Raw genomic sequence first — 72,089 nt, 5'->3', positions numbered from 1 at the left:
ATAGATAGGAAGATGAAAGAGAACAAATGATAAGGAAAATGGGGCAATCACAATAGGTGATTCTGGGTAAAGGGAATACTTATGTTCTACATACTATTTATATTCTTGTGAGTTTTTCCATGTTTGAAACTAACTCCAAAGAAAGGTAAAAACTGATTCTTTTTAAATAATAAAGTTCTGGTGTGTAGTCATTTACTTTTCAAACACTTCTGCCCATGTTTCCAGGAAGTGTGCCATTGGTGTGAGGCTGGCACACCCAAGAACCTGTGCCTGTGTCAAAAAAAAACAGAAGAAAACAAAACAGATTCATCACATATAAATCAAAACATTAAAGGGTTAATTGAGAGAAAAAGAAAGAGAGAGAGAGAGAGAGACTGTTCAAGGCAGGGAGATCTCAAACTGAAAGGAGAGTGAGCGTCTCAATTACCATCTGGTCACAGCTGCTTATAAAGTAATTTAGGGGATTTCCAAATAGGAGTTTACAATCACTGTTGACAGTAAAGTTCCTTATTATCTAGAATCTCTTACAAATTGGGGCACAGATGTGCATTATTTAGTACGGTGCGCTCGTCCATTCTGATAGCTCTCTTTATTGGACTGAAACTGGATTATCACCAGGTGTTGCTTAACTGCAACCTTGTAGGGTGCGTTCCATTTCCCCAGAAAGCCCCTGTGCCATTTGAATCTGTTACGTACCCCACAAAAGCCATGTTCTTTTAATCCAATCTTGCGGGTGCAGACTTATTGTGGGTGGGACCTTTTGATTAGATTATTTTCATGGATATCACTGTGACCCGGCCCATTCAAGGTTGGTCTTAATTAGTTTACTGGTATCCTATATAAGAGGATAAGAGGCAGACACATTTTGAAGAGAGATCAGAGATGCTTAAACAGAAAACCCTGGGAGAAACCAGAGGCCCAGAGACATTTTGGAGAAAACCATTTTGGAACCAGAACCCAGGAGAAGGAGGACCAGCAGATGTTGCCATGTGCCTTCCCATGTGACAGAGGAATCCCAGATGCCATCAGCCTTTCTTCAGAGAAGGTACCTTACTCTTGATGCCTTAACTGGACATTTTCATGGCCTTAGAACTGTAAATTTGTGAACTAATAAACCTCCATTGTAAAAGTCAATCCATTTTTGGTATATTGAATTCCAGCAGCTTTAGCAAATCAGAACAGCTCCTGTGATCATCGTTTTCATCTTCTGGAAAATCCTTATCATTTCTCAGAATAGGGTTGCTCCTGGCAATGCTCAATTCAGGTGGCCGTTTTATTTTACTAACACTGGCGAGAGGAGTGAGCAGAGGCCAGAGAAGAGTCTTTCTAGGCCTGCCCTCTCCAGCCTGCCCTTTTGTTTTCTTCTGACTCACCCAGCAGTCTACCCCTCAGGAAATACGTTACCCACCCCCACACCTACCCATTCTGTCTCCAGACAAGTAAGATGCAGGGGCTTTCTCACTCCCACATCTTCTTAATCTCATCTTTTCAGATGCCTGCTCTGATTGCCTCCAAAATGCCAGAGAATCCCAGGAGGGACTATGGGGAAAGGGCTCCATGAGAGGCAGTCAGCACCACCTTCTTTTGTCAGCCACTTATTTGTCAGCAGTTACCTTCTGGGAGAGTGGCCAAGGATCGATAATTCAGGCTGGAAAAGGTGGTGGAAGGCAGGGCCTGTGGTACATTGCAAAATCAGTCACAAATTCTTCCCATCCCGTATGCATGCCCCTTTCAGTGCAGCATAGCAGGTCCTCCCACTTAGACATGGTCTTTATTTCTCCATCCCCTGTCTTTGTGACCCAGTGTGACCCGAGCTTGAAAGTCCATGCACAGTCCATGTGCCTGAGTTAGGCTGCTGGGTGACAAGAGATGTGCGGATGCAAAATCAGCTCCTTTGCCCTAGCTGATACTGAGCCAATTGTGAGACATGTGAATGAGGCCATCACAGACCATCCACACCTTACTCAGCTGCCAGCTGACTGCAGACACAGAGCAAGCTCAGCAGAGATCAGTGATACTGACCCAGAGAAGAATTGCCCAGCCCACCTGCAAGAGTGAGAAATAATAAACCTTTCCTGTTTTAAGCCACTAAAATTTTGTTCTGTAGCAAAAGCTAACTGAAAGCAGGGCCTGTATCAGGCCAGTAGGAGTGCTATATGTGGACACTGACAACCTTCCTTCAGCATCCGTGGATCACTGCACAGAGGGCCATCTTGCTACCTGGGTATGTCGCTTCCTCTGGCTTCCTTCTTGGTCAGGCAGGCCCAGCCAGTTGTCATTTGCTGAAATAAAGAATAGGAAAGTACTGTGGCATGGAACATTATGGCTAATTTATTTCTGAAGTTTTTCTTTGGTCTGACCTAGTATGCTTCCTCTCTAAGGCTGTAAAATCACTGCCCTGAAAAGAACAAGCAATTTTTCATTATCGTCCCTAAGAAATGAAATAGTTAAATGCATTTGTGGACTGCTTGTCTTCATGACAAGTTACTGGGCTTGTTAGTTAGAAACTGAGCCTCTGAATCATGGTGAGTCTTTTTTTTAATGCAATTTTATTGAGATATAATCACATATAAATACAATCATTCAAAGTATACAATCAGTTGTTCACAGCATTGTCATAGAGTTGTGCTTTCATCACCACAAACTTTGAACATTTCCATTAATCCCGAAAATAAAGTGAAAATTAAAATAAAGAATATCCAAAACATCCCATTTCCCTCCTTCCCCCATTGTCCATTTACTTTTTTAAAAAATACAGTTTAATTGAGATATATTCACACACCCTCTAGTCATCCACAGTGTACAATAAGTCTGAATCATGGTGACTCTTGACCCCAGGTACCAGTCATCCCCACTTGAGTAGAGCTGAGGTAGTTGACCCAACTCTTGGATCAACCTTTTAAATGCAGTGCACATTTCCTTCAGCTTCTCCTTATCTTTGCCGTAAAAGGTTTTGGCTGTCTGATTTCAATGTAGGTGGACAAACTATTTCCTTTTATGAAAAAAATGTTTTGAATCCCTTTGTCTTCCATACTATGTTGCCAAGTGAGATGAAGGCCTTGTGTTAAATTTCTCATATAAAACTCTTCTTCCCATTCCAACTTTAAAAGATTGTGGAGAACTAGATAATTTATCTTGTACGTTCAATTTGTTTGAACACCATAGGTGCATGGAGCAGTGAATGGGAAGTGGGATTTGGTGAGTTTGTACAGGCTGGGGTGAAATCCCGACACATCCCAGAGTGATATGGGCAGAGAGTAAAAGAGTATTTGCATGGCTCCCTGAAGAACTGGGGAGAAATGCGGAAATGTTGGACTTCTCCACCTGGGTTATCGCTGATCCTCCTGCAAACACTGAGGACTGCCAATTTAGTGGGAGGAGCCTGAGATCTGGGGGCTTTCCCCTGTAAGGCTAGTTGCTGCAAAGGAGAGGCTAAGCCAACTTATAATTGTGCCTAGGAGTCCCCCCCTGCCCCAGAGAACCTCTTTATTACTCAGATGTGGCCCTCTCTCTCTCTAAGACCACTGGGCAGGTGAACTCACTACCCTCCCCGCCTCGAGGGATGTGACTCCCAGGGGTGTAAATCCCCCTGGAAATGTGGGAAATGACTCTTGGAGATGAGCCTGGACCCATCTGTGGGATTGAGAGGATCTTCTTGACCAAAAGGGGGAAGACAGATAAAACAAAATAAGGTTCCAGTGGCTGAGAGATTTCAAACAGGTTGAGAGGTCACTCTGGAGGGTATTCATGTATGCTATATAGATATCACTTTTTAGTTTCTAGTGTGTTGTAATGGCTAGAGAGAAATACCTGAAGCTGTCAAACTGCAATCCAGTGACCTTGATTCTTGAAGACGATTGTATACCTATGTAGCTTGCACAGTGTGACTGTCTGATCGTGAAAACCTGTGGCTCACACTCCCTTTATCCAGTATATGGACAGATGTGTGGGAAAATGGGGACAAAAATTAGATGAAGAATAAGGTGCGATGGAGGGGATGTAAAGTTTTGGGTGTTCTTTTTAGCTTTTATTTTTATTTTGGAGTAAGGAAAAGGTTTAAATATTGATTCTGGTGATGAACACTCAAATGCATGATGGTGCTGTGAATAACTGAGTGTACACTGTGGATGACTGTAGTGTGTGTGAATATATTTTAATTAAACTGTATTAAAAAAAGTAAATGAACAATGGGGAAGGAGGGGAATGGGATGTTTTGGATGTTCTTTTCATTTTCATTTTCATTTTATTTTTTTGAGTAATGAAAATTTTCAAAGCTTGTGGTGATGAATGCACAACTATATGATGATACTGTGAACAACTGATTGTACACTTTGAATGGTTGTATTTTATGTGACTATCTCAATAAAATTGCATTAGAAAAAAAATGCTGTGCAGAACAGCTGTGGGAATTGTTCTCTACTAATTTCCAATGATGCCTACTGGACTTTTTTTTAGCATTTGTACCATTATCCTCCTGTTAAGTAAAAAAAAAAAAAAAATGGCCACCCGCATTGGGTGTTGCCAGGAGGGACCCCTTTCTAAGAAAGGATTTTCCAGAAGACAAAAACAATTGACCTGCAGGGGCTTTCTGAGAAAATGGAGTACATCCTACAGAACTGTAGATATGCAACACCTGGTGATAAACCAGTTTTGGTCCAGGAGAGACAGCCTATCAACTATCATACTAACCAATACATATCTGCTCTCCACTTTGTAAGACACCCCCTATGTAAAATGGAAACAATGTCAGTCAATCAGAACATTTCCTTGCTTGTTTCTGTGTTCGCCCTATATAAGCTCCCACTCTCTTGGCAGAGCTCCCTTCTACTTTCTGAATGGGATGCTGCGCAATTCATGAATTGCTCAATAAAGCTGCAAGATCCTAAACTGCATGAAGTTTTTCCTTTAACATTCCCCATTTACCACATTGTCACTGATTCCTGAGGCCATCCTTCTCCCACTGAAGGTCACACTTCCTCCTGTACCCTTAACCCCTCTCCCTCCCACCTCCTCTGGGAAAGAGCTCCCATGTTTCCCACACTCTTCTCCCCTTTCCTTCTTGCATATTCCTCCAGTAGGTGGAAAGTAATTAGGGGCTTTTAAATAAAGAGAGAAGAACAGAGTGAACCTACACAACTGTTTGTGTGAAATGATCCCACCAACCACACAAATATTTGTATAGGTAGAAATATATTTGGAAAGAAACACAAGAAACCAGTAGTGGGGTTGCCTCCTGATCTGGGAATGCCACAGCTAAGGCACAAGGCTGGAGGAAGCCTCGCTTTTTCCTACACAACTTTTTGAACCCTTCGAATTTTGTATAATGTGTATGTATTACATTCTCAAATATAAATGTAATTATCAACATATTTTAATTTCCACATCTTCCAGAGTTCTGCCAAGCCTAGTGTTTCAACTACCACCTGTGAGCTGATGACTCACAAATCTAATATCTCTGGCTGATACTTCTGTAAACTTCAAAGTTCTATTTCTCACTGACTTTCAGACCTTTACACGTGGATATCTCACCAGGACCTCAAACCCCACCTTTCCCATGCCCCATTCATCATCATCCAGTTACTCAGCCCTTGATGACTTTCCAAAATACTGCTGAATTTAAGAATGAACCTGCTGATACTCCACCTATATTGTCCATCACAGCTGGAACCAACCATCATCTTGCTGTGCACCTGACCAAATCCGGGAATCATTCCTTCTCTTCCTATATCTATCCAAGCACCAAATGAAATAGCTCTACCCCTTTCCTGAAATATTTCTCAAACCTAACCCATCTTCACTATTTACATGACCTTGATTTAGGCCATAATCATCTTTTTCCTGGACCTCAATGTTACCTTCTAGCTTGCCTTCCTTCTTCCAGTATTGTTCTTTTCAAAGTCATGCTCCACAAAGCTGCCCAAGTGATATACTTGGGATTTGGAAAACGGGCTTTTATCACACTAAATTCATGTCAAAGAAATGCTTGATGTTGATCAAGGAAGCCTGAAAATGGAAGCACTTTGAAAAGCAAGCAGATAAAAAAAGCATTTGAAAAATGTTTTCTATGAAATTAGCCTTTAAAAGGAATGCTAGTCTGTTGGCCATTCTCCGATCCTTGGAATGTAGCACAAAGAACACATACATTTGTGCTACAGTTAAAATAAATGCTGCTTCATTTCAATTCATTTATCCATTCATTAATTCAACAAATATTTCCTTAATGCTATTTTTAATAAGTGGGAAAAAGAGAATTCTAAAGACAGAGGCCACATACTCCTGAAATACTTCTAAATTAGCCATTTTGTGTTTTCCAAAGGGATTTTAGGGAGGTGTCATGAATAAGAACAAATATCAGGATTCAATAAAATATCTAGTCAGGAATGAGGGTCTCGAAGTCTCTCTCCTTTTTTTAACTATAATTTGGAGGCAAGTCAATGCTAGAGAATAAAGAAACACAAAATATACATAGACATGGTGATTTGGGACACTCTCAATTTAAATATTCTTTCCCGTGTTCTCCAAAAGTAGGCTTGTATTTGTCAAACCACAGAGCTCAATTTTGACTTGGGCTCTACAGTCACAGAAGGCATCTATAGACCTTCTGGGTCCCTACAGGAAGACAGGAAACTATAAAGGCTCATTAAGCATCAGTGAATAAAAGGGCCTTGAAGGCAAATATATGACTCTAGTCAGGCTGTTTTAAAAAGAGGGGAGCTCCTTAGAAACATTTCTTTGGTATTTAGAGGGAGGGGGAAATGTAACACAAGGCAGGGACAATTAAGGAAGCACATCCTGAACTTTTCTTGAAGGTCAAGATAATATACAGAAAGAATTCAATCAACGCCACATCACTCATTTGGAACTCTAAGCAGCCCTGATGTAATTTTTTCTTCTTTCTTTCAAAAAACAAAACATCTAATTCTTGGAGAATATAATGGAATCTTTTAGGATAAAGTGGATATTGCTGGAACACAAATACATAATCTGGTTAATATGGGGAAACCTGGTCATTGCAAAAACTTTCTTAAGGTTCGATACATTCCAGGGGATATAGAATATTTGGGTTAGGTTTGGGAAAGGATAACTAATGATATTTCCATAGAATAACTCTTCATTTTATGGTCCAAGGTAAAGTTGGCTGTTCTGAGTCAGGAAATCTAGATGTGAACCTGGTTCTGCCACTTGCTGACTTTGAGACATGGGGCAAGACATTTTAAGCTTTCTGAACCTCAGATTCATCATCTACAGAAAGGAGACAAGCTCTTCATTTCACAGATTTTAAAAAGATTAAATGCCTGGGATGGTAAACCAAGATGGTAGCGTAAGATGCTCAAGAGTGCTGTTCCCCCAGAGATTCTTGGAACAACTAGCAAAAACTGAAAGAACCATGTACCTCAGCACTCTGGAAAAGAGTTAAAGTATTGCAGTAACTGGGTGAGTGTGACAAATCAAGAAAACACAGTGTTAAAAAAGGATGGGAGAAGAACATGAAGCCCTTGCTGGCCCCTTTCCAATCCCTTCCCCATCGTAGTTTGGGATAGCCATAACAAAAAGAATGAAAGAGGAACCCTAACTCACACCCTATACAAAAATTAACTCAAAGTGGATCAACTTCAATATAAGAAGCAGTACCATAAAAATCCTAGAAGATAATGTAGGGAAACATCTTCAAGACCTAGTATTAGGAGGTTGTTTTTCAGACCTCACACATAAAGCACAAGTAATGAAGGAAAAAATAGATAAAGGGGGACTACTCAGAATTAAAAGCTTCCATACCTCAAAGGAATTTTTCAGAAAGGTAAAGAGGCAGCCAACTCAATGAGAAAAAAATATTTGGAAACCATGTATCTGACAAAAGACTGACATCTTGCATATATAAAGAAATCCTACAACTCAATGACAATAGTATAGACAGCCCATTTATAAAACGGGCAAAAAGTTATGAAAAGACAGTTCTCTGAAGAGGAAATACAAATGGCCAAGAAACACATGAAAAAATGTTCATCTTCACTAGCTATTAGGGAGATGCATATTAAGACCACAGTGAGATATCATCTCACACCAATTAAATTAGCTGTCATTAAACAAACAGGTACCTACAAATGCTGGAGAGGATGTGGAGAAATTAGAACTCTTATTCATTGCTGGTGGGATTGTATAATGGTTCAGTCACTCTGGAAGACAGTTAGGCAATTCCTCAGAAAACTAGATACTGAGTTAACCTACAATCCAGCAATTTCACTTCTCCATATTTACCCAGAGGATCTGAAAGCAGTGACGTGAACAGATATTTGTACACTGATGTTCGTAGTGGCATTGTTCACAATTGCCAAGAGATGGAAACTACCTAAATGTCCTTCATCAGATGAATGGAAAACAAAATGTGGTATATACACATGATGGAATACTATGCAGCAGTAAGAAGGAACGAGGTCATGAAACATACAACAACATGGATGAATCTTGAGGACATAATGTTGGGTGAAATAAGCCAGACACAAAAGGAGAGATATTGTATGTTACCACTAATGTGAAGTCTGTGAAAAATGTAAAATAAGTGTCTTATTGTAGAATGTAGGGGACTAGAGATGGACAGCAGCTAGTGAAGGGGTAACGAAAATCTAATAACAGACAAGATATTGAGGCTGATCTTAATGATATGGGAATGCTCAGGTGTGACTGTGGTTCATTAATTTTCTTTTCGTATAGTAGGAGTATATTGGAAGGAAAGAAGTTATTTCAGTATATTTGTTTTTCCCATTGCTTTGTTTTGTTTTGTTTGGAAATTTTTTTATTTGATAAATAAGTAATTTTTTAAAAAAGGCATACAACAGAGGACCTGAGAGGAGGATGAAGTGCATTTCATAGGAATGAGAGGGGGCACTTGATTCTTGTAAAGAAAATAATTCCTAAGGCCACAAGTAAGCACAGCCCAGGACAAGACATACGCTCAGAAAAAAATGGGGAGGACCATGCACTTCACATTTGCCTTAGGGTGATCTTCTTGATAGGCTAAACTCTGAAGGAGAGCACTAGCCAATGTGGAGCCAATTTTCAAAGGCTGTGAAAAGTGTTTTTTGCATTGGTTTGTTTGTTTTTGTTTACTCAAAGAAATCTCTATCACTAGCTAGCAACAACCTTAAGGAACAAACAGATCAGGTACTAAATCCCAGAGCAGACTCATTAAAATGTAGAGTGTGCAATAAAAGATTGCAAGGCAAACAAACAGGAAATGATGGCCCATCCAAAGGAGGAGGATAAAAATCCAGAAATCATCACACAAAGAATACCAGACTTTGGACATACTGGACAAAGACTTTAAATAAATGACCCCAGAAACCCAGGCAACAGGTTGGCTTAAACAATGAGAAATTATTGGCTTATGGTTTTGAGGGTAGGAGAAGTCCAAAATCAAGGTATCATCAAGGTGATGCTTTCTCCCAGAAGACTATAGCATTTTGGGGCTTGCTGCTGGTGATCCTTAGTCTCTGGCAACTGTGTCACATAGCAATGCACATGGTGGCCTCTCCTGGTCTCTCCCAGGAGAGACTTGAATGATACCCTCTCTTCTGGGTTCCACTGACTTTCAGCTACTGGCTGCTCCCTCTGGCTTTATTTCTTCCTGTGACCTTCCAAATAAGGCCTGCAGAAATAGGATTAAGATCCATTGTGATTTGGCTGCGCCATACCTGAACTGAAGTAATCTCATCAAAGGGATCTATTTTCAAGAGTTTGCGCTCACAGGAATGGATTAAATTTAAGAACATGTTTTTCTGGGGTACACAGCTCCAAACCACCATAAGCCCCAAAACATATGCAGCAAGTATTGCCAGATTTTAAGGGAGAAATAGATGGTTCTTCATTAATAGGAGGATACGTCAATATACCAATTTCAATAATGGACAGAACATGTAGACAGAAGATCAGTAAGGAAACAGAAGACTTGAATGATACTCTAAACCAACTAGACCTAACAGACATATATAGAATACTTCACCCAACAGCAGGAAAGTATACATTCTTCTCTGGTGCACAAATGTGATTCGCCAGGATAGACCATATGCTAGGTCACAAAACAAGTCTCAATAAATTAAAAAAAAATGAAATCATACAATGTATGGTTTTTGATCACAATGGAAGGAAACCAGAAATCAAATACAGAGTGAGAACTAAAAAGTTCACAAATATGTAGAAAATAACACACAATTAAACAAGCCGGGGGTCAAAGAAGAAATCACAAGGAAATGTAGGCAAATGAAAATGAAAACACTACGTATCTGTTCTGGTTTGCTAAAGCTGTCAGAAGGCAAAATACCAGAAGTGGATTGGCTTTTATAAAGGGGATTTATTAGGTTACAAATTTACAGTTCTGAGGCCATAAAAGTGTCCAAACTAAGGCATCAACAGGAGGATATCTTCACTGAAAAAAGGCTGATGGCATCCGGAAGACCTCTGTCAGCTGGGAAGGGATGTGGCTGGTGTCTGCTGGTCTTTTGCTCCCACTTTCCATTGCTTTCAGCTTCTGATTCCAGTGGCTTTCTCTTTAAGCATCTGTGGGTTCTCACTTAGCTTCTTCAGGGAAAACTCTGGGCTTCATCTCTTAGCTTAGCATCTCCAAAGTCTTTCTGTCTGCATCTCCAAGTGTCTTGGTCTGTGTCGGCTCTTAGCTCTCTTAAAGACTCCAGTAAACTAACAGAGACCCACCCTGAATGGGTGGAGTCACATCTCGATGGAAACAACCTAATCAACAGGTTCTGTCCACAACAGGTCTGCCGTCACAACACTGCATTAAAGAACATGGCTTTTTAAGGGGTACATAACAGATTCAAACCAGAACAATATCAAAACTTATGGGATGCAGGAAAGGCAGTGCTAAGAGGGAAACTGTATAGGACTAAATGCTTACATTAAAAAAGAAGAAAGCCCTCAAATCACAGATCTAACCTCACAGTTGGAGGACCTAGAAAAAAGACCAAACTAAACCCAAAGTCAGAAGGAAAGATATACAAAGATTAAAGCAGTTATATGAAATGGAGAATAAAAAACGATACAATCAACTAAACCAAAAATTGGTTCCTTTAAAAGTTCAATAAAATCAACAAACCTTTAGCTAGAATGACAAAGTAAAAAGGAGAGACGCTGCAAATAAGTAAAATCAGAAATGAAAAGTGAGACATTCCTACTAACCCCACAAAAATACAAGAATTATAACAGGATACTATGAACAACAGTATGTCAAAAAATTAGATAACCCAGATGAAATGGATAAATTCCAGAAACACACAAACTCTCTACACTGACTCAAAACTGTCAAACTATAACCCAGAACCCATGAATCTCGAAGACAATTGTATAAAAATGTAGCTTATGAGGGATGACAATGGGATTGGGAAAGCCATAAGGACCACACTCCACTTTGTCTAGTTTACGGATGGATGAGTAGAAAAATAAGGGAAGGAAACAAACAAACAAACAGACAAAGGTACTCAGTGTTCTTTTTTACTTCAATTGCTCTTTTTTACTTTAATTATTATTCTTGTTATTTTTGTGTGTGTGCTAATGAAGGTATCAGGGATTGATTTAGGTGATGAATGTACAACTATGTAATGGTACTGTGAACAATCGAATGTACGATTTGTTTTGTATGACTGCGTGGTATGTGAATATATCTCAATAAAACGAAGATTAAAAAAAAAAACAGAAGAAGAAATAAAAGACCTCAACAGACCAATAATAAGCAGAGATTAAATCAGCCATCAAAGACCTCTTAAAAACAAAAAGCCTAGGATGCAATGGCCTTATAGGTGAATTTTACCAAAAATTTCAAGAAGAATTAACAAGAATGTTGCTCAAACTCTTCCAAAAAAAAGAAAAAATTGAAGAGGATGGACAATCCCTATCATTCTATGAGGCCAACATCACTTTAATCCCAAAGGCAGATAAATATACCACAATAAAAAATTACAGACTATTATCTCTTATGAATATAGATGCAAAAATCCTCAACAAAATACTAGCAAATCAAATCCAACAGCACATTAAAAGAACTATACACCCTGATCAGGTGGAATTCATTTCCAGGTATGTAAGGGAGGTTCAACATAAGAAAATCAATTAATATAATACAACAGATTAATAGAACAAAGGAAAAAAAGACATAATGAGTTACCATTTCACACTCACTAGAACAGCTGTTAAAAAAATGGGAAATAACAAGGGTTGGAGAGGATGTGGAGAAATAGAAACACTTGTTCATTGTTGGTGGAAAGGTGTAATAGTGCAACAGCTGTGGAAAACAGTTTGGTGGTTCCTCAGAATGTTAAGTATAGAATTACCATATGACCTGGCAATTCCACTTGTAGGTATATACCCAAGGGAATTAAAAGCAGAGCTCTGAACAGATATTTTTATACTGATGTTCACAGCAGCATTATTCACAGTGTCCAAAAGATGGAAGCAACCCAACTGTCCATCAGCAGATGAATGGATAAACAAAATGTGGTATATACATATGTTTTCCTAGGCTGCTCCAAACAAGTATCATGAAATGGGACAGGTTAAACAATGGGGATTTATTTGCTCATGGTTTTGAGGCCAGGAAAATGTCCAAATCAAGGCATCATGCTTTTTTCCTGAAGACTGGCTCCTAGTGATCCTTGGCTCCTGTGTCACATGGCAAGGCACATGGTGGCATTTTCTGGTCTCTCCCTTCTCTTCAGGGTTCCGTTGATTTCAGCGTCTTGCTTCTGTGGATATTTCTCTCTGTGTCTGAATTTCATTCTCTTATAAAGGACTCAGTAATAGGATTAAGACCCATCCTGATTGAGGTGGGACACACCTTAACTGAAATTACTTCATTAAAAGATCCTACTTACAATGGGATCATACCCACAGAAATGGATTAAATTTAAGAACATGTTTTTCTGGGGTATCTACAGATTCAAACCACTACAAAATAAAATAGAATACTATTTAGCCATTTAAAAGAATGAAGTCCTGATACATGACCCTGAAGACATCATTTGAGTGAAATAAGCCAGATGTAATACGACAAATATTGTATGATCTTACTGTTCTGAAATAATGAGAATAAGCAAACTCACCGAGTCACAAATTAGCTTACAGTTTATCAGAGGCTGGGTGGGGTACGGAATGTGCAATTAATGTTTCACTGGCAAAGGGTTTCTGTTTGGTGTGGTTGGGAAGTTTTGACAATGGATGGTGGTGATGGTAGCACAGCATTGTGAATGTAATTAACAGCACTGAATTATAAATTTGAATGTAGTTAAAAGGCGAAATTTTAAGTTGTATATATGGTACTAGATGAAAGTTAAGAAAAAAACAGTACTGCTCAACACAGTGAACCCTAGTAGAAACTATGGACAGTAGTTAATAGTATAATTGTAATAAATTGTTTCATCCATTGTAAAAAGTTACTACACTAATATAAATTATTAATAATAGAGATTATTAATGTCTGTTATTAACATATATTAATAACCATGTGTTTTGGGGGCTACATGGGAACTCTGTATTTTCTGCTATCACAGGATAGTATCTCTACTGAGGAATCTAAAAACGGGGGCACTGACTCCTTCTCTCTATGCTGATCTCATATACCTCCTGATGTTTTCTGTTCCGATAGTGAAGAACCAGTTATTCGTTCTGATATAGAAGCATATTTAACAAAACTTTTACCCCAGAGCACTCAAGTACAAGTTCCAAATGATAAAAAGTGGAAAGGCCTTACTATAATAACTGGGACAGATTATTCAAACCCTTCAAGTCCCATATTAGAAAATTATACTGAAGGAGAAGCTAAACAGTTAAAAGAATTGTGAATATTTTCTTTTTTTTATTTTGAAATAAATTCAAAGCTATAGGAACGGTTGCAAAAACAATACAAACCCCATACACAGAACTCCAGCATACCCTGACCCCCCTCCCCCCATAGCTCAATCCACCAACTTTAATATGCTGTCACATTGCTATTTCTTTCCCTCCCTCCCTCCCTCCCTATCATCCATCATCTATTGCTCTGTCTTCTGAACATATGAGAGCTAGCTGCACACATCCTTGAGCAAACACTATAATTCACATACACACTTCCCACGAACAAGAACATTCTTTTATGCAATCCCATTAAGCACAGCTAAGAGGTACAAGAGATTCAACAATGATACAAAGCTTACATTCTGTATTTCCTTTTCCTTATGTCTCAACTGTGTCCCTTTGAGCCTCCTGTCCTCCATCCTCCGATCCCATCCAGGTTCATCCTTGGCATTCAATTGTCATCTATTTAGACTGTCTTTTTTATTTTTATTTTTTTTTCAGTTGTGGAAACATATATACAGCCTAAATCTTCCCATTCCACCCCTCCCTAGCATTCCATTAGTGGGATTAATCACATTTAGAATGTTGTAATGCTCTTTTCCACCATCCATTACTAGAAATTTCCCTTCACCTCAAACAGCAACCCTACACTCATTTCTTAACTCCCCATTGACCCTTCCCCCATTTCTCTTAACTCATATTCTACTTTTCATCTTTATGGTCATATTCTCTGATAATTTCTTTGTGTTTACTGTGGGGCTTAAAATTAACCTCTTAAATCCTTAACAATCTTGTTTTTCTTTGATACCACCTTCACTTCAATAGGGCATATAAACTATGCAACTATACTCCTCCATCCCCTCCCCTTTATATAGTTGTCTAAAATTACATATTTTACATTGAGTTCAAAACCATTGATTTGTCATTGGAGTTTGTGTATTTTATATCATGTAGAAAGTAAATAGTGGAGTTACAATTCAAAAATTATTGACTTCTATTTGTATTCCATTGTGGTTGGAAAATGTGCTTTGAATATATTCAATTTTTTTTTTAATTTCTTGAGGCTTGTTTTATGTCCCAGCTTATGGTCTATTCTGGAGAAAGATCCATGATCACTAGAGAAAAATGAGTGTCCTGGTGATTTGGGATGTAAGGTTCTATATATGTATGCTAAAATTCTCTATATCTCTTTCTCCTTTCTTTGTTTCTCTGTCGGTAGGGCTCCCTTTAGTATCTGAAGTAGGGCAGGTCTTTTATTGGCAAACTCCCTCAGCATTTTTTTGTCTGTGAAAAATTTAAGCTCTCCCTCAAAATTGAAGGAGAGTTTTGCTGGATACAGTATTCTTGGTTGGAAATTTTTCTCTCTCAGAATTTTAAATATGTCCTGCCACTGCCTTCTCACCTCCATGGTGGCCACTGAGTAGTCACAACTTAGTCTTATGTTGTTTCCTTTGTATGTGGTGAATTGCTTTTCTCTTGCTGCTTTCAGAAATTGTTCTTTCTCTTCAGTATTTGACAGTCTGATCAGAATATGTCTCAGAATGGGTTTATTTGGATTTATTCTATTTGGAGTTCACTGGGCATTAATGCTTTGTGTATTTATATTGTGTAGAAGGTTGGGGAAGTTTTCCCCAACAATTTCTTTGAATACTCTTTCTAGACCTTTACCCTTCTCTTCCCCTTCTGGAACACCAATGAGTCTTAAGTTTAGACGTTTTATTTTATCTATCATATCCCTGAGATCCATTTTGATTTTTTCAATTTTTTTCTCCATTCTTTCTTTTGTTGTTTAATTTTCTGTTCTGTGGACTTCTAGGACACTGAGATGTTGTTCAACTTCCTCTAATGTTGTATTGTGAATATCCAGAGTCATTTTAATTTGGCCAACAGTTTCTTTTATTTCCATAAGATCCTCTATTTTTTTATTTACTCTTGCAATGTCTTCTGTATGCTCTTCTAGGGTCTTCTTTATGTCGCTTATATACTGGGTGATAGTCTTCTTGATGTCCTTTAAATCCTTTGCCATGTTTTCGTTCCTCAATTGTAGTTCTTTGATTAATTGTGCCAAGTACTGTCTCTTCTGACATTTTGATTTGTGTGTTTGGAATTGAGTTCTCCATATTGTCTGGTTTTATCATATGCATTAAGATTTTCTGTTGTTTTTGGCCTCTTGGCATTTGCTTTGCTTGACAGGGTTCTTTCAAGTTGTAAAAAAAAAAGATACCAATCTAATTTTTCAAAAACACAAGTTGGTGGTGTACACTTTCTCTAACTAACCAGCAGATGGTATCTGCAAGTCACCTATACCACTCAAGTCAGTTCTGTTCAACCTTGTCCCCGCGGTGTGTGGGGAAATGATTCTTGTGGGGTTCAGTTGGTGAACTCAGTTTGGGTGTGTTGCTGGAGCTATCTGCCCTGAATGTGGGGCCTATGTCCGGGTGACCAGGGAAGAAGGGCAGGTTTAATATTCAAACCCCCCAGGTTCCCGGAGATTCAAGGCCGCTGCAAGAGTCTAAGCCTTCATTTCAGTTCAGCCCCAGACCCTCTCTCTTGCTGACCCACAAACCACCAGACTTGGCATAGCATCCCTGGGTTTTCCAAGCAGGCCCACTTTCTCAGCTGTGATCTTCCAGGACCTCTGCTGAGGGAAGTCTGCTCTACGTCACCAGTGCACGCCATCCCTCAAGGGAAGCCCCAGGCCACCGGGCCATGCAGGGGCGCTTTCAGCCTGATGCAAAGGTGGCCAAACAGGGCATCTCAACCTGCCCCCCTCCGCACAGTTCCTCCTTCCCAGCTCCGGGAGAACTGGCGGGGCTCTGGGCTGACGGCACGGCCCTGGGCAGGAGTTTATCCAGCCCTCCGGGGAGCCAGCTGCAAGCCGCGGGGTTTCTTTCAGCTTCCGGCTCTCCCCTCGATTCCCCTAGCCCCAAGGGTATCTGCAGCAGGCTATCCTCCAGGCCAGACACCAGGAGGCCGGCCCAGCCCCCTCTTGCTGTGTTTTACTGTGTGGTTCCCACTGTCACAACTACAGCTGCTCCTGGGTTTTTCCCTATTTTTTTTTTTAAAGAACCAGTCGGCTTCCAAACGCCAACCCCTGGCTTCCCCACAATGCAGCATGGCTGTGGTTCTTCCCCCCAGCTTACTCACTCGTTTCAGAATACAGATTCCCGGTTTCACCAAGTATACGGCCCCTGTGGTACTAGCAGACCTCGTCCAGCTGGTGCATCACTGTAACCGGTATTCTGGGTCACTTTCTGGTTTTTATCTAGTATTTTTCACAGAGGTGTTTTTTTGCCCTGTCTCACCTAGCCGCCATCTTAAGTTCTCCTCTGGCTTACTTTTTTTTTTTTTATATTCATTTTATTGAGATATATTCACATACCAGGCAGTCATACAAAACAAATCGTACTTTCGATTGTTTACAGTACCATTACATAGTGGTACATTCATCACCCAAATCAATCCCTGACACCTTCATTAGCACACACACAAAAATAACAAGAATAATAATTAGAGTGAAAAAGAGCAATTGAAGTAAAAAAGAACACTGGGTACCTTTGTCTGTTTTTTTCCTTCCCCTATTTTTCTATTCATCCATTCATAAATTAGACAAAGTGGAGTGTGGTCCTTATGGCTTTCCCAATCCCCTTGTCACCCCTCATAAGCTACATTTTTATACAACTGTCTTTGAGATTTATGGGTTCTGGGTTGTAGTTTGACAATTTCAGGTATCCACCACCAGCTACACCAATTCTTTGGAACCTAAAAAGGGTTGTCTAAAGTGTGCATAAGACTGCCCACCAGAGTGACCTCTCGGCTCCTTTTGGAATCTCTCTGCCACTGAAGTTTATTTCATTCCCATTCACATCCCCCTTTCGGTCAAGAAGATGTTCTCCATCCCACGATGCTGGGTCTACATTCCTCCCCGGAAGTCATATTCCACACTGTCTGGCTTACTTTTTTTTTTATTTATTTATTTATTTATTTATTTATTTATTTTTTTAATCATCATTTTATTGAGATATATTCACATACCACGCAGTCATACAAAACAAATTGTACTTTCGATTGTTTACAGTACCATTACATAGTTGTACATTCATCACCTAAATCAATCCCTGACACCTTCATTAGCACACACACAAAAATAACAAGAATAATAATTAGAGTGAAAAAGAGCAATTGAAGTAAAAAAGAGCACTAGGTACCTTTGTCTGTTTGTTTGCTTCCCCTACTTTTCTACACATCCATCCATAAACTAGACAAAGTGGAGTTTGGTCCTTATGGCATTCCCAATCCCACTGTCACCCCTCATAAGCTACATTTTTATACAACTGTCTTCGAGATTCATGGGTTCTGGGTTGTAGTTTAATAGTTTCAGGTAACCACCACCAGCTACCCCAATTCTTTAGAACCTAAAAAAGGTTGTCTAAAGTGTGCGTAAGAGTGCCCACCAGAGTGATCTCTCGGCTCGTTTTGGAATCTCTCTGCCACTGAAGCTTATTTCATTTCCTTTCACATCCCCCTTTTGGTCAAGAAGATGTTCTCCATCCCACGATGCCGGGTCTACATTCCTCCCCGGGAGTCATATTCCACGTTGCCAGGGAGATTCACTTCCCTGGGTGTCTGATCCCACGTAGGGGGGAGGGCAGTGATTTCACCTTTCAAGTTGGCTTAGCCAGAGAGAGAGGGCCACATCTGAGCAACAAAGAGGCATTCAGGAGGAGACTCTTAGGCACAAATACAGGGAGGCCTAGCCTCTCCTTTGCAGCAACCGTCTTCCCAAGGGTAAAACTTATGGTAGAGGGCTCAACCCATCAAACCACCAGTCCCCTATGTCTGTGGTCATGTTAGCAACCATGGAGTTGGGGTAGGCAAATACCCCTGCATTCTCCACAGGCTCCTCAAGGGGGCACTACATCTTTTTTTTTTTTTTTTTAACTTTCCCTTCTTTTTTCAAATCAACTGTATGAAAAAAAAAGTTAAAAAGAAAACAAACATACAATAAAAGAACATTTCAAAGAGACCATAGCAAGGGAGTAAGAAAAAGACAACTAACCTAAGATAACTGCTTAACTTCCAACATGTTCCTACTTTACCCCAAGAAAGTTACATAATATAGCAAAATTTCAGTGAACTTGTTCCTACTACATCCATCAGAAATTAACAGACCATAGTCATTTCTGGGCATCCCCAGAACGTTAAATAGCTTATCTGTTCTTCTTGGATTATTGTTCCCCCTTCCTTAATTGCTCTCTACTGCTAGTTCCCCTACATTCTACATTATAAACCATTTGTTTTACATTTTTCAAAGTTCACATTAGTGGTAGCATATAATATTTCTCTTTTTGTGCCTGGCTTATTTCACTCAGCATTATGTCTTCAAGGTTCATCCATGTTGTCATATGTTTCACCAGATCGTTCCTTCTTACTGCCGCGTAGTATTCCATCGTGTGTATATACCACATTTTATTTATCCACTCATCTGTTGAAGGACATTTGGGTTGTTTCCATCTCTTGGCAATTGTGAATAATGCTGCTATGAACATTGGCGTGCAGATATCTGTTCGTGTCACTGCTTTCCGATCTTCCGGGTATATACCGAGAAGTGCAATCGCTGGATCGAATGGTAGCTCTATATCTAGTTTTCTAAGGAACTGCCAGACTGACTTCCAGAGTGGCTGAACCATTATACAGTCCCACCAACAATGAATAAGAGTTCCAATTTCTCGACATCCCTTCCAGCATTTGTAGTTTCCTGTTTGTTTAATGGCAGCCATTCTAACCGGTGTTAGATGGTATCTCATTGTGGTCTTAATTTGCATCTCTCTAATAGCTAGTGAAGCTGAACATTTTTTCATGTGTTTCTTGGCCATTTGTATTTCCTCTTCAGAAAACTGTCTTTTCATATCTTTTGCCCATTTTATAATTGGGCTGTCTGTACTATTGTCCTTGAGTTGTAGGATTTCTTTGTATATGCAAGATATCAGTCTTTTGTCAGATACATGGTTTCCAAAAATTTTTTACCATTGAGTTGGCTGCCTCTTTACCTTTTTGAGAAATTCCTTTGAGGTGCAGAAACTTCTAAGCTTGAGGAGTTCCCATTTATCTATTTTCTCTTTTGTTGCTTGTGCTTTGGGTGTAAAGTCTAGGAAGTGGCCTCCTAATACAAGGTCTTGAAGATGTTTTCCTACATTATCTTCTAGGAGTTTTATGGTACTTTCTTTTATATTGAGATCTTTGGTCCATTTTGAGTTAATTTTTGTGTAGGGGGTGAGGTAGGGGTCCTCTTTCATTCTTTTGGATATGGATATCCAACTCTCCCAGCCCCATTTGTTGAAAAGACCATTATGGCTCAGTTCGGTGACTTTGGGGGCCTTATCAAAGATCAGTCGGCCATAGATCTGAGGGTCTATCTCTGAATTCTCAATTCGATTCCATTGATCTATATGTCTATCTTTGTGCCAGTACCATGCTGTTTTGACAACTGTGGCTTTATAATAAGCTTCAAAGTCAGGGAGTGTAAGTCCTCCCACTTCGTTTTTCTTTTTTAGAGTGTCTTTAGCAATTCGAGGCATCTTCCCTTTCCAAATAAATTTGATAACTAGCTTTTCCAAGTCTGCAAAGTAGGTTGTTGGAATTTTGATTGGGATTGCATTGAATCTGTAGATGAGTTTGGGTAGAATTGACATCTTAATGACATTTAGCCTTCCTATCCATGAACATGGAATATTTTTCCATCTTTTAAGGTCCCCTTCTATTTCTTTTAGTAGAGTTATGTAGTTTTCTTTGTATAGGTCTTTTACATCTTTGGTTAAGTTTATTCCTAGGTACTTGATTTTTTTAGTTGCTATTGAAAATGGTATCTTTTTCTTGAGTGTCTCTTCAGTTTGTTCATTTCTAGCATATAGAAACATTACTGACTTATGTGCATTAATCTTGTATCCCGCTACTTTGCTAAATTTGTTTATTAGCTCTAGTAGGTGTATCGTCGATTTCTCAGGGTTTTCTAGATATAAGATCATATCATCTGCAAACAATGACAGTTTTACTTCTTCTTTTCCAATTTGGATGCCTTTTATTTCTTTGTCTTGCCGGATTGCCCTGGCTAGCACTTCCAGCACAATGTTGAATAACAGTGGTGATAGCGGGCATCCTTGTCTTGTTCCTGATCTTAGAGGGAAGGCTTTCAGTCTCTCACCATTGAGTACTATGCTGGCTGTGGGTTTTTCATATATGCTCTTTATCATGTTGAGGAAGTTTCCTTCAATTCCTACCTTTTGAAGTGTTTTTATCAAAAAGGGATGTTGGATTTTGTCAAATGCTTTTTCAGCATCTATTGAGATGATCAATTGATTTTTCCCTTTCGAGTTTTTAATGTGTTGTAATACATTGATTGTTTTTCTTATGTTGAACCATCCTTGCATGCCTGGAATGAACCCCACTTGGTCATGGTGTATGATTTTTTTAATGTGTCTTTGGATTCGATTTGCAAGTATTTTGTTGAGGATTTTTGCATCTATATTCATTAGGGAGATTGGCCGGTAATTTTCCTTTTTTGTAGCATCTTTGCCTGGTTTTGGTATTAGATTGATGTTAGCTTCATAAAATGAGTTAGGTAGTGTTCCATTTTTTTCAATGTTTTGAAAGAGTTTGAGTAAGATTGGTGTCAGATCTTTCTGGAAAGTTTGGTAGAATTCCCCTGTGAAGCCATCTGGCCCTGGGCATTTATTTGTGGGAAGATTTTTGATGACTGATTGGATCTCTTTGCTTGTGATGGGTTGGTTGAGGTCTTCTATTTCTTCTCTGGTCAGTCTAGGTTGTTCATATGTTTCCAGGAAATTGTCCATTTCCTCTACATTATCCAGTTTGTTGCCATACAGTTGTTCATAATATCCTCTTATAATTTTTTTAATTTCTTCAGGATCTGCAGTTATGTCACCTTTTTCTTTTTTTTTTTTTTTTAATCATCATTTTATTGAGATACATTCACATACCACGCAGTCATACAAAACAAATTGTACTTTCGATTGTTTACAGTACCATTACATAGTTGTACATTCATCACCTAAATCAATCCCTGACACCTTCATTAGCACACACACAAAAATAACAAGAATAATAATTAGAGTGAAAAAGAGCAATTGAAGTAAAAAAGAACACTAGGTACCTTTGTCTGTTTGTTTGCTTCCCCTACTTTTCTACACATCGATCCATAAACTAGACAAAGTGGAGTTTGGTCCTTATGGCATTCCCAATCCCACTGTCACTCCTCATAAGCTACATTTTTATACAACTGTCTTCGAGATTCATGGGTTCTGGGTTGTAGTTTAATATTTTCAGGTATCCACCACCAGCTACCCCAATTCTTTAGAACCTAAAAAAGGTTGTCTAAAGTGTGTGTAAGAGTGCCCACCAGAGTGATCTCTCGGCTCATTTTGGAATCTCTCTGCCACTGAAGCTTATTTCATTTCCTTTCACATCCCCCTTTTGGTCAAGAAGATGTTCTCCATCCCACGATGCCGGGTCTACATTCCTCCCCGGGAGTCATATTCCACGTTGCCAGGGAGATTCACTTCCCTGGGTGTCTGATCCCACGTAGGGGGGAGGGCAGTGATTTCACCTTTCAAGTTGGCTTAGCCAGAGAGAGAGGGCCACATCTGAGCAACAAAGAGGCATTCAGGAGGAGACTCTTAGGCACAAATACAGGGAGGCCTAGCCTCTCCTTTGCAGCAACCGTCTTCCCAAGGGTAAAACTTATGGTAGAGGGCTCAACCCATCAAACCACAAGTCCCCTATGTCTGTGGTCATGTTAGCAACCATGGAGGTGGGGTAGGCGAATACCCCTGCATTCTCCACAGGCTCCTCAAGGGGGCACTACATCGTTTTTTGTTTTTTTTTTTTTTTTCCTTGTTTGTCTTTTTTCTTTTTTTTTTTTTTAACTTTCCCTTCTTTTTTCAAATCAACTGTATGAAAAAAAAAGTTAAAAAGAAAACAAACATACAATAAAAGAACATTTCAAAGAGACCATAACAAGGGAGTAAGAAAAAGACAACTAACCTAAGATAACTGCTTAACTTCCAACATGTTCCTACTTTACCCCAAGAAAGTTACATACTATAGCAACATTTCAGTGAACTTGTTCCTACTACATCCATCAGAAATTAACAGACCATAGTCATTTCTGGGCATCCCCAGAACGTTAAATAGCTTATCTGTTCTTCTTGGATTATTGTTCCCCCTTCCTTAATTGCTCTCTACTGCTAGTTCCCCTACATTCTACATTATAAACCATTTGTTTTACATTTTTCAAAGTTCACATTAGTGGTAGCATATAATATTTCTCTTTTTGTGCCTGGCTTATTTCGCTCAGCATTATGTCTTCAAGGTTCATCCATGTTGTCATATGTTTCACCAGATCGTTCCTTCTTACTGCCGCGTAGTATTCCATCGTGTGTATATACCACATTTTATTTGTCCACTCATCTGTTGATGGACATTTGGGTTGTTTCCATCTCTTGGCAATTGTGAATAATGCTGCTATGAACATTGGCGTGCAGATATCTATTCGTGTCACTGCTTTCCGATCTTCCGGGTATATCCCGAGAAGTGCAATCGCTGGATCGAATGGTAGCTCTATCTCTAGTTTTCTAAGGAACTGCCAGACTGACTTCCAGAGTGGCTGAACCATTATACAGTCCCACCAACAATGAATAAGAGTTCCAATTTCTCCACATCCCCTCCAGCATTTGTAGTTTCCTGTTTGTTTAATGGCAGCCATTCTAACCGGTGTTAGATGGTATCTCATTGTGGTCTTAATTTGCATCTCTCTAATAGCTAGTGAAGCTGAACATTTTTTCATGTGTTTCTTGGGCATTTGTATTTCCTCTTCAGAGAACTGTCTTTTCATATCTTTTGCCCATTTTATAATTGGGCTGTCTGTACTATTGTCATTGAGTTGTAGGATTTCTTTGTATATGCAAGATATCAGTCTTTTGTCAGATACATGGTTTCCAAAAATTTTTTCCCATTGAGTTGGCTGCCTCTTTACCTTTTTGAGAAATTCCTTTGAGGTGCAGAAACTTCTAAGCTTGAGGAGTTCCCATTTATCTATTTTCTCTTTTGTTGCTTGTGCTTTGGGTGTAAAGTCTAGGAAGTGGCCTCCTAATACAAGGTCTTGAAGATGTTTTCCTACATTATCTTCTAGGAGTTTAATGGTACTTTCTTTTATATTGAGATCTTTGGTCCATTTTGAGTTAATTTTTGTGTAGGGGGTGAGGTAGGGGTCCTCTTTCATTCTTTTGGATATGGATATCCAACTCTCCCAGCCCCATTTGTTGAAAAGACCATTATGGCTCAGTTCGGTGACTTTGGGGGCCTTATCAAAGATCAGTCGGCCATAGATCTGAGGGTCTATCTCTGAATTCTCAATTCGATTCCATTGATCTATATGTCTATCTTTGTGCCAGTACCATGCTGTTTTGGCAACTGTGGCTTTATAATAAGCTTCAAAGTCAGGGAGTGTAAGTCCTCCCACTTCGTTTTTCTTTTTTAAAGTGTCTTTAGCAATTCGAGGCATCTTCCCTTTCCAAATAAATTTGATAACTAGCTTTTCCAAGTCTGCAAAGTAGGTTGTTGGAATTTTGATTGGGATTGCATTGAATCTGTAGATGAGTTTGGGTAGAATGGACATCTTAATGACATTTAGCCTTCCTATCCATGAACATGGAATATTTTTCCATCTTTTAAGGTCCCCTTCTATTTCTTTTAGTAGAGTTATGTAGTTTTCTTTGTATAGGTCTTTTACATCTTTGGTTAAGTTTATTCCTAGGTACTTGATTTTTTTAGTTGCTATTGAAAATGGTATCTTTTTCTTGAGTGTCTCTTCAGTTTGTTCATTTCTAGCATATAGAAACATTACTGACTTATGTGCATTAATCTTGTATCCCGCTACTTTGCTAAATTTGTTTATTAGCTCTAGTAGGTGTATCGTTGATTTCTCAGGGTTTTCTAGATATAAGATCATATCATCTGCAAACAATGACAGTTTTACTTCTTCTTTTCCAATTTGGATGCCTTTTATTTCTTTGTCTTGCCGGATTGCCCTGGCTAGCACTTCCAGCACAATGTTGAATAACAGTGGTGACAGCGGGCATCCTTGTCTTGTTCCTGATCTTAGAGGGAAGGCTTTCAGTCTCTCACCATTGAGTACTATGCTGGCTGTGGGTTTTTCATATATGCTCTTTATCATGTTGAGGAAGTTTCCTTCAATTCCTACCTTTTGAAGTGTTTTTATCAAAAAGGGATGTTGGATTTTGTCAAATGCTTTTTCAGCATCTATTGAGATGATCAATTGATTTTTCCCTTTCGAGTTTTTAATGTGTTGTAATACATTGATTGTTTTTCTTATGTTGAACCATCCTTGCATGCCTGGAATGAACCCCACTTGGTCATGGTGTATGATTTTTTTAATGTGTCTTTGGATTCGATTTGCAAGTATTTTGTTGAGGATTTTTGCATCTATATTCATTAGGGAGATTGGCCGGTAGTTTTCCTTTTTTGTAGCATCTTTGCCTGGTTTTGGTATTAGATTGATGTTAGCTTCATAAAATGAATTAGGTAGTGTTCCATTTTTTTCAATGTTTTGAAAGAGTTTGAGTAAGATTGGTGTCAGTTCTTTCTGGAAAGTTTGGTAGAATTCCCCTGTGAAGCCATCTGGCCCTGGGCATTTATTTGTGGGAAGATTTTTGATGACTGATTGGATCTCTTTGCTTGTGATGGGTTGGTTGAGGTCTTCTATTTCTTCTCTGGTCAGTCTAGGTTGTTCATATGTTTCCAGGAAATTGTCCATTTCTTCTACATTATCCAGTTTGTTGCCATACAGTTGTTCATAATATCCTCTTATAATTTTTTTAATTTCTTCAGGATCTGCAGTTATGTCACCTTTTTCATTCATTATTTTGTTTATATGGGTCTTCTCTCTTTTTGATTTTGTCAGTCTAGCTAGGGGCTTGTCAATCTTGTTGATCTTCTCAAAGAACCAACTTTTGGTGATATTTATCCTCTCTATTGTTTTTTTGTTCTCTTTGTCATTTATTTCTGCTTTAATCCTTGTTATTTCTTTTCTTGTACTTGGTTTAGGATTGGTTTGCTGTTCATTTTCTAGCTTCTTCAGTTGATCCATTAGTTCTTTGATTTTGGCTCTTTCTTCCTTTTTAATATATGCGTTTAGTGCTATAAATTTCCCCCTTAGCACTGCTTTTGCTGCATCCCATAGGTTTTGGTATGTTGTGTTCTCATTTTCATTCGTCTCTATATATTTAGCAATTTCTCTTGCTATTTCTTCTTTAACCCACTGATTGTTTAGGAGTGTGTTGTTTAACCTCCAGGTATTTGTGAATTTTCTAAGTCTCTGATGGTTATTGACTTCTAATTGTATTCCATTGTGGTCAGAGAATGTGCTTTGAATAATTTCAATCTTTTTAAATTTATTGAGGCTTGTTTTATGTCCCAGCATATGATCTATTCTGGAGAAAGTTCCGTGAGCACTAGAAAAGTATGTGTATCCTGTTGATTTGGGATGTAATGTCCTGTAGATGTCTGTTAAATCTAATTCATTTATCAGATTGTTTAGGTTTTCAATTTCCTTATTGGTCTTCTGTCTGGTTGATCTATCTATAGGAGAGAGTGATGTGTTGAAGTCTCCCACAATTATTGTGGAAACATCAATTGCTTCCTTTAGTTTTGCCAATGTTTCTCTCATGTATTTTGTGGCACCTTGATTGGGTGCATAGACATTTACGATTGTTATTTCTTCTTGCTGAATTGCCCCTTTTATTAGTATGTAGTGGCCTTCTTTGTCTCTCAAAACATCCCTGCATTTGAAGTCTATTTTATCTGAGATTAATATTGCTACACCTGCTTTCTTTTGGCTGTAGCTTGCATGAAATATTTTTTTCCATCCTTTCACTTTCAGTTTTTTTGTGTCCCTGTGTCTAAGATGAGTCTCTTGTATGCAACATATTGATGGTTCATTTTTTTTGATCCATTCTGCGAATCTATATCTTTTAATTGGGGAGTTTAATCCATTTACATTCAACGTTAAAACCGTGAAAGCATTTCTTGAATCGGCCATCTTATCCTTTGGATTATGTTTGCCATATTTTTCCCTCTCTCTATTAATATCCTTTATTGTACCCATACCGAATCTCTTTAGTACTGAACCTTTCTCCAAGTCTGTCTGTCCTGTCTTTGTTTCTCTGTCTGTAGGGCTCCCTTTAGTATCTCCAGTAGGGCAGGTCTCTTGTTAGCAAATTCTCTCAGCATTTCTTTGTCTGTGAAAAATTTAAGCTCTCCCTCAAATTTGAAGGAGAGCTTTGCTGGATAAAGTATTCTTGGCTGGAAATTCCTCTCACTCAGAATTTTAAATATATCGTGCCACTGCCTTCTCGCCTCCATGGTGGCTGCTGAGTAGTCACTACTTAGTCTTATGCTGTTTCCTTTGTATGTGGTGAATTGCTTTTCTCTTGCTGCTTTCAGAACTTGCTCCTTCTCTTCTATGTTTGACAGTGTGATCAGTATATGTCTCGGCGTGGGTTTTTTTGGATTTATTCTATTTGGAGTTCGCTGAGCATTTATGATTTGTGTATTTATCTTGTTTAGAAGATTTGGGAAGTTTTCCCCAACAATTTCTTTGAATACTCTTCCTAGACCTTTACCCTTTTCTTCCCCTTCTGGGACACCAATGAGTCTTATATTCGGACGTTTCATATTATCTATCATATCCCTGAGGTCCATTTCGAGTTTTTCAATTTTTTTCCCCATTCTTTCTTTTATGTTTTCATTTTCCATTCTGTCATCTTCCAGGTCACTGATTCGTTGTTCAACTTCCTCTAGTCTTGTACTATGAGTGTCCAGAATCTTTTTTTTTTTTTTTTAATCATCATTTTATTGAGATATATTCACATACCACGCAGTCATACAAAACAAATTGTACTTTCGATTGTTTACAGTACCATTACATAGTTGTACATTCATCACCTAAATCAATCCCTGACACCTTCATTAGCACACACACAAAAATAACAAGAATAATAATTAGAGTGAAAAAGAGCAATTGAAGTAAAAAAGAACACTAGGTACCTTTTTCTGTTTGTTTGCTTCCCCTACTTTTCTACACATCGATCCATAAACTAGACAAAGTGGAGTTTGGTCCTTATGGCATTCCCAATCCCACTGTCACCCCTCATAAGCTACATTTTTATACAACTGTCTTCGAGATTCATGGGTTCTGGGTTGTAGTTTAATAGTTTCAGGTATCCACCACCAGCTACCCCAATTCTTTAGAACCTAAAAAAGGTTGTCTAAAGTGTGCGTAAGAGTGCCCACCAGAGTGATCTCTCGGCTCGTTTTGGAATCTCTCTGCCACTGAAGCTTATTTCATTTCCTTTCACATCCCCCTTTTGGTCAAGAAGATGTTCTCCATCCCACGATGCCGGGTCTACATTCCTCTCCGGGAGTCATATTCCACGTAGCCAGGGAGATTCACTTGTACTATGAGTGTCCAGAATCTTTTTAATTTGGTCAACAGTTTCTTTAATTTCCATAAGATCATCCATTTTTTTATTTAGTCTTGCAATGTCTTCTTTATGCTCTTCTAGGGTCTTCTTGATTTCCTTCATATCCGGTACTAGGGTCTCATTGTTCATCTTTAGTTCTTTGAGTAGCTGCTCTAGGTGTGTCTCTTCTGGTCTTTTGATTTGGGTGCTTGGGCTTGGGTTACCCATATCATCTGGTTTTTTCATATGCTTTATAATTTTCTGTTGTTTTTGGCCTCGTGGCATTTGCTGACCTTGATAGGGTTCTTTTAGGGTTTGTAGACCAGTTGAAGTCCTTATCTCTAATTTATCAGATCTACAGCTTCGTGGAGTACACTTTCTCTAACTAACCAGCAGGTGGCGTCCACGAGCCACCTGTTCTCCACAAGCCAGATCTCCCCTGCTTAGCCTTTTTGGTGAGTGGGGGAGTGAGTCTTGTGGGGCCCAATTGGTGTCCCAAGCTTGCGTGTGTAGTTGGTGTTGCCTGCCCTGTATGTGGGGCGTGTTTCTGGGCAGTCGGGGAGGGGGGGTGGCCCTAACAATCAAATCTCCCTGATGATCCTAGAGTTTTAAAGCTACTGCAATCGTCTAATCCTTCAGTTCAGTCCTGCCACAGTTTGTCTCTGCCACTGACCCACAAGTCTTTGGTATTGGCGTATGGCTCCTGAGACTTGCAAGTGGGCCCCTCTTCCAGGCTGTGCACCCCGGGTCCTCTGTTGAGGGATGACTGTGCTATGTCACAGGTGAGTGCCGTCCCCCCAGGGCAGTTCTGGGCTGCTGGGCTGTGTTGGGTGGCTTCCAGTCTGCTCAAATGATGGCTGAATGGGGCTCTGTTAATTCACACTGCTCCCCCTTCCCAGCTCTGGGACATTCAGCTGAGGTTGCAGGGAAGGCTAATGTCCACGCCCAGTTTTGTGGTGTGTGCCTGTTATTTGAAGCACTTCCGTCACACTGGGTTGTCTGGGGCAGCTCTGGGCTATGGGGCTGGCGATGGGCAGGAGTGTTTCCTGTTCACCAGGATGGTGGCTGTGAGCGGACACCCCCCTTTTCTTGGGAAGTTGTGTTGTTTAGTGAATTTTCTCAGCCACTGGATTATTGCCTTTTGTCTCAGAGCTCTCTTAGTTCTGCTCTTGACTTGACGTGCCCAAATTTCAATTCTTTGAAGCTTTCTGTATTGAGCTTCTTAGAGTAATTGTTTTAGAAAAAGCAAAAAGGATTTAAAAAAAAAAGAAAAAATGGCCCTCCTCAGAGATCTAATGGGTTATTGAAATGCTAATAGACAAAGCAACCAGGGCCATTAAGGAAATGTGCACAGGGCAGAGAGATCAGCCTTGCTTCGGGATTTGCATATGCGCCTCAAGGCCTGATCTCCGCCCTTCCCCTTTCTGTGTTCACCAGAACTCCAAAAATCCTCTGCTTTTATTTTGGAGTTTTTCGTGTTGTTTTTTTTCTATGCCTGTCTCCTCTCTGCTGGGCTGGCTGCTCTCAGAGTCTCTGGTGTCTGGTCTCAGTCTATCTATGGTTGGAGTTTGAATCAGTAGAATGAGTTTCCGATAAGAGCAGCCACTGCAATTCTCCCTTCTCCTTCCTGGAGCTGACAGCCCCTCCTCCCCCGGGACTGAGCCTGGCAGGGAGGGGCGCGGGTCCCCTGGCCACAAAAACTTACAGATTTCGCTGATCTCAGCAGTTCCACGTTTTCATGAGTGTTGTATGAAGTATGCCCAAAGACAGATTGCTCTGTGGTGTCCAGTCCACGCAGTTCCTGGCTTTTTACCTACTTTCCTGGAGGAGTAACTAAAACATACAGCTCACCAGTCTGCCATCTTGCCCCGCCTCTCCTGGCTTACTTTTATCTGAATATTTTCAACAAAGCAAAAAGGCCCTCTAAACCTTCTCAGACATAGATAACATGTAATCACCTGGTCCTCTATGAAAACAGGATGGGCTGCAGCTGTTACTTTAATCATAGAGAAGTTGTAAACTATGTAGCAAGGTTGAATACAGTCCTAATCAAATGAATGTTTATCAATATGATGTAATGGCTAAACTAGCTAAACTAATCAATAGAATAAAATTTAAAAAAACTATATTGTTAGAGACAAGTAATAGTAATTTCTTTTCTAATTTTTATACAAGTAAAAGTATGTTATATTGCTCTTACAGCAGTCATAGCTTAATTAGTAAAAATATTTTTAGTAGACTGTTACAGGCATTCAAGGCTAAGTCTTAGACAATGCTGTGGATACCATTCTTTGATCTTAAACCACTTCTGTTCACAACGCATCATTTACACTCATGGTTTAATTGTAAAAATAGAATATTATTTAATTGAATATGAATTAAGATGCTATAAATTCTCTGTAACTGAGACAAGGGGGAGCTCTCTAATCTAATGTCCAGCTGCTTCTGGAGGAGTGGGGGCTCCCAGGCTTGGTATCGTATTAATTAATTTTTACATTGTAAACTTGTTCCTTTTACCTTAAGTGCTCCTTTAGTAAAAATGTGTTAAAGGTGAATTCTTGTTTTGCGTGCTCTTTACTTTTAAACTACTGTCTGTTCCTATACTTTTAACTGAGTGGGATATTGCTTGAAGGAAGCCCAAACCGACTGAATCACAACCTGATTAGGCTCAGTCCTTGTCTAACAGAGATCACAGGTTTTGAGGTGTAAAGAGACAAACCTGTGACACTGCATAATTTTTCTCTAAACCTACAACTTCTCTATTAAAAAGTTACAAAAATATCAAATTCCTGAAAACATATTAGAGTGCTGTAATGATGAGAAAATGATATGTAAATGATAGTTTTCAGTCCTCTTTTCCAACTTTTTCTCTGTCATGTTTGCCACTGCAAGGCAGGAGTGCATGCTAACAACAAATAAGGCAGAACTCCTAAAAAATGAGCTAAAATTGTATTACACTTTGTAGGAAAGCTGATTTTCAATAATCATATACAGTGCTACCAATCATCTTTACTCCTGGGAGAAGTAAAATTCTATTTATAATACCAATCCCAACTTTTTCTTACTTTGACCCCTGTCAAAAGCATTTAGCATATGTGGATGCTTACGATGTTCTTCAATAAAGTGGAAAGAAATGGTTTACCTCCTATGGTGTTCATTTCCAAACAGTCTTATAAATAAGGCCAGAGATAAAGCTACCATTAAAAGCAACAAAATGTTCAATATTACCTCTTGTATGGTATTCAGGTGTTATCCTTGTGTATTCTAACCATAGGTTTTCACCAAACATTTCCTAACTATCTACTAAATGTCCACACTGTGCTAGGTACTATCGGGGGCATGAAGATGATTAAGACATAGTCCTTGTCCCAAAGGTCCTCACCATCCAGTAAGGGGAAGGGCACTGGTAATAGCTTATAAAAAGGCCAACTTGCAAGGAGTTCTCTGAAAAGATCAACTGTTCTGGGAATATTGGGAAAAGAAAGATTACTTCCAACTGCAGGGATCTAGGAGGGTTCTGTGGGGGCAAAGTATTTTAAGCAAGGTCATGGGATGGGTAGGACTCCTTTGGCAGGGATGGCAGTGGAGAGATGGGGGTTAGCAGCTATACTGAGAAGCAACCTTGAGCCTGACCCAGAAAGTGGATAAGAGCAGGATATATTCAGAAATATTAGCTACAACAGATTGCCCAGAACACAGGGAGTGCAGAAGCAGATGAAATTGAAAAAGCAGGTCAAGAGAAAATTATGGGAGGTTTTGAACGCCCACTGAAAAGCTGGATTTAATCTATATGCAGAAATCCAATGAAGGAAGAAAGGCATGATGGTTTTTGGTTGTGGAAAGATGTACAACTAGAGTCAGTGTGTAGGATTTATTGGAGGGATGGGAAAGAGACTAAAGGGAAGCTGACCAGGTAAGGATCTATGGAGACAGTCTAGGTGAGAGGTATCAAGAGCTAGAAGATGGGCAGTGGCAGCAGAAAGCAATGGATGAATGGCAGTTTGCTTTTTCATCTTGAGTGACATACTCCCTGAGGGCTGTGTTTCAGACATTCTGTGCTGCCTACATAAAGTCTTGGTGCCTCAGGTTAAACTGAAGAGATGAAAGTCCTCAAGTCCCACAGTTTTGAGCAACTGCTTCTTGAAAGACTTGCCTGGTAGCATTTATCTGAAGAAGGTACACTGTGAGTTAGAAATGATAATGAGCAAAAGATTTCTTAACCAAGGGATATGTGATATAATAAATGTAATACAAAAGTAAAAGCTTAATGGTTTTCATTATCCTGACATTATCTTGACACCACACAATACCACAGATTTTTACATCTTTGTCATCTGCAGTAATTGTGAATTTTCTTTAGCCTTTTACCTCTTCTACAATTTCTGCTATTTTTACATGAACATCTTTTGCATTACTGGAATTCGCAATAATCTGCTATAATGATGAGCATAAGTAATGATTCCTGCATTTGACAATGGAATAATTGGTGGATGAAATAATTTGTTCCCAAATATGACTGAGCCAATGAACCTACTTTTAAAAATGCTTTGACATACATATTATGGGTGGCCAAACACACAAATGACATAATCATAATGACCTGCCTTTTTTTTAAAACTCTTTGCTCATAGATAAAATCAAAATGTCTGAAATACATGCAACAAATCCAATACTACCATCAGCACTGATTCTTTTCACATGTAAATTACGAGTTCTCAATATACTATTGCGTTCATTTTCTTCTTTAGATAACCAAAAAAGGGAATCTGCAAATGGAGCTAAAGAGATTGTTTTAGAAAGCAATTAGACATAAAATTACCTGAAGTGAAGATTCCTGGGAACTTTTCTATGTGGACAAGTATATACCTTCTGAATGCCAATGACAAAGCTAGAAATAAAATTTACCTGTTTTCTTCCTCAAGATCTTTGAGGTGTCTCTCTAGTGCCCCTCTTTCCTCATTCTCTAAGGAAATCAAGATCTGTATAGGATTATGAGGCTGGCTCAGGCGGTAGCCTTGGTTCAAACTTTGGTACCAAAGCTGGATTAACAAATGTTCATCATCTCTGGAAAATAAAACATAAAATTTTGTTTCCCCCTTATTTTGTTTTGGGGACCAGGAACCTTAAGAGTTTATTTAGAGTTGTCTTTTTCTTACTCCCTTGTTATGGTCTCTTTGAAATGTTCTTTTATTGTATTTAAAAAAAATTTTTTTTTCATACAGCTGATTTAAAAAAGAAAGGAAAGTTGAAAAAAAAAAAAGAAAAACAAGGAAAAAAATATGTAGTGCCCCCTTGAGGAGCCTGTGGAGAATGCAGGGGTATTGGCCTACCCCACCTCGACGGTTGCTAACACGACCACAGACATAGGGGACTGGTGGTTTGATGGGTTGAGCCCTCTACCACAGGTTTTACCCTTGGGAAGATAGTTGCTGCAAAGGAGAGGCTAGGCCTCCCTATAATTGTGCCTAAGAGCCTCCTCCCGAATGCCTCTTTGTTGCTCAGATGTGGCCCTCTCTCTCTAGCTAAGCCAACTTGAAAGGTGAAATCACCGCCCTCCCCCCTACATGGGATCAGACACCCAGGGGAGTGAATCTCCCTGGCAACGTGGAATATGACTCCTGGAGAGGAATGTAGACCTGGCATCGTGGGACGGAGAACATCTTCTTGACCAAATGGGGGAAGTGAAAGGAAATGAAATAAGCTTCAGTGGCAGAGAGATTCCAAAAGAAGCCGAGAGGTCACTCTGGTGGGCACTCTTACGCACACTTTAGACAACCCTTTTTAGGTTCTAAAGAATTGAGGTAGCTGGTGGTGCATACCTGAAACTATCAAACTACAACCCGGAACCCACGAATCTCGAAGACAATTGTATAAAAATGTAGCTTATGAGGGGTGACAATGGGATCGGGAAAGCCATAAGGACCACACTCCACTTTGTCTAGTTTATGGTTGGATGAGTAGAAAAATAGGGGAAGGAAACAAACAAACAAACAAACAGACAAAGGTACCCAGTGTTCTTTTTTACTTCAATTGCTCTTTTTCACTTTAATTATTATTCTTGTTATTTTTGTGTGTGTGCTAATGAAGGTGTCAGGGATTGATTTAGGTGATGAATGTACAACTATGTAACGGTACTGTGAACAATCGAATGTACGATTTGTTTCGTATGACTGCGTGGTATGTGAATATATCTCAATAAAATGAAGATTAAAAAAAAGTTTATTTAGAACTAGAAGCATTTATTAGTTTTTAACAATTAACTAGACCTTTATTCCTGCTTCTAAAGACCTTTGATACTGCTAAAGTGTGGTTTACCATTTTACTGGTGACAATTCAGTATTGCCCAAATTTCCAGTTATATTTGATGAGTCTATTTACATGGGTAAATGAAACACAGAATTACAGAGATTGTGGGATACAACGTTGTCAGTGTAGCCAACAGTTGATACATACTAAAAGGTATTACTAAGAGCCCATGATGCTTTTGCTGCCAAGTCCATCAAACTGTTCAACCCATATTATTGTCGGTACTGACTAGGAAAAAAAAAGGCAGCCTGTCTTTAATAAAATAGAGTAAATATGTTTAGTGGGAGGTAACGAGCAAGGTAACCTTTTCACAAACAGAAAGTGCTGCTTCAGTAAGACATTTGAACTTTTAAAAGTCATGAAGGCAGGATGGTAATAACAATTGAAATGCAGATAAATGATCACATCATTCAATTAGTGTTAAGATAGAAAAACAAAAAACTGAATAAGATACATTATGGTGACTGATTAAAGAAGACAAAATAACTCATTCCTTAGAGCCATTTATAAGGACTAATATTGGAGAAAATGTGGAGCAAAAGGATTATATTTGGGGAAGCAGCTTCAACCTTTCCTGGAAACTAAGAACTCAAATTCACAGGAGTAAATTATTTTCTAAATGCACTGTTTCAAGCTCCTGAAAAGCCTTCTTACCTCTAATGTATAAAAACTCCATTATGTTCTTGAGAGGCTAAAACTCTTTGTTTTTTATTATCATTCATTAAAATGGTATTTTAATATTACTCTCCCCTCATTCACTTAATTTACTTTCCTCATCTCCATATCTTCTAAGTTGAAAAACAATCAGATATTTGGGAAATAATCCTCCTGATGTAAATTATTTTGGTCTATCTAGCCAGAAAATCTGCTTTAACCATTTTATTTTACACATGAGAAAAGGCCCAAAGAGGTTAAGGAAACAGGTCAAGATCATCTGTTATTTTAATAATATGTATGCTTAAAAAGGGAGGATGAAAGCAATTTCCTATGGGAGCCTACGAGATGATCTCAGAAATCTTTTGGATCTTCAACTTGTTTGAGAGTGCCAGAGGCTCCAGGTACTAAATCTTGAACTGAATTCTGTGCTGATCTACAGACACCCACATGAAGATACAAGTGAATAACCCAAAGCACTGTGTTAAATGCATATTCATTTCTACTCTGATTGCCTCCTTTCTCCCATCTTTTTGCATTACTCATCCTTCCTACCTTCAGATTCTATGCAACATATGAGCTGCATGGACTGAGATGTGTGGGTCAACATACTATTGAAGCAGCAAAAACAAACTGACCAAATGGGCCTCAACTTCCCTTTAGCTTGAATAAACTTTAGACAGGCATCTTCCAGACTCCAGTCCCCTGACCTCCCTTTCAACCAGCCCTTAAGCTACCCAAACGCCTGAGAGGCTCCTAACTAGGTAGTTCCTTATCTTCCTCTTTCTCTCCACCTTTATAGAGTCCAGATGGCCTAATCGCTGCAAAAGAAAAATTCTGAACCAAGTGGTCCTAATCGCAACTTGAGTAAATCGCTCACCCATCCTAGTTATCAGCCCCCTTCCATCCTCCAGTGCTTTTTCACTCACCCATCCCCAGCCCTTACTGGCCAACTCCTGCTGGCCTTTGTTTCAAGAGTTGCTTTCAGACTTGGATTCTGTTCTCTCCTCCGGTTTTAGGAGCCCCCTGAATAAAGTCATCCTTGCCTGTTTAACATTGTCTTGTGCAATTTTTTCTTTGACAAAACAAACAGAAAAGCCTATCTCAGTGTTTGTTAGTAAGACACTCATGTTATGCTTTTAATCATATCAACTTATTGCTCCCCAAACAAAGTTAATTGATACGGAAATACATTTATTAAACAGATATTTTTGTTGCTATGGGAGAAAAAAATAAAGTTCTATGTACTGGATTCAAAAAAAAAAAAAAAAAAAAAAAAAAAAAAAAAAAAAAAGCCATGCCAGGGGCCGGGTAGTGCATGGCCGGGGACGTACTGAACGCCAGGCTCCGGTCTAAGACACAGAAAGGTGCAAGCCCCAGTTTTAAGAGACGGGGCCGCAGGGTTGGCCCCCGAAGAGATGCTCTTGCCCCAGCGGCGAGACCATCCGCTCGCCTCCTCCAGCTTGGCTCGCTCCTCACCTCGGCCAAGACGTTCACGTCCACGCCGCAGACACGCCTCTCTCCTGCGGCGGCGACTTCGGCCGGCCCCTCCTTGGTAGCAGATCAGGCCGCATTGCTGGACGCCGCCAATTCCAATCAGAGGTTCCAGGGACACCGAGCGGAGGCCGCGGCCGCCATGACTGACGGCATTCTGCGCGACACCGGCGCCCCCTTCTGGCCGGCGGACCACGTCACGCCGCTGCCTCCGCTACTGGGAAATTTGGCTAAATGCAGAGGACCTTTGCGCCACCCGCACCTTCCCTTTTGGGGTTCGCCTGACAAGCTCTGCTAGACCCACTGTCGGTGGCCTGCTGGGAAGGCCTAGAGAAGATGGTGCGACCTCCCTCCTTGAGCTCTGCACTCATCGTCATGGCCATCCAGAGTGAGTCCAAGCTCAGACTCACGCTCATGGCTGTTCTTTGCTGGCAGCTTCCCCAGCACAGCAAGGCCGTCGAGGCTTCAAGAAGGTGTCCCGCAACAAGCACGACCCAGGGAGAGGCAATTACTGGATCCAGACTGTGAGAAACTGTTTGACAGTGGGAACTTCCGTCGGAAGCCAAAGAGCCACCCTGAGGCCAGCAGCAGCTCGGAAGCGACCGCAAGGACATCAAAATCAGAAGGGTCTGGAGTTAATGGGAAGCCAGACGGAGACAGCCCCTCCTCTTTACAAAAGGCTTCCCATTCCCCAGAGCTTCTCGAGTGCACCAAGGGCACTGCTGTCACCTTCGGGAGGATCCACGCTCACCTCTCATGACTTTCTCATTTCCTTCTTCAGCAGCTGCGGCACCCTAAGCGTCGGCAGCAGCGGGAGCACTCAGAGAACTCTCCCTGGCAGCCATTACCTAGGAATCCGGGGAGCCCAGCTGTCACCCAACAGCACATATCCCAGCCTCCCCACCTCCCCCACCCTGGGGCCCCTGTTTCATCTCAGGCCTCGCCTAATGCCTTGCAAGGGAGTAACAGCACCAGCGATAGCAGCACCCAGAGGCTCTCCTATTACAGTTCTGTCCCTACTAGCAAGGGCCAAAGCAGCCCCTTCAGCAGCCCTTTCTACAACTTCAGCCTGAGCAAACAGCCGCGACTACCATCGGAGGGCTCTGAAGTGTAGAACAGTGGTTCTCAGACTGGAATATGCACACCTAGGATCTTGTTAAAATGCAGATGCCGACGCATTCAGAGTCTGGGCTTTGCATTTTCTATAGAGGGCCTAGGTGGTGCTGTGGTCCGCGGACCACACTTGGAGTAGCAAGGGTGTAAATAACTCTTTTTACAACCCAGCAAGCTTTTACAGGCTTCTCTGGATAAAGACCTCCCTAGAGAGAAATTGCCTCTGAAAGCAAGGGTCATGTCTGTTTGTTCATCACTCCATACCAGGATTATAAGCACAATGTGTATAGGGGCTGGTTAAACAACACAAACAAATGAAGTTGCTAGATGTGAGAAGAATAACAGCAATTACAAGTAGCAATTGAAGCAGTGGAGCGTGGTTGGAACTGACCACCAGGAGACTGGTGGGTAGCTGGATATCTTTTCTCTTTTAGGAGATGAAGTTCACAAAACATATATTTAACCATTTAAAAATGTATAATTCATATATGTTACCAGAATAAAAAACTGTAAAAACCATAGAACTGTACAACACAAACAGGAAACCTTAATGTAAATCATGGACTATAGTTAGCAGTACAATTATAATATTATTCTGTCATCAATTGTAACAAATGTACCACACTAATGCAAGGTATTAATAATGAGGGGCATATTTGTTACAACTGATGCATTTACAATTGGTACATTTCTTTGTCAGTCTAATGTTTTTTCAACTTTTGGTTTAATTGATTCTGTCTGTTCTATTGTTTTTCTGTTCACCATTTCATTTATCTCTGCTCAAAACTTTATTTCCTTCCTTCTGCTAGGTGTGTATTAGTTTGCTCTTCTTTTCTACTTCCTCAAGGTGTAAAGTTATGTTATTATCTGAGATCTTTCTTCTTTTTTTTTAATTTAGGCATTTATAGCTACAAACTTCTCTCTAAACATTGCCGTTGCTGTATCTCATAGATTTTGGTATTTTTGTGTTTTCATTTCCATTCATCTCAAAGTATTTTCTAATTTTCCTGTGATTTCTTCTTTGATCCATTGGTTGTTTTAGAGTGTGTTGTTTAATTTCCATATGTTTGTGAACTTTCCAGTTTTCCTTCTGTTACTGATTTCCAGTTTCATTTTTTGTGGTCAGAGAAGATACTTTGTATGAATTCGATCCTTTAAAAATTTACTGAGACATGTTTTGTGGCCTAACATATGATCTATCCTGGAGAATGTTCCATGTATACTTGACAAAAATGGTGGTGAGTTCATACATGTCTGTTAGGTCTAGATGGTTTATACTGTTGTTCCTGTCCTCTATTTCTTTATTGATCTTCTGTCAATTATTATATCCATTATTGAAAGTAAGGTATTTGTTTTAGTTTCCTAGACTGCTCAAGCAAATACCATGAAATGGGTCAGGTTAAACCATCGGAATTTATTAGCTTTCAGTTTTGAGGCTAAAAGAAAGTCCAAAGACTGGTGTTCCAGGGCTGGCTCCTGGTGATCTTTGGTCCTTAGCTTGTCACATGACAAGGCACACAGCGATGTCTCCTGGTCTCTTCCTTATTGTCTGGGTTCCATTGAATTTCAGCTTCTTGCTTCCATGGCTTTCTCTCTTCTGAATTTCACTCCACTTATAAAGGACTCCAGTGATAAGATTAAGGCTCACCCAGACTGAGGTAGGTCACATCTCCTTAACTGAAGTAACCTCATCAAAAGGTTCTACTTACAATGAGTTCACACCAACAGGAATGGATTCAATTTAAGAATATGATTTCTGGGGTACACACAGCTTCAAACCACCACAGCATTGAAGTCTCCAACTATTACTGTAGAAATGTCTATTTCGAGTTTCAATTGTCACTGTTTGCTTCATAAGCTTTGGCCTCTGTTGTTACATGATATCTTAGTTTGCTGGAGCTGCTGTAACATGTGCCACAAACTCAGTGGCTAAAACAACAGAAATGTATTGTCTTGCCATTGTGGAGACCAGAAATCTTAAATCAATGTGTCAGCAGGGCCATGCTTTCTCCAAGTCTATAGAGAAGAATCTGCTCCATGCCTTTTCTAGTTTCTGGTGGTGGCTTGCTGGCAATCCTTGGCATTCTCGGCCATCACTGTGCCATTACATTTTCCCCCCTGTCTCTCTGTGTCCAAGTTTCTCTTATAAAGGCACTGGTCGTACTGGATTGATGCCTACCCTAATCCAGTTTGGCTTCACTTTAATTAATAACATCTTCAAAGATCCCATTTCCAATAAGATCACATACACAGGACATGAGGTTTACGAAATGAACATATCTTTTGGGGGGACACAGGTGTGTATATATTTATTATTGTTATATCTTTATGAATTGACCCTTTAATCAATATACTGTGCCCTTCTTTGTCTCTTGTAACAGTTGTTACCTTAAAATCTATTTCATCTGATGTTCGTATAGCTGTCCCAGCTCTCTTTTGGTTACTATTTTCACTGAATATCTTTTTTCTATCCTTTCATTTTCAATATGTTTCTGTATTTGGATCTAAAGTGAGACTCTTGCAGACAACATAAAGTTGAATCATATTTTTTCCTTTCTGCCAGTTGGTGCCTTGTGATTGGAGAATTTAAAACATCTACATTTAAAGCAATTTCTGACAAGATAGGACTTACTTCTGCCATTTTTATATCTTTTGTCTTATACTTTTTTGTTCTTCATATCCTTCATTAATGCTTTATTTTATTTTTAGTTAATTTTTTGTAGAGCACCATTTTGATTCCTATCACATTTCCTTTAATGTATTTTTAAAAGCTATTTTCTTAATTGTTACTATGGAGATTACAGTTAACATCATAAATTTATAACAGTCTGCTTTGAATCAGTACCAACTTAGCTTCAGTAGCATACAAAAAAGCTGTTCCAGTATAGCTCTGCACCCTCCTTTATATTGCTGTTGTCAAAGATAAATCTTTATAAATTGTGTGCCCAATAACTCAGAGTTATAATTGTTTTTATGAATTTCTCTTTTAAATCACACAGGAAAAAATTGGAGTTACAAACCAAAACTACAATAATACTGGCTTTGATGTTTACCTGTGTAGTTACCTTTTCTGAAGATCTTTATTTCTTCATATGGTTTTTTTTGTTTGTTTGTTTTTTTAATTTTGAAATAAATTCAAAGTTATATGAACAGTTGCAAAAACAATACTAGCCCCCTACACAGAATTCCATCATACCCTGACCCCCCTCCCCCCATAGCTCAATCCACCAACTTTAACATGCTGTCACATCGCTATTTCTTTCCCCCCCTCCCTTCCTCCCTATCTATCATCCATCATCTATTGCTCTGTCTTCTGAACATATGAGAGTTAGCTGCACACATCCTTGAGCATTCACTATAATTCACATATACACTTCCCATGAACAAGAACATTATTTCATGCAATCCCATTAAGCGCAGCTAAGAAGTACAATAGATTCAACAATGATACAAAGCTTACATTCTGTATTTCCTTTTCCTTATGTCTCAACTGTGTCCCTTTTTTTTTTAATTCAGTTTTATTGAAATATATTCACAAACCATACAGTCATCCATGGTATACAATCAAATGTTCACAGTATGATCATATAGTTATACGTTCATCACCACAATCTATTTCTGAACATTTTCCTTACATCAGAAAGAATCAGAATAAGAATAAAAAATAGAAGTGAAAAGAGAATACCCAAACCATCCCCCCATCCCACCCTATTTGTCATTTAGTTTTTACTCCCATTTTTCTACTGATTTTTTTTCAATTTTTTAGCTTTGTTTATCAAAAAATTAAAAACAAACAGGCAAACAACAACCAAAAAAACCCCACAACATTTCAAGCAAAGCAATGGATTAAGGAAAACAAATAACCTAAAATAACTACTTTGCTTCCAATATGTTCCTACCATACCCCAAGAAAATTAATAAACCCTGTCCAAACAGAGGAGAAAGAAAAACAAATAATCTAAAATAACTACATTGCTTCCAACATACCTCAAGAAAATTAACAACTCCTAAGAAAACAAAGGAATAAGAGAAAAAAAAACCTAAAATAACTCTATTGCTTCCAACATGATCTTACTATATCCAAGTAAGTTTACAAACCATAATCATTCCTGAGCATTCCCATAACATTGAGATTACCCTCCATAATTTATCTGTTCTTATTAGATTATCATTCCCCCTCCACTAATTGGTATCTCTAGGTCCCCTACATTCTACAGTATAAAACATTGTACATTTTTCACAGAATTCACATTAGTGGTAACATACAATATCTCTCTTTTTGTGCCTGGCTTATTTTACTCAGCATTATGTCTTTTTTTTTTTTTTTTAATCTTCATTTTATTGAGATATATTCATATACCACACAGTCATACAAAACAAATCGTAGTTTCGATTGTTCACAGTACCATTACATAGTTGTACATTCATCACCCAAATCAATCCCTGACACCTTCATTAGCACACACACAAGAATAACAAGAATAATAATTAGAGTGAAAAAGAGCAATTGAAGTAAAAAAGAACACTGGGTACCTTTGTCTGTTTGTTTCCTTCCCCTATTTTTCTACTCATCCATCCATAAACTCGACAAAGTGGAGTGTGGACCTTATGGCTTTCCCAATCCCATTGTCACCCCTCATAAGCTACATTTTTATAAAACTGTCTTCGAGATTCATGGGTTCTGGGTTGTAGTTTGATTACAGGTATCCACCACCAGCTACCCCAATTCTTTAGAACCTAAAAAGGGTTGTCTAAAGAGTGCGTAAGAGTGCCCACCAGAGTGACCTCTCGGCTCCTTTTGGATTCTCTCTGCCACTGAAGCTTATTTCATTTCCTTTCACATCCCCCTTTTGGTCAAGAAGATGTTCTCCGTCCCACGATGCCGGGTCTACATTCCTCCCCGGGAGTCATATTCCACGTTGCCAGGGAGATTCACTCCCCTGGGTGTCTGATCCCACGTAGGGGGGAGGGCAGTGATTTCACCTTTCAAGTTGGCTTAGCTAGAGAGACAGGGCCACGTCTGAGCAACAAAGAGGCATTCGGGAGGAGGCTCTTAGGCACAACCATAGGGAGGCCTAGCCTCTCCTTTGCAGCAACCGTCCTCCCAAGGGTAAAACCTGTGGTAGAGGGCTCAACCCATCAAACCACCAGTCCCCTATGTCTGTGGTCATGTTAGCAACCATGGAGGTGGGGTAGGCGAATACCCCTGCGTTCTCCACAGGCTCCTCAAGGGAGCAATACATCTCTTTTTTTTTTTCCTTGTTTTTCTTTCTTTTTTTTTTTTTTTTAACTTTCCCTTCTTTTTTAAATCAACTGTATGAAAAAAAAGTTAAAAAGAAAACAAACATACAATAAAAGAACATTTCAAAGAGACCATAACAAGGGAGTAAGAAAAAGACAACTAACCTAAGATAACTGCTTAACTTCCAACATGTTCCTACTTTACCCCAAGAAAGTTACCTAATATAGCAACATTTCTGTGAACTTGCTCCTACTATATCCATCAGAAATTAACAGACCATAGTCATTCCTGGGCATCCCCAGAACGTTAAATAGCTTATCTGTTCTTCTTGGATTATTGTTCCCCCTTCCTTAATTGCTCTCTATTGCTAATTCCCCTACATTCTACATTATAAACCATTTGTTTTACATTTTTCAAAGTTCACATTAGTGGTAGCATATAATATTTCTCTTTTTGTGCCTGGCTTATTTCGCTCAGCATTATGTCTTCAAGGTTCATCCATGTTGTCATATGTTTCACGAGATCGTTCCTTCTTACTGCCGTGTAGTATTCCATCGTGTGTATATACCACATTTTATTTATCCACTCATCTGTTGAAGGACATTTGGGTTGTTTCCATCTTTTGGCAATTGTGAATAGTGCTGCTATGAACATTGGCGTGCAGATATCTGTTCGTGTCACTGCTTTCCGATCTTCCGGGTATATACCGAGAAGTGCAATCGCTGGATCGAATGGTAACTCTATATCTAGTTTTCTAAGGAACTACCAGACTGACTTCCAGAGTGGCTGAACCATTATACAGTCCCACCAACAGTGAATAAGAGTTCCAATTTCTCCACATCCCCTCCAGCATTTGTAGTTTCCTGTTTGTTTAATGGCAGCCATTCTAATCGGTGTTAGATGGTATCTCATTGTGGTCTTAATTTGCATCTCTCTAATAGCTAGTGAAGCTGAACATTTTTTCATGTGTTTCTTGGCCATTTGTATTTCCTCTTCAGAGACCTGTCTTTTCATATCTTTTGCCCATTTTATAATTGGGCCGACTGTACTTTTGTCATTGAGTTGTAGAATTTCTTTATATATGCAAGATATCAGTCTTTTGTCAGATACATGGTTTCCAAAAATTTTTTCCCATTGAGTTGGCTGCCTCTTTACCTTTTTGAGAAATTCCTTTGAGGTGCAGAAACTTCTAAGCTTGAGGAGTTCCCATTTATCTATTTTCTCTTTTGTTGCTTGTGCTTTGGGTGTAAAGTCTAGGAAGTGGCCGCCTAATACAAGGTCTTGAAGATGTTTTCCTACATTATCTTCTAGGAGTTTTATGGTACTTTCTTTTATATTGAGATCTTTGGTCCATTTTGAGTTAATTTTTGTGTAGGGGGTGAGGTAGGGGTCCTCTTTCATTCTTTTGGATATGGATATCCAACTCTCCCAGCCCCATTTGTTGAAAAGACCATTATGACTCAGTTCAGTGACTTTGGGGGCCTTATCAAAGATCAGTCGGCCATAGATCTGAGGGTCTATCTCCGAATTCTCAATTCGATTCCATTGATCTCTGTGTCTATCTTTGTGCAAGTACCATGAAGTTTTGGCAACTGTGGCTTTATAATAAGCTTCAAAGTCAGGGAGTATAAGTCCTCCCACTTCGTTTTTCTTTTTTAGAGTGTCTTTAGCAATTCGAGGCATCTTCCCTTTCCAAATAAATTTGATAACTAGCTTTTCCAAGTCTGCAAAGTAGGTTGTTGGAATTTTGATTGGGATTGCATTGAATCTGTAGATGAGTTTGGGTAGAATTGACATCTTAATGACATTTAGTCTTCCTATCCATGAACATGGAATATTTTTCCATCTTTTAAGGTCCCCTTCTATTTCTTTTAGTAGAGTTATGTAGTTTTCTTTGTATAGGTCTTTTACATCTTTGGTTAAGTTTATTCCTAGGTACTTGATTTTTTTAGTTGCTATTGAAAATGGTATCTTTTTCTTGAGTGTCTCTTCAGTTTGTTCATTTCTAGCATATAGAAACATTACTGACTTATGTGCATTAACCTTGTATCCCGCTACTTTGCTAAATTTGTTTATTAGCTCTAGTAGCTGTATCGTCGATTTCTCAGGGTTTTCTAGATATAAGATCATATCGTCTGCAAACAATGACAGTTTTACTTCTTCTTTTCCAATTTGGATGCCTTTTATTTCTTTGTCTTGCCGGATAGCCCTGGCTAGCACTTCCAGCACAATGTTGAATAACAGTGGTGACAGCGGGCATCCTTGTCTTGTTCCTGATCTTAGAGGGAAGGCTTTCAGTCTCTCACCATTGAGTACTATGCTGGCTGTGGGTTTATCATATATGCTCTTTATCATGTTGAGGAAGTTTCCTTCAATTCCTACCTTTTGAAGTGTTTTTATCAAAAAGGGATGTTGGATTTTGTCAAATGCTTTTTCAGCATCTATTGAGATGATCAATTGATTTTTCCCTTTTGACTTGTTAATGTGTTGTAATACATTGATTGATTTTCTTATGTTGAACCATCCTTGCATGCCTGGAATGAACCCCACTTGGTCATGGTGTATGATTTTTTTAATGTGTCTTTGGATTCGATTTGCAAGTATTTTGTTGAGGATTTTTGCATCTATATTCATTAGGGAGATTGGCCGGTAGTTTTCCTTTTTTGTAGCATCTTTGCCTGGTTTTGGTATTAGATTGATGTTAGCTTCATAAAATGAGTTAGGTAGTGTTCCATTTTCTTCAATGTTTTGAAAGAGTTTGAGTAAGATTGGTGTCAGTTCTTTCTGGAAAGTTTGGTAGAATTCCCCTGTGAAGCCATCTGGCCCTGGGCATTTATTTGTGGGAAGATTTTTGATGACTGATTGGATCTCTTTGCTTCTGATGGGTTGGTTGAGGTCTTCTATTTCTTCTCTCTTCAGTCTAGGTTGTTCATATGTTTCCAGGAAATTGTCCATTTCCTCTACATTATCCAGTTTGTTGCCATACAGTTGTTCATAGAATCCTCTTATAATTTTTTTAATTTCTTCAGGATCTGCAGTTATGTCACCTTTTTCATTCATTATTTTGTTTATATGGGTCTTCTCTCTTTTTGATTTTGTCAGTCTAGCTAGGGGCTTGTCCATCTTGTTGATCTTCTCAAAGAACCAACTTTTGGTGATATTTATCCTCTCTATTGTTTTTTTGTTCTCTATGTCATTTATTTCTGCTTTAATCCTTGTTATTTCTTTTCTTCTACTTGGTTTAGGATTGGTTTGCTGTTCATTTTCTAGCTTCTTCAGTTGATCCATTAGTTCTTTGATTTTGGCTCTTTCTTCCTTTTTAATATATGCGTTTAGTGCTATAAATTTCCCCCTTAGCACTGCTTTTCCTGCATCCCATAGGTTTTGGTATGTTGTGTTCTCATTTTCATTCATCTCCATATATTTAGCAATTTCTCTTGCTATTTCTTCTTTAACCCACTGATTGTTTAGGAGTGTGTTGTTTAACCTCCAGGTATTTGTGAATTTTCTAAGTCTCTGATGGTTATTGACTTCTAATTGTATTCCATTGTGGTCAGAGAATGTGCTTTGAATAATTTCAATCTTTTTAAATTTATTGAGGCTTGTTTTATGTCCCAGCATATGATCTATTCTGGAGAAAATTCCGTGAGCACTAGAAAAGTATGTGTATCCTGGTGATTTGGGATGTAATGTCCTGTATATGTCTGTTAAATCTAATTCATTTATCAGATTGTTTAGGTTTTCAATTTCCTTATTGGTCTTCTGTCTGGTTGATCTATCTATAGGAGAGAGTGATGTGTTGAAGTCTCCCACAATTATTGTGGAAACATCAATTGCTTCCTTTAGTTTTGCCAGTGTTTCTCTCATGTATTTTGTGGCACCTTGGTTGGGTGCATAGACATTTACGATTGTTATTTCTTCTTGTTGAATTGCCCCTTTTATTAGTACGTAGTGGCCTTCTTTGTCTCTCAAAACATCCCTGCATTTGAAGTCTATTTTATCTGAGATTAATATTGCTACACCTGCTTTCTTTTGGCTGTAGCTTGCATGAAATATCTTTTTCCATCCTTTCACTTTCAGTTTCTTTGTGTCCCTGTGTCAAAGATGAGTCTCTTGTATGCAACATATTGATGGTTCATTTTTTTTTGATCCATTCTGCAAATCTATATCTTTTAATTGGGGAGTTTAATCCATTTACATTCAACGTTATAACCGTGAAGGCATTTCTTGAATCAGCCATCTTATCCTTTGGTTTATGTTTGTCATATTTTTCCCCTCTCTCTATTAATATCCTTTATTGTACCCATACCGAATCTCTTTAGTACTGAACCTTTCTCCAAGTCTGTCTGTCCTTTCTTTGTTCCTCTGTCTGTAGGGCTCCCTTGAGTATCTCCAGTAGGGCAGGTTTCTTGTTAGCAAATTCTCTCAGCATTTGTTTGTCTGTGAAAAATTTAAGCTCTCCCTCAAATTTGAAGGAGAGCTTTGCTGGATAAAGTATTCTTGGCTGGAAATTTTTCTCACTCAGAATTTTAAATATATCGTGCCACTGCCTTCTCACCTCCATGGTGGCTGCTGAGTAGTCACTACTTAGTCTTATGCTGTTTCCTTTGTATGTGGTGAATTGCTTTTCTCTTGCTGCTTTCAGAACTTGCTCCTTCTCTTCTGTGTTTGACAGTGTGATCAGTATATGTCTCGGAGTGGGTTTATTTGGATTTATTCTATTTGGAGTTCGCTGAGCATTTATGATTTGTGTATTTATGTTGTTTAGAAGATTTGGGAAGTTTTCCCCAACAATTTCTTTGAATACTCTTCCTAGACCTTTACCCTTTTCTTCCCCTTCTGGGACACCAATGAGTCTTATATTCGGACGTTTCATATTATCTGTCATATCCCTGAGGTCCATTTCGATTTTTTCAATTTTTTTCCCCATTCTTTCTTTTATGCTTTCATTTTCCATTCTGTCATCTTCGAGGTCACTGATTCGTTGTTCAACTTCCTCTAGTCTTGTACTATGAGTGTCCAGAATCTTTTTAATTTGGTCAACAGTTTCTTTAATTTCCATAAGATCATCCATTTTTTTATTTAGTCCTGCAATGTCTTCTTTATGCTCTTCTAGGGTCTTCTTGATTTCCTTTATCTCCTGTACTATGGTCTCATTGTTCATCTTTAGTTCTTTGAGTAGCTGCTCTAGGTGCTGTGTCTCTTCTGGTCTTTTGATTTCGGTGCTTGGGTTTGGGTTATCCATATCGTCTGGTTTTTTCATATGCTTTATAATTTTCTGTTGTTTTTGGCCTCGTGGCATTTGCTGAACTTGATAGGGTTCTTTTAGGATTTGTAGACCAATTGAAGTCCTTATCTCTAATTTATCAGATGTACAGCTTCGTGGAGTACACTTTCTCTAACTAACCAGCAGGTGGTGTCCACGAGCCACCTGTTCTCCACAAGCCAGTTCTCCCCTTTTTGGTGAGTGGGGGAGTGAGTCTTGTGGGGTCCAATTGGTGTACCAAGCTTGCGTGTTTAGTTGGTGTTGCCTGCCCTGTATATGGGGAGTGTTTCTGGGCAGTCAGGGAGGGGGGGGGTGGCTCTAACAATCAAATCTCCCTGGTGATCCTAGAGTTTCAAAGCTGCTGCGATAGTCTAATCCTTCAGTTCAGTCCTGCCACAGTTTGTCTCTGCCGCTGACCCACAAGTCCTTGGTATTGGCGTATGGCTCCTGAGACTTGCAAGTGGGCCCCACTTTCAGGCCGTGCACCCCGGGTCCTCTGTTGAGGGATGACTGTGCTATGTCACAGGTGAGTGCCGTCCCCCCAGGGCAGTTCTGGGCTGCTGGGCTGTGTAGGGAGGCTCCCAGTCTGCTGAAATGATGGCTGAATGGGGCTTTGTTAATTCACACTGCTCTACCTTCCCAACTCTGGGACAATCAGCTGAAGTTGCAGGGAAGGCTAATGTCCACGCCCAGTTTTGTGGTGTGTGCCTGTTATTTGAAGCACTTCCGTCACACTGGGTTGTCTGGGGCAGTTCTGGGATATGGGGCTGGCGATGGGCAGGAGTGTTTACTGTCCACCAGGATGATGGCTGTGAGCGGACACCCCCCTTTTCTTGGGAAGTTGTGATGTTTAGTGAATTTTCTCAGCCACTGGATTATTGCGTTTTGTCTCAGAGCTCTCCTAGTTCTGCTCTTGACTTGACCTGCCCAAATAGTAAGTCTTTGAAGCTTTCTGTATTGGGCTTCTTAGAGTAATTGTTTTAGAAAAAGAAAAAAGGATTAAAAAAAAAAAGGGCCCTCCTCAGAGATCTAATGGGTTATTGAAATGCTAAGAGACAAAGCAACCAGGGCCATTAAGGAAAGGTCCACAGGGCAGAGAGATTAGCTTTTCTTCAGGATTTGCATATGCGCCTCAGGGTCCTTCCCCTTTCTATGTTCACCAGAACTCCAAAAATCCTCGGCTTTTATTTTGGAGTTTTTCGTGTTGTTTTTTTTTCTATGCCTGTCTCCTCTCTGCTGGGCTGGCTGCTCTCAGATTCTCTGGTGTCTGGTCTCAGTCTATCTATGTTTGGAGTTTGGATCAGTAGAATGAGTTTCTGATAAGAGCTGCCACTGCAGTTCTCCCTTCTCCTTCCTGGAGCTGACAGCCCCTCCTCCCCCGGGACTGAGCCTGGCAGGGAGGGGCGCGGGTCCCCTGGCCGCAAAAACTTACAGATTTCGCTGATCTCAGCAGTTCCACGTTTTCATGAGTGTTGTGTGAAGTATGCCCAAAGTCAGATTGCTCTGTGGTGTCCAGTCCATGCAGTTCCTGGCTTTCTACCTACTTTCCTGGAGGAGTAACTAAAACATACAGCTCACCAGTCTGCCATCTTGCCCCGCCTCTCTCAACTGTGTCCCTTTGAGCCACCTGTCCTCTATTCTCCAGTCCCATCCAAGTTCATCCTTAGCATTGAATTGTCATCTAGTTAGACTGTCTTTTGTTTTTTCAGTTGTGGAAACATATATACAGCCTAAGTCTTCCCATTCCACCCCCTCCCTAACCTTTCATTAGTGGGATTAATCAAGTTTAGAATGTTGTAATGCTCTTTCCCACCATCCATTACTAGAAATTTTCCTTCACCTCAACAGCAACCCTACACTCATTTCTTAACTCCCCATTGCCCCGTCTCCCATTTCTCTTAACCCAAACTCTACTTTTCATCTCTATTGTTATATTCTCTGATAATTTCTTTGTGTTTACTGTGGGGCTTAAAATTAACCTCTTAAATCCATATCAATCTTGTTTTTCTTTGATACCACCTTCACTTCAATAGGACACATAAACTATGTTCCTATACTCCTCCATTCCCCCACCTTTATGTAGTTGTCTAAAATTACATATTTTACATTGAGTTCAAAACCACTGATTTGTCCTTAGAGTTTGTGTATTTTATATCATGTAGCAGGTAACTAGTGGAATTACAGTTCAAAAATTATTGACTTCTATTTGTATTCCATTGTGGTTGGAGAACGTGCTTTGAGTATTCAATTTTTTAAAAAAATTTCTTGAGGCTTGTTTTATGTCCCAGCTTATGGTCCCTTCTGGAAAAAGATCTGTGATCACTAGAGAAAAGTGAGTGTCCTAGTGATTTGGGATGTAAGGTACTATATATGTCTGTTAAAATTCTCTATATCTCTTTCTCCTTTCCCTGTCTCTCCGCCAGCAGGGCTCCTCTCAGAATCTGAAGTAGGGCAGGTCTTTCATTGGCAAAGTCTCTCAGCATTTGTTTGTCTGTGAAAAATTTAAGCTCTCTCTCAAATTTGAAGGAGAGTTTTGCTGGATAAAGTATTGTTGGTTGGAAATTTTTCTCTCTCAGAATTTTATATATGTCCTGCCACTGCCTTCTCGCCTCCATGGTGGCCGCTGAGTAGTCACTACTGAGTCTTATGTTGTTTCCTTTGTATGTGGTGAATTGCTTTTCTCTTGCTGCTGTCAGAACTTGCTCCTTCTCCTCAGTATTTGACAGTCTGATCAGAATATGTCTCAGAATGGGTTTAGTTGGATTTATTCTATTTGGAGTTCGCTGGGCATTTATGCTTTGTGTATTTATATTGTGTAGAAGGTTGGGGAAGTTTTCCCCAACAATTTCTTTGAATACTCTTTCTAGACCTTTACCCTTCTCTTCCCCTTCTGGGACACCAATGAGTCTTAAATTTGGACATTTTATTTTATCTATTGTATCCCTGAGATCCATTTCGATTTTTTTCAATTTTTTTCTCCATTCTTTCTTTTATTCTTTCATTTTCTGTTCTGTGGGCTTCTAGGACACTGAGATGTTGTTCAGCTTCCTCTAGTCTTGTATTGTGAATATCCAGAGTCTTTTTAATTTGGCCAACAGTTTCTTTTATTTCCATAAGATCTTTGATTTTTTTATTTACTCTTGCAATGTCTTCTTTATGCTCTTCTGGGTCTTCTTTATGTCACATATATCCTGGGCCATGGTCTTCTTGATGTCCTTTAAATACTTTGCCATGTTTTCATTCCTCGATTGTATTTCTTTGAGTAATTCTGCTAGGAACCTCGTTTCTTCTGATAACTTGATTTGTGTGTTTGGAGTTGGATTCTCCATATTGTCTGGTTTTATCATATGCATTGAGATTTTCTGTTGTTTTGGCCTCTTGGCATTTGCTCTGCTCGACAGGGTTCTTTCAATTTGTAAAAAAAAAAAAAGTATATTGATCTAATTTTTCAGAAACACAGTTTGGTAACATACACTTTCTCTAACTAACCAGCAGATGGCGTCTGTGAGTCACCTAGATCCCTCAAGTCAGTTCTCCACCTTGTCCCCACGGTGTGTGGGGAAATGATTCTTGTGGGGTCCAGCCGAACTCAGCCTGGGTGTGTTGCTGGAGCCGTCCACCCTGAACGCGGGGCGCTTGTACGGGTGGCCAGGGAGGAAGGACAGCCTCAATATTCAAATCTCCCCACTTCCTGGAGATTCAAGGCTGCCACAAGAGTCCAAGTCTTCATTTCATTTCAGCCCCAGCCCCTCTCTCTCACTGTCCCACAAACCACCAGACTTGGAGTAGCGTCCCTGGGTTCTCCGAGCGGGTCACCCCACCCAGCTGTGATCCTCCAGGATCTCTGCCGAGGGAATGCCGTGCTACATCACCAGTGCGCGCCGTCCCTCAAGGGAACTGCCAGGCCATGCTGGCTCGCTTTCAGCCTGATGCAGAAATGGCCGAACGGGGCGTCTCCACATGGCCCTCCTTGCACAGTTCCTCCTTCCCAGCTCCGGGACAACTGGCGGGGCTCTGGGCTGTGGGCACGGCCCCAGGCAGGAGTTTATCCAGCCCTCTCAGGAGCGAGCTGCTAGCCATGGGGTTTCTTTCGGCTTCTGGCTCTCCCCTCTGTTCTCCCGGCCTCAGGGATATCTGCAGCAGGCTGTCTTCCAGGCCAGACACCAAGAGGCCAGCCCAGCCCCCTCTTGCTGTGTTTTACTGCGTGGTTCCCACAATTGCAGCTGCAGCCGCTCCTGGGTTTTTCCCTTTTTTTTTTTTTCTCTTATTAAAAGAGCCCATTGGTCTCCAGACGCCAAACCCTGGCTTCCCCAGATTGCCGTGCGGCTGTGGGACTTCCAGCCACCTTACTCACTTGTTTCAGAATGCAGACTCCCAGTTTCAGCAGGTATACAGCCCCTGGGAACTAGCAGATCTTGTCCAGCTGGCGCACTGCTGTAACCGGTACTGTGGGTCACTCTCTGGTCCTTATCTAGTGTTTATCACAGAGATGTTCCTTTCCCTGTCTCACCTAGCCACCATCTTAGTTTCTTCCTATGCCATGGTATTTTACATAATATTGCCTCTAACCAGGGGTCCCTGGTCTTACTGTATTTCCCATTACGCAAAGGCAGCTAGCTTGACATAACTGCAATGGTCTAATGCAGGCTCAATTACAGCTAGGAGATAACACTTGGTGTGGTTGGCATGTTATCCTACTGAATGCCCATTACTTTTGTTTTAAGTAACACTCAACATGTTTGCTTCCCTCACCCCATTCACTCTCTCTTAACACCTTTAACTTTCCCTTAAAACTCCTTTGTCCGGCTTCTATTCATCCCATAGCTTTTGGCTTACATGCCAAAGAAGCAGTTCACGGACACCAAAATCGAATTTGGAGACTTTATATATGTTGGTAAAAGTTATTGTCTGTTTCATGTGATGTCAGATAGTTCTTTTAACTCACAGGAAAAATAAACTACACTTGGCATTAGATTGACCTAGAAAGATATGGGGCAGGGAACATAATATGCCAACAGGGCAACATCAGATGTTTCTCTTATATGAGAGCCCTTTGCAGTAGTCCAGGGACTAGTATCTTTTGTTCCCATAAGTGAAAAATTCGGATCTGAGAGATTGAGATCACATAGGAGATTGTGGATCTCTTCCTGGCTTAGAATTGTCATGCCCCACAGGGTTCAATATCTCTTGTAAAGGTACATGAGAGTAGCTCTCCAGGGACCTGGCATTGAACATATCCACTAACAAAATTCACCACAATGAAGAATCATACTGTATATGCAGTCCTGCTTATCAAAATGCATGTTTGGACAGTCAAGTGTCTCTTTTGATGATAAGTAAAATTACCTAGTAACAATACTGATATTTGACTTTTATTAGATTTCCTGGGAAGCACACCTAGAAACTTAACCCAGGGTCAGTTTCTCATAAAGAAGAAAAGGGCTTTGTTAACCTTTTACCCAGTTCTATCATCATATATATTAGTCAGGATAAGCTAACAAATAGAGCAAACAATCTCAATATTTCCATGGTTTAGCACAATAAAAATTTATTTCTTGCTCAAATTATAGTCCCTGTGAATCCCTGGAAGGCTCTTCTCCTCACAGGCATTCCAAGACCCAAGTGTCTTTCTTCTTGAGGCTCTAAAACTTATTTGGGGTTCAAGTCTTCCACTGAATCCTCTGCACCTGCCCAGTAGTTGAATGAAGAGAGAGAGTGTGAAGGAACACAAAAGATAGTTTGTGAGACATGTTTGGAAGAGGTATATTCACTTCCATCCATATTCCTTTGGCCCTAAGTAATCACATGGCAACACTGAGATGCTAGTATGGCTGGGAAACATAGTCAATGAATGTGCCAAAAAAAAAAAGGTAAGAATAACAGATATTGGTGAGCACTCATAATTTCAGTCACATAGAACTAGCACCCTTTAATTGCTCATTGCTTGTCCCCATCTCAACCATAAGCAAAGTGAGGGAAAAGAATGATTCTCATTGTTTTTTTTTGTTTTTTTTTTTTTTTTGTATTTCCAAAAATATAGAAAAACATGTCCCCAAGCACCATGGAGAAATGTATTACAGATCAATGGGAACAGAGTGAAATGTGCCTTATTGAACATCAGAAGATAAATGATATCAGGAATATACCCCTTGCTAACATTCAAAAACACATTGTTCTGGTTTGCTAATGCTGCCATTTTGCAAAACACCAGAAATGGATTGGCTTTTATAAAGGGGGTTTATTTGGTTACAAAGTTACAATCTTAAGGCATAAAGTGTCCAAGGTAAGGCATCAACAATAGGGTATCTTCACTGAAGGATGGCCAATGGCATCCAGAAAACTTCTGTTAGCTAGGAAGGCACGTGGCTGGCATCTGCTCTGGAGTTCTGGTTTCAGAAATGTTCTCCCAGGACTTTCCTCTCTAGGCTGCAGCTGCTCTGAGGTTCTTCTGTTTGTGAGTTTTTTATAGGGCTCCAGTGATTAAATGAAGACCCACTCTGTATGGGTGGGCCCATATCTCCATGGGAATAATCCAACCAAACACTTCACTCACAGTTGATTGAGTCACATCTCCATGGAAACACTCAATCAAAGGATTCCAACCTGATCAACACTAATACGTTCGCCCCCAAAAGATTGCATTAAAGCACATGGTGTTTGGGGGTGCATAATACATCCAAACTGGCACACACATATACTGAGACAGTACTTTACTGATTAAACAACATAATCAAAATCTTATGCCCCTGTGATCTATAAAGTGAGGGCCATTTTTGTTTTCCTATTTTCAAATTCTCCCTGACAATGGTGAATTAGGAGGAAATAAGAACATGTCATGAATATCACACATTTTACAATATTTATCACTTCTTGAGGGTGAAAAATAAAAGACTTAAAAATCACCCCTCTGAAGAGCAATTGCAATCTAAATGTCTATGTAGGGGAGAACCCAAGATGGCGGCTAGGTAAAACAGGGCAAAAAAACACCTTCATGAAAAGTACTAGGTAAAAGCCAGAAAATGACCCAGAATACCAGTCCCAGTGATGCACCAGCCAGACAAGGTCTGCTAAATCCACAGGGACTGTGCACTTGGTGAAACTGGAAGTCTGCATTCTGAAATAAGTGAGTGAGCCGGCTGAAAGTCTGGTGACTGTGCTGTGGTGTGGGGAAACCATGGGTTGGCGTTTGGAGATGGACTAGTTCTTTAAAAAAAAAAAAAACCTGAGACCGACTGTGGATACAACGGCTGGGAACGCCCCTGCATGGCCCGGCAGCCCAGGGCTTCCTTGGAGGGCTGGCACACACTTGTGACATGGCATAGCCTTCCCCTGGCAGGGGTCCTGAAAGAGCATGGCTGAGAAGGGAAATCCCAGGGACCCTACACCACTGCCAGGGACTTGTGGGTCAGCGGCAAAGATGATCTGTGGCGGGACTGAGGTGAAGGCTTGGACTCTTGCAACAACCTTAAATCTCCAGGAACACCTAGGAGGTTTGATTATTAAAGCTGCCCTGCCTCCCTAACTGCCTAGACATGCCCCACATTCAGGGCAGACATCACCAACAACACACCCAAACTTAGTGCACCAATTGAACCCCACAAGAATCAGAACCCCAGACACCACAAAGACTAAGTTGGGGAGAACTGACTTGAGGGGAATAGACGACTTGCAGACGCTATCTGCTGGTTAGTTAGAGAAAGTGTATGCCACCAAGCTATAGATCTGACAAATTAGAGATTGGTATCAAGTAAAGCAAATGCCAAGAGCCCAAAAACAACAGAAAATCATAAAGCATATGATAAAACCATACGATATGGAGAACCCAAACCCAAACACCCAAATCAAAATATCAGAAGAGACACAGTACTTGGCACAATTAATCAAAGAACTAAAGTCAAACAATGAGAGCATGGCACACGATATAAAGAACATGAAGAAGAGCATGACACAGGATATAAAGGACATAAAGAAGACCCTAGAAGAGCATAAGCAAGAAATTGCAAGAGTAAATAAAAAAAAAGAAGATCTTATGGAAATAAAAGAAACTGTTGGCCAAATTAAAAAGACACTGGATACTCATAATACAAGATTAGAGGAAGTTGAACAATGACTCAGTGTCCTCGAGGACCACAGAACGGAAAATGAAAGAACAAAAGAAAGAATGGGGGAAAAAATTAAAAAAATCGAAATGGATCTCAGGGATATGATAGATAAAACATCCAAATTTAAGACTCATTGGTGTCCCAGAAGGGGAAGAGAAGGGAAAAGGTCTAGAAAGAGTATTCAAAGAAATTGTTGGGGAAAACTTCCCAAACCTTCTACACAATATAAATACACAAAGCACAAATGCCCAGCGAACTCCAAATAGAATAAATCCAAATTAACCCACTCCAAGACATATTCTGATCAGACTGTCAAATATTGAAGAGAAGGAGCAAGTTCTGAAAGCAGCAAGAGAAAAGCAATTCACCACATACAAAGGAAACAATATAAGACTAAGTAGTGACTACTCAGTGGCCACTATGGAGGCAAGAAGGCAGTGGCATGACATATTTAAAATTCCGAGAGAGAAAAATTTCCAACCAAGAATACTTTATCCAGCAAAACTCTCCTTCAAATTTGAGAGAGAGCTTAAATTTTTCACAGACAAACAAATGCTGGGAGATTTTGCTAATAAAAGACCTGCCCTACTTCAGAAACTAAAGGGAGCCCTACCAACAGAGAAACAAAGAAAGGAGAGAGAGAGATAGAAAACTTAACAGACATATATAGAACATTACATTCCAAATCACCAGGACACACATTCTTTTCTAGTGATCATGGATCTTTGTCCAGAATAGACCATATACTGGGACATAAAACAAGCCTCAGTAAATTAAAAAAGAATTGAATCTATTCAGAGCACATTCTCTGACCACAATGGAATACAAATAGAAGTCAATAACCATCAGAGACTTAGAAAATTCACAAACATCTGGAGGTTAAAAATGAGGGGGAGATGAAAACATTCCCGGATAATCAAAAGCTGAGGAACTTCATCACCAGTAGATCAGTCCTATAAGAAATGGTAAAGGGAATTCAGCAGGCTGAAAGGAAGGGACACTGAACAATTGACTGAAACCACATGAAGAAATGAAGATTTCCAGTAAAGATAACATGGTAAATATAAATACCAAGACTACTGTATTTTTGATTTGTAACTCCACTATTTACTTCCTACAGGATCTAAAATACATAAACTGTAATGATAAATCAGTGGTTTTGGACTCAATGTAAAATATGTAATTTTTTGACAAGAATTAAGGTGGGGGAATGGAGGAGTAAAGGAACATAGTTTATGTGTCCTATTGAAGTTAAGTTGGTATCAAAGAAAAATAAGATTGTTATAGACTTAAGAGGTTAAATTTAAGCCCTATGTTAAACACAAAGAAAGTATCAGAGAATATGACCATAGAGATGTAAAGTGGAGCATGGGTTATGAGAAGTGGGGGAAGGGGCAATGGGGAATTAAGAAAGGAGTGTAGGGATTCTGTTTGGGTTGAAGGGAAATTTCTAGTAATGGATGGTGGGAAGGTGATAGCATTGCAACATTCTAAATGTGATTAATCCCACTAATGGAATGCTAGGGAGGGGGTGGAATGGGAAGATTTAGGCTGTATATATGTGTCCACAAGTGAAAAAAAAAGACAGTCTAAATAGATGACAATTGAATGCCAAGGATGATCCTGGGTGGGATCTGAGGATGGAGAAGAGGAGGCTCAAAGGGACACAGTTGGGACATAAGAAAAAAAAGGAAATATAGAATGTAAGCTTTGTATCAATGTTGAATTTCTTGAACTTCTTAGCTGCGCTTAGTGGGACTGCATAAAAGAATGTTCTTGTTCATGGGAATTGTATATGTGAATTATAGTTTGTTCAAGGATGTGTGCAGCTTGCTCTCATATGTTCAGAAGACAGAGCAATAGATGATGGATGATAGATAGGGAGGGAGGGAGGGATAGAAAGAAATGGTGGTGTGACAGGATGTTAAAGTTGGTGGATCAGGGTATCGGCGGGGGGGATCAGGGTATGGCTGGAGTTCTGTGTATGGGGTTTGTATTGTTTTTGCAACTGTTCCTGTAAGTTTGAAATTATTTCAAAATAAAATTTAAAAAACTGTCTATGTAAAAACATATCTATTTTATAGCATCAGAGAGGTACAATGCAACCTGGCTTCTTTCAACCCTAAAACAGATTCTTAGCCAGAGAAAATAAAGGGTTAAATCATCCAATACAATGAAAGTATTTGCATTTCTATTAGCTTTCAGAAGCCAGCCTCCCTCCTCTCTCTCCCTCCATCTCTCTCTCTCTCTCTCTCTCTCTCTCTCTCTGTGTATGTGTATATGTATGTATATATATATATGGCAGTTGAAGAGTTCCTTATAACAACACAACACCCACACCAAAGGCAGCAGTAATAGGTTTCATTTCTCAATAACTGCTGAGATAAAGAGACCTACTCCTCATATAATTAAAAAATTTGATATGTGAAGTTCAGAGTGAATATTATTGTAGCTACAAGGAGGGGCAGGGTAAGGATGAAAAGGAGCAGAACTGCTGCCTAAACTCCAGAGGGAAAAACCTTAAAAGAATTATTATTTACTGGCCCCTAAATTCATAATTAGGTTTGGTCCCTCATGGGGTATAGCTTGCAAATTACTTGTTTTGAAAGAACCATTATGTCTCCTTAATTACAAATCCTTTGTTGCAGGAGTGGCTGACAGCTGGATGTGATTCTAATTATATCTTATCAATGAGACTTTGTGTCTGGTGTCCAGGGTGAAGTAGCTTAATTCTAAAAATTACTCAAAACTGCTATAAATTGCATACTTGTGCCTTTTCCTGTATTTCCTTAAATAAAAACAAATTCAGCAACGTGAACTATATAACTTTTCACAATAAAGTACAGAATACCAGTACCAGTATTCAATGCATCTGTATTGTATTCAGTAGTGTCTTAGTCTGCCATGCTGCTATGATAAATAGCACACAATGGGTTCGCTTAAACAATGAGAATATTGTCTCCTGGTTTACGGGGCTAGGAGGCTTGCTTCCTCCTGAGGTCAGTAGTATTCAGGTGGAGTCTTGCCATAATCCTTGGGGTTCCCTAGTTTGTATCCCTGCCTCCGTCACATGGTGATGTCTTTCCCCTTCTCTATCAGTTTCTGTTGACTTCCGGCTTCTGGCTCCTCCCTATAGCTTTTTCTGACTATGTCTAAATTTCTTCCCTTTTAAAGAACTCTAGTAATACAGACTAAGGGTAACCTTCAGATGGGCCACATCTTAATTAAAATAACATCTTCAAGAGATCCTAAATGCAATGGGTTCACAACCACAGGAATGCAGATTAAGATTAAGAACATGTTTAAATCGGGATACATAATAAATTTAAATTGGGGTTCATAATTCAATCTATGACAAGTAGACTAAAGTAAGTTTATAAGATCTCCTACTTATTACATCGAGTCCCCAGTAAAGAAATCTCTGTAGTGGAAACAAATAGACATAATCTAAGGATTCTGACTTTAAGAAGTTTACAGCATTGTTAGAGTAACAAGGCTGATACACTTTAAATTAAATAGCAGTTCAGATCATAATATAAGAAATGTCTAAAGGCTGTATACATTTATCCACTTTAAAAGTTAATTTTTGAAGTTTATTTCTTACTTCTCAGACTAATCTTTGGGATATGTTAATTCCCTAAATTATTCCTATTTTGGATCAGCATTACCTGTTACATTTTCTTCTAGAAATAATATGAGATCTCAGTGACTAGCTGGAAAAGAAAAAGGACAATAAAGGACAATTGTGCTTGTGTGGAGCTGTTATGTACCCCAACAAAGCCATGTTCTTTTTTTTTTTTAATTAAATTCAGTTTTATTGAAATATTCACACACCATACAATCATCCATGGTATACAATGCACTGTCCACAGTATGATAACATAGTTATGCGTTCATCACCACAATCTATCTCTGAACATTTTCCTTACATCAGAAAGAACCAGAACAAGAATAGAAAATAAAAGTGAAAAAAGAACACCCAAAGCATCCCCCCATCCCACCCCATTTGTCCTTTAGTTTTTATCCCCATTTTTCTACTCATCCATGCACTAGATAAAGGGGGTGTGATCCACAAGGTCTTCACAATCACACTGTCACCCCTTGTAATCTACATTATTATATAATTGTCTTCAGGAGTCCAGACTGCTGAGTTGGAGTTTGGTAGTTTCAGGTATTTACTTCTAGCTATTCCAATACATTAAAACCTAAGGGGTGTTATCTATATAGTGCATAAGAATGTCCACCAGAGTGACCTCTCAACTCCATTTGAAATCTCTCAGCCACTGAAAGTATTTCGTCTCATTTTGCATCCCCCTTTTGGTCAAGAAGATACTCTCAGTCCCACGATGCTGGGTCCACATTCATCCCCAGGAGTCATATTCTGCATTGCCAGGGAGATTTACACCCCTGGGAGTCGGGTCCCATGTAGCAGGGAGAAAGCCATATTCTTTTAATCCATTCTTGTGAGTGCAGACCTCTTGTGGGTGGGACCTTTTGAATGGGTTGTTTTCATGGAGATATGACCCACCCAATTCAAGGTGGGTCTTAAACCTTTACTGGAGTCCTTTAAGAGAGCTCACAGAGAGGGAGAGCACTTAGAAAGAAAACACTTCAGGAGAAGCAAGAAGGACCCACAGAAACTGAGAAAGCCATTTTGAAACCAGGACTTAGGAGAGAAGGACAGACCAGCAGATGTTGCCATGTGCCTTCCCATGTGACAGAGGAACCCTGGATGCCAGCAACCTTTCTTCAGAGAACGGATCTTCCTCTTGATGCCTTAATTTGGACATCTTCGGCCTTAGAACTGTAAATTTGTAACCTAATAAAACTCCATTGAAAAAGCCAACCCATATCTGGTATATTGCATTCTGGCAGCTTTAGCAAACCAAAACAATATAAAAGAGAAAAAAAGCTATCACATTAGCCTTCCAGACTTATGAAAGAACAGTCAAAGGTAATTAAGGTGAGATTTTTGTATAATGAATAGACAACCTTCTCAGGGTCAGCCTACTTTTAAAAATAATAGCTATCACATATTGATTGCAACAATGAGGTAAGTGTGATATTAATGTCATCTTAAATGTGTTACCTAATTTAATAGTTACAACATCTTGCATTATTAGCTCTGTTTTTCTGATAAGTAACTCACTATATGCAAGTTCACACAGCTTGGAAAGGATAGAGTCAGGCTTTTGACTGAGGATGATTTGACACACAACCCCTTTTTTCACAGCCCCCTAAGTGAATAAACAACACACATTGCATTCATTCTGTACGTAGGAACCTTATATGAAAGAGCAGCAAACTGAGGATATAAATCAAGAATTATCTCAATTTCCAAGGTTGTAATTATATCATGTAGCTATCCTTTATAATGTTTGCCAACCACAGGAATATACATTATTTACATTAAAATTAATGTAAAAGCAGGACTTCAATTTACATATATATGAGGTCCCACAATGTAGGCCTGTGGTTACTTCTCAAATTTGAGTATTGACTTTTACCTGTGCAGTATAACCATTTCTGAAATGATAACATGCTGTTTAAAGGTTTTTAGTTTAGGCTATTTACAAAAGGTAAATATCTTGGGGATTTGTCTTCTTTAACTGTTCTTAACATAATGCCTCCCAATGGCTCATTTTTCTACTTAATGATCAACATCAGCAATATGTCTTTTTAATAAAAATACAAAATTTGTGTTCTGCAAGATGGTGATGGCAGAGATAGCAGCAAGCTTTTCATTTTGTAATTTATTTTTGCTCATCTTTTAAAAATAAAGCCATGTTATCAATAGTTTAAAAAATTTACTATTTAAAAAATGAGACTTATTTATTGATTCCTGGGGAAGAAGAGGAAAAAAATTAATAAATCCCATAAAATCCCTTTATCTAATAATTGTAGTTCAGGGAACTACAATGCAGCAGAGATTTATATATAAAGGGGCTTTCAAACACCTAACCATATAAGCTAAATCAATTAAAATAAATACAGTTACAACCCCAACACTGACTACATTGAAAAGATTTCTAATGTTTATGTGGTGGTCTGGAACTGTATTGACCCCAGAAAAACATGTTTTTAAACTTCATCCATTCCTGTGGGTGTGAACCCACTGTAAGTAGGAACTTTTGATGTGGTTACTTCAGTTAAGGTGTGGCCTACCTCAACTGAATGAGTCTTAATCTTATTACTGGAGTCCTTTATAAGTGGAATGAAATTTGGACACAGAGAGAGAAAGCCACAGAGGGAGCAGCCAGAAGCTGAACATCAGTGGAACTGGAAGAGAAGAGAGAGACCAGGAGACGTTGTCATGTGCATTGTTATGTGACAGGCTAAGGACCAAGGATCATTGGCAGCCACAGAATGGCACAGTCTTCAGAAAGAAAGCATTGCCTTGATGATGTCTTGATTTGAACTTTTTTTCCTAATCTCAAAACTGTGAGCCATTAAATTCCCATTGTTTGAGCCACCCATTTCAATGGTATTTGCTTGAGCAGCATCAGAAACAGGTTCCAGAAGTGTTTAGTGGATCTGTTGTGGAAAAAAGTCACTGCTATAAATAAATGCCTTATTTTCTGTAGTTTGGCCACTAAACAGGCAATATCCAATAATCCAATACAGCTGTCTTTATTATAAAGATATAGGCAGTTAACATGCACATTGACTGATTGAGTCTACGTTTACGAAACTATTTCTATTGCCCTCATTTGACTTCAGAACAGATTTTTTTCAAGTAATACTATTACTTTCACAGATCAAGTAGGACATCCTTGGGAAAACATTCAGCTAAGAGAATTTTATCTGTATTTACTATTTAGTTTAAGCAAAGTAATATGAATATTTAAAATTAATCTATTACATTTATACAGTATAAATAAAAAATTAAAATATGATTTCTGGAATTTGAACCTTCAGAACATGAACTAAATACTCAATGGATCAGGACAAAGGGAAATAAAATCTAGGAAATATAGAATGTTGAGCAAAAGGTAAAGTGATGGAAGATATGAGAGTTAAATAAGAAACCTGGTGATTAATTCCAACATCAAACTAACAGAATTTCTAATTCAGAGAAGATAAGAAATAGAGAAGAAATAATTTTTAAAAATAGTGAAAATTATCCCTGAGCTGAAGAAATAGCCAAAATTTTCAGACTGACAGGCCAGCAGTGTAAAGTACTGGGTTCAGTGGGTTAAAACAGGACCCATATGGAAATACATGGTAATGAAATTTCAGTATCTCAAGAATAAAGACGCTTTAAAAAGGGTTCAGAGAAGGAAAAAAATATCTATAAAGGAATAAAAATCAGATGTGTATCCAATCTTATAATGTCTGAGCAAAACTGTTTTGTACCAGCAATTTGTACCCTGTCAGATTATTAGTTCTGTGACATAAAACAAAAATGCAAATGCTAAGGAAGCTTGCCCATCAGGCACCCATTTTTTTTAAAATCTAAGAAATATTTCAGCAAAATGATTTAAAATTAAGCAAGGAATTAATTGTATGAGACATTTTAAACAATAGTGGTAAAACATGATCTATGAGAAGAAAAGAAAGCTCCTAAGAGATAAAAATAAATACATAAGACATTGAAAATTATGTTATTTTCCTTTTAATCAATAGAAAATGTATGACACAATTTTATTTCTGGCTCTTTGGATGCAATTGTAATCCTTACTCTTCTTTGGAATAATATCAGCTAACACTGCTTTCATGTGTTAAAGCTAATTTTATTTTAAATTTTAGAATTATAGTATATACAAAATATGGAAGAGATTGTTTCAATTATAATATGAATGTTATAAAATTAATAAAATAAAACTGATAATTTAACAAAAATTGGGAGGTGGTGAGCATTGGAAAAAAAGATGAGTGGGCCAATGTCTTCATTTTTCATAGTGAGAACCCAATAGATACTATCTGAAGTTGACAGAACATATTTAATTACTATATTTGAGGTAAATAGTTGATGAACTAAATAATACAGCTAATAGTAAACAGGAAGTGAAAGACTGAAGGGAGGAGATAGTGATCGCATTCGTTATCTATTGCTGCATAGCTAATTACTCCAAACATAGCACTTAACGTAACAAACAAATTATTTGCCATTTTCTGTGGGACAGGAACCCTGTGCAGCTTAGTTGGGTCTTCTGGTTCAGGCTCTCTCACAGGCTGAATCTAGGTAATGTCCAGGGCAGCTGTCATCTTAAGGCTCGACTTGAGAGCATGTGCTTCTGAGCTTATTACTCATGTGGTTGATGGCAGGCCTCAGATTCTCACTGGTCAGGATTTTGGCCAGACACACCAATTCCTTGGAAAATGGACTTCTTTATAGAGCTACTGACAGCCTGGCAGCTTGCTTCCCCAAGATTGATGGAGAGAGAGAGAGAGAGAGAGAGAGAGAGAGAGAGAGAGAGAGAGAGAGAGAGAGAGAGAGAGAGAGTGAGAATGAATATCAGCCTGAGACTGAAATCGCAGTTTTCATGTAACCTAATGGGGAAGTGACTTTCTATCACTTTTTCTGCATTCTGTACTTGGGAAGATAGTAATTTCCTCCAGCCCACACTCAAGGGGAGAGGGTTAGAGTAGGAGGGCAGGAATACCAGGAAGCGGGGATCATTGGGGACCATTAAAACGCTGCTTACCATAGTGATTAACATACAATGAATGATTTAACTTTTAAAACAATAATCCATAGGCTTAAAACAATAATCCATAGGCAATATCTGAAGATAAGTCAAGTAGAATAGTAAGCAAATTACTAAAATTTTAATGACAACCATAGAGTGTACTTCTTAAGGCATAGGAGGATAAGCCAACAAACCAACCATCTGTAATATCAATAATGATCATTTTTCAAACGGGTGATCATGCGATTTTTTTTCCTGCTACTTTTTAACAGTTTCCAAATTTCCTATATGGGTAACATTTATACTAATAAAAAGAAACATATTAAAAGAAAGAAAGGATTTAAACATTTTATTATATTATGTCTAATTCACAAGGAAGAACCAATGTATACTACCTGGCAATGGTAGAAGACATCATTCAGCTACAAATTATGTGGGAAATAAGAACTATTTCTTTGAAAAACCAATAAACATGCTCAAAGAAATTTATTCTGCCACGAAAATTTTTTTTAATCATCATTTTATTGAGATATATTCACATACCACGCAGTCATACAAAACAAATTGTACTTTCGATTGTTTACAGTACCATTACATAGTTGTACATTCATCACCTAAATCAATGCCATAAAAATTTATATAGTAAAAGAATAATCCAAGATGAATCTGTCTATATTTAAAAGCGAAGTTTTTTAAATAAAACCGCTTTTTCATAGGCATTGTCCTAAGCACCATAAAGGGGATAAAAATATCACTGTTCTGAAACTTGACTTGAAGGAGCTTTGAACTAGGTGGGAGATAGATCTTTTACGCAAAGTTCCCCAGTATAAGTCATATAGTGTGAAATCCTTTGTCTAGCTCCAAATAAACACCATGAGATTTCAGAAACAGAAGTCATGATGTCTGACTGGAGTGACAAGGTAATTAACATTGAAGCAGGAACTTGATCAAAGGGTAGAATTTTTTTTAATTTTTTTAATTAAATTCAGTTTTATTGAGATATATTCATATACCACACAATTATCCATGGTGTACAATCAGCTGTTCACAGTACCATCGCATAGTTATGCATTCATCACCCCAATCTATTTTTGAACATCTTTCTTACACCAGAAAGACTCAGAATAAGAATAAAAAGTAAAAGTAAAAAAGACCCAAATCATCCCGCCATCCCACTCTATTTTTCATTTAGTCCTTGTCCCCATTTTTCCACTCACCCATCCACACATGGATAAAGGGAGTGAGATCCACAAGGTTTTCACAATTACACTGTCACCCCCAATAAGCTACATTGCTATACACTCATCTTCAAGAGTCAAGGCCACTGGGTTGGAGTTTGATAGTTTCAGGTATTTACTTCTAGCTATTCCAATACATTAAAACCTAAAGAGGGTTATCTATATAGTACGTAAGAATATCCACCAGAGTGATCTCTTGACTCCATTTGGAATCTGTCAGCCATGGAAACTTTGTTTTATTTCATTCACATCCCCCTTTTGGTCAAGAAGATGTTTTCAATCCCATGATGTCGGGTCCAGATTCATCCCCGGGAGTCATATTCTGCATTGCCAGGGAGATTTACACCCCTGGGTGTCAGATCCCACATAGGGTGGAGGGCAGTGATTTCACCTGCCAAGTTGGCTTAGCTAGAGAAAGAGGGCCATATCTGAGCAACAAAGAGGCATTCAGGGGGAGACTCTTAGGCACAATTATAAGCAGGTTTAGCCTCTCCTTTGCAGTAAGAGGTAGAATTTTAAGAAGTAAAGTAGGAAGAGAGGCAATGCCAGGGAAAAGAAATAAACTCTGTGGAAAATTATGATAGCAGTAATGGGCAATTTGTACTATGGGAGTAGAAAATAAGGTGTGTATTCAGGTGTAGTGGAGACAGGCCTGAAAAAGATGATGGGCCCGACTGTGAAGGGGCTCAAAGGATTGTTTACTGAGTCTAGTCTAGTTCAAGAGTGCAGCAGATGTGCAGTAGGACTTTCCCCATTGCTGAGGAATTGGGGTCTGGAATTCACAGCTGATGGCAAAGAAGTTATAAGTGGCTCACATTTAAAAATTCTCACCCACTATTGGGGAAAGCCATTTCCTCCAAGGTTTAGCAGGTGGCTGCATAACTGGCCCTGCTCTACCAGCTATGCACCAACTCAATCCCTCTCTATTCTCCATGTTTTATGCCCAGTAAAAGAAGAGTTAGAGTTAAGACTATTCCTATGGAGCTGAATGTATTCAGTGAAAGGATTTTCCCTCCCCTGATAGGGGAGCAGAGGTGTTGCTTCCAGTCTCCCAAGTCAAGTGATCTGGCTTCAAGACAATGATTCATAGAGATTGGGGGTTCCTCAGGGAAGAGGAGACAGATAGCCTGATTCCAGGCTGAACATTTACTGAGGACCACCATCTGCAGGCCCACCCTGGTACTGCCATTTGAGTAGAATGAAGGGTGGTCTTCATAAACAGGAGTCCCAAGGCATGTTTTAACTCAGGCACGGTTGAGACTCATTTGTAGACTTCTGAAGGTTGGAAACTTCTTGCAATAGTCAAGTTAGAAGCATTAGAAGGAACCCTATCCCATGTCTGCTTTCTGCTGGCCCTTGGAGAGTATAGAAGAGGATTTCAGTGGATCTCATTCCACAATATGTAGGAACTTGGAGCGTACAGAAAGAAGCAGAAGCTGGGGGAAGGTGGCAGGGTAGGAAGCTCCAGGAATCAGTCCCTCCACCAAAACAACTATTGAACTGGCAGGAACTGATTCAACTATTTTGAAACTCTGGAGTCTAGTGGAATACTGTGCAGTATCCAGGGAGCAGCGGGAGGATAAGTCTGGTAAACTGAAGTAAACACCAGTGAGTCCCACCCTCTCTGCAGCAGTCATGACCCTACATTCCTCAGCTTGTGGAAGGCAGCTTTGGGGACCATAACTTGGGCTCCTGGAGCAGCTTGCTGGTGCCAGGGTGTAATCTAAAGACCTACTGCTCCAAATTCCAAGGGTGTGTGGTCTGATAGCTGATCACTGCCATTGATTAGCTACTCCATATTGCTGGGGGTTGGCTCTGAGAGTGGCCATTGTTCCAATCCACCGAGGGCAAAGGTGGCAGAAGAATCTTAAAGACAGTAACCATCCTCAAAATTACAGAAAACAGTTCAAGGGCTGCATTAACTGGGCAAGTTCTGAGTCAAGAAAACGCAGTTTCAAAAGCCATAGAAGCAGCTCCTGGCACACTTGTTGACCCCTCCACAACATGGGGTGGAGCCAGCCTGCTCTTCAATTGTGGGTTTCTCGCCCTGTTTCAGAGGAACAAAGATTGGCCCCTCTGTGCATACTGGGGCACATGAATGTCAGTGCCAAAATATCAGGTGGAAGTCTAGGGGATTGAGCCAGGGACTTGTCTCAGGCTTACCCTCCCAGAATTTGTCTTGAGAACAGAGAAGCAGTCTGCAGACAGCTGGGGCAGTATGAGAAGCAATTAAGTCTAAGTAGTCTTGGGCAAAGAACTGCCTGCATTAAGTCACATGAGAGAGCACCCAGGAGGAAGTAAAAGTCTATTTCAAACAGACTAGAGGGCCCTTTCACTTGGATTCCTGTAAACTGTAAATGTGGGATTTCTAAGGCCAGTAGCAAGTGCAAGCCCAGGAAAAGAAGCAGTCTCCAGGGCTCCACACAGGCTCAGTAAGGACCCTAAACTTTGCATTTGCCTTGGGCTTATCTTCATGATAGAAGGGTTAAACTCTGGAGGAGAATAAGGCTATGTTCTGGAGGAGATCAGCAGCTAAAGAAGAGCCACTGTGCAAAGACTGTGAATGGTACTTTTTGCTTTGGGTTTGTTTGTTTTGATTAACTCGTGGCATTGAAGGAAACCTCTGTCATATCATTATCTGGATACAAACTTGAGAAACAGACAGCTCAGGGACCAAATCCCAAAGTTAATACTTTAAAATATAAAAATGTGCAGTGTGCAACAAAAGAAAACAAGACAAACAAAGAAACAGGAAACGATGGCCCATGCAAAGAACAAGATAAAAATCCAGAAACCATCAGTGAAGGGGGTCAGATTTTGGACTTACCAGACAAAGACATTAAAGAAATGATCCTGAATATGCTCAAGGAGATAAAGGAAAACCTGGAGAAAGAACAAAGGATATGAGGAAAACAAGGAATAAACAATATGAGAAACTCTTTGAGATTTTCAATAGGAACCAAACAAAAATACTGGAGTCGAAGACCACAATACCTGAAATGAAAAATTCCCAAGATGATTTTAGCAGCAGATTGGGGTTGGCAGAAGAAAGAATCAGTGACCTCAAAGACAAGAAAATTGAAATTATTCAGGCTGAAGAGCAGAAGGGAAAAGGAATGAAGAGAGCGAACAGAGCCTAAGAGACCTGTGGGACACCATCAAGCATACCAATATATGCCTTATGGGAGTCCCAGAGGGAGGAGAAGGAGAGAAAGGGGCAGAAGGAGTATTCAAAGAAATAATGGCAGAAAATACCCCAAATTTAATACGAGATATGAATATGCACATTCAAGAAGTGAATGTGCAGTGTGCAACAAAAGATAACAAGACAAAGAAACAGGGAATGATGGCCCATGCAAAGAACAAGATAAAAACCCCAAAACCATCAGCAAAGACATGAACCCCAAAAAAGATAAACAGAAAGAGAACCACATAGTAGTCAAACTGTCTAATGCCAAGGACAAAAGGGAGTTCTGAAAACGGCCAAGGGAAAAGCAACTAGTTATGTACAACGGAATCCCAATAAGATTAATTACCAATTTCTCATCAGAAACCATAGAAGCAAGAAGGCAGTGGTATAAAAAATTTAAAGAGCTGAAAGAAAACAACTACCAACCAAGAATTTTATATCCGGTAGGACTTTCTTTTAGAAATTAGGGAGATATTAAGATGTTCCAAGAAAAACAAAGGCCGAGGGGGTTCATTACCATTAGACCTGCCCTATAGGCAAAGCTAAAGGGAGTTCTTCACACTGAAAGGAAGGGACACTAGGCAGTGGATCAAAATAACATAAAGAAATAAAGACCCCCAGTAAAGGTAACCATATGTGTAATTACAAATGCCAGTACTATTGTACTGTATTTTTTTTTTTTTGGTATGTAACCCTACTTTTCACTTATCACAGGTTCTAAAATGCAAATGCATTAAAAGTAATGATAGATGTATGGTTTTGGACAATGTAGAAAGATATAATTTGAAACAAGTACCCAAAAAAGTGGGGCGATGGTCTAAGCCCACTCGGCAGTTGAACTCACTGCCCTCCCCTCTACATGGGACATGACACCCAGGGGTGTAAATCCCCTGGCAATGAGGGATATGACTCCTGGGGATGAGGCTGGACCTGGTTTCTTAGGATTGAGAAAGGCTTCTGGACCGAAAGGGGGAAGAGAAATGAAACAAAATAAAGTTTCAGTGGCTGAGATATTTCAAATGGAATCAACAGGTCACTCTGGAGGGTATTCTTATGCGCTATATAGATATCGCCTTTCAGTCTTTAGTGTGTTCGAATGGCTAGAGGGAAATACCTGGGGCTGTCAAACTGCAAGCCAGTTGACCTTGATTTATGTTTTTTTTTTTTTAGAATCACAAAATCAAAATATTTATTTTGTTCTTTTACACATGACACTGTTACAATATTCCTACTACAGCAATACTGCTCACCAGGAGTTTACAATCTAAAACAGTCAACATTAATTGTAGACCCAGTAATTAAGGCATTGTATCAAATGAAATGCGAACTCTGTATCTTTAGATCTATCTTCTGAGAGCAGCAGCTGGAGTGGGCAGGATCAAAATTAAATGACATGAACGTGTACCCCCTGCCCCCCAGCTCCTTATAAGGGGCCCCTTGTGGCTAGAACCCGAGACCAGTGCCCCAGAGCCTAAAAAGGAATTCCAGACAACCCTACTATAGAAGTAGTGAAGAAACGTTAATCTCTAATCCCCTGGTGGGCCCAGTGAGACTTCCCTTTTATGAGCAATCGAGGGTGGGGTGGGCTGTGTTCCTCCATCATTGACTGCAGACATTACTGAAGATTCTATAACTATGGGGATGGTATCAGGCAAGCCCTTTACCCAGTTTTATAGGAATTCCAGTGGGGTAATTGTCCCATGAAACATGCTCAAGCAGGCTTTAGGACTTTTGGGGTGGTATCTGTATTTACTATGTAGCAATGTCCACTGTACCAGGAGGGGTAGGCAGATTTAATAAACTAGACTGATGAGATAAGGAAAGGAAATCACTGAAAGACAGAAAGGGAAAGGACAACAAAATAACGGCCAAAGAAATGGGGATGGAGTATCCCAATAGATATGAACAGGGAGGGAGGAAAAGAGAAATTTGGGTCCAAAAGGAACAAAGAAGCCAGGCACTAAATTCCAAACGAACAGGGATTCAGAAATGAATGTTGATGAGCTCAATCTATTACCACACACCAAGAGCTCAGAAAGAATGGAATCTAATCTTTAACATTTTCTCCTTCACTGGCTTCATGTTTTGGCAACCTAGTCTGAAAATATCTGAAATTCAAGTTTTTCATGATTTTCTCTATCCTGAGGACCTGAAGACCTATCCCAAACCAATGTTTCTCTGTGAATTTCAAATTCATAGTACTTTGTGTTAACCAGCCTTGAGTTTTCTTACCTTACTAATAAGTCCTGTTTCTGGAAGGGTATTTTTTTTAAAATTCATTTTATTGAGATATATTCACATACCATGCAGTCATACAAAACAAAGCATACATTCAATTGTTCACAGTGCCATTACATAGTTCACATAGTTGTGCATTCATCACCAAAATCAATCCCTGACACCTTCACTACCACACACACAAAAATAACAATAATAATAATTAAAGTGAAAAAGAGCACT

At 39.4% G+C, this 72,089-nt stretch overlaps 1 pseudogene; it reads left to right on the top strand.

Annotated features, from left to right (window-relative positions):
• Window positions 1-37,130: 37,130 nt before the first annotated feature.
• LOC119525970 lies at window positions 37,131-38,336 on the top strand (annotated as a pseudogene).
• The last annotated feature ends 33,753 nt before the right edge of the window (window positions 38,337-72,089 follow it).

Source organism: Choloepus didactylus (genome assembly GCF_015220235.1).
Source record: "Choloepus didactylus isolate mChoDid1 chromosome Y unlocalized genomic scaffold, mChoDid1.pri SUPER_Y_unloc5, whole genome shotgun sequence".
Lineage (NCBI taxonomy): Eukaryota > Metazoa > Chordata > Mammalia > Pilosa > Megalonychidae > Choloepus > Choloepus didactylus.
Note: the sequence above shows the minus strand (reverse complement) of the source record. Positions and strands in the feature narration are given on the sequence as shown.